General features: G+C 46.1%; 2 protein-coding genes across 2 annotated transcripts; both read left to right on the top strand.

Annotated features, from left to right (window-relative positions):
• Positions 1–22,006: 22,006 nt before the first annotated feature.
• Positions 22,007–43,571, top strand: LOC102449633 (transmembrane 4 L6 family member 1-like). The gene is made up of 6 exons (XM_006134402.4): positions 22,007–22,227; positions 32,577–32,759; positions 36,164–36,229; positions 38,814–38,959; positions 40,657–40,843; positions 41,557–43,571. The coding sequence occupies exons 2-6, from the start codon at positions 32,589–32,591 to the stop codon at positions 41,575–41,577; spliced, it is 591 nt and encodes a 196-aa protein (XP_006134464.2). The 5' UTR covers positions 22,007–22,227; positions 32,577–32,588; the 3' UTR covers positions 41,578–43,571.
• Positions 43,572–43,727: 156 nt separating this feature from the next.
• On the top strand, positions 43,728–71,285 carry LOC102449402 (high-affinity choline transporter 1-like). The gene is made up of 8 exons (XM_006134401.4): positions 43,728–48,389; positions 49,993–50,106; positions 56,761–56,916; positions 57,362–57,510; positions 61,302–61,445; positions 61,934–62,087; positions 64,371–64,588; positions 66,921–71,285. The coding sequence occupies exons 1-8, from the start codon at positions 48,212–48,214 to the stop codon at positions 67,407–67,409; spliced, it is 1,602 nt and encodes a 533-aa protein (XP_006134463.1). The 5' UTR covers positions 43,728–48,211; the 3' UTR covers positions 67,410–71,285.
• The last annotated feature ends 216 nt before the right edge of the window (positions 71,286–71,501 follow it).

Raw genomic sequence — 71,501 nt, 5'->3', positions numbered from 1 at the left:
AGCTTATTTATGTGTAAAATGAGGGATAATTGTATTGTGAAATTAATATAATTGTTTGTCAAGCACTGAGATTTACATGTGAAAAAAGCACAAATGGGCAAAATGATTATTAATTAGTTATATCTTGCAGTTAGACATGAAAGCATATAGGATAATGATGATTATTTGTTTCTAATAATAGAACACTGACATTAATAATGGTAGACTGATACTGTGCTAGGAGCTGAACAAAAATATAAGGCGGATCAGTGCCTGCCTCCCAAAGCTTCTAATTACAAAACAAACTATACAAAGGGTAGGGAAAAGGGGTACAACAGAGAAGCAGTCAAGGTAGTGACTGGCCACAGTCTGATGATGCAAAGCTTTCTAATAGACTTGTTTCTCATTTAGCTAGAAAGGTCTGCCTTAACAAAAATTATGAGTCAGGAGCCCAACCATTCACGAGATTAAAAAAAAAACCCTAAAAACAAAAACGAAAAACAAAAAAAAACCCTTAAAAACCAACAAATAGTCAATAGGGCACAACCTCAGAAGCTCATGACACCATCTACATGTTTTGTTAGTCCTTAAGGTGCTACCAGACTATTTGTTGTTTTTTAAGTTTTTCCTGTGACAGACTAACTTGGCTACACCTCTGAAGCAAAAAACAAAACAAAACAAAAGAAAACAAAAAAAGTTGTTCTTTTTTGCCTTCTGGTTTGAGTCTTTAGGATTCATGTTTTTGAGCTTTTTGTTGCTTTATATTTTCATATAAAAGCTGAGAATCTCATGTGACTCCAGGAGCTCAAGCTTTATAAGATGTATAGGATAACTGTGATGAAATTGCAAGAGTTGGCAATGCTACACATACATATGCAAATATGAACAAGACCAAGAGCAGGTTTTAGGTTAGTGTATAACACTACATTATCTTTCAGTGTAATCTTCTCATTTACATGGTGATAATATAATTCTTCTGCAGGAGGTGTTAACTAGTCTTGAGTTACATAGAGGGCTAGTTTAGAACCATTTCCACAAAAGACCTGCTCAGGGGGCCTTTGCCATTTTGCTAGATTCTATTTTAAAGCCTTCAGGAAGGTGTTATCAGTAGGACAGTGAAGAACCTAATTCCTTTCCCTTGGCTTTCTGGATTTAAGGCATCAAAAGCTCAGTTTACAAGATGAATGAATTATCCAGCACATACAACCTTTACCCTAAGGTAGCGTCCTTTACTCTTTAAATGCAATACAGGCTCCCTCTCATGGCCAGAGATGAAGAGTGTTCTTATTGTGGGTAAGTGTCCGAGTATAACTTCTGTGTGAAATTCAATTATGTCTGGTACAGACAAGGGAGACAATAGACTCACTGGGCCCCTGGGCAAGGTTGGGGAGGGGGGCTGCTCCATGCTCCTGGAATGTGCAGGGCCTTGGGCGTAAGGGTCAGGGCAGGGGGCCCACAACATTTTGGCACCTGAAGCTGGGAGCTCAAATGATCCCCCATGCCTCCTCGCTTCCGCCAAAACTTTGAAAGGTCTCAATTCTCTGGGTCCTAGTGGCGCCCCTCCCACAGTCTGGCACCTGAGGCGGCCACCTCAGTTCGCCTCATAGTAAGGCCAGCCCTGCTGGGGGGCAACCAGCAGCAGCAGCTGGGAACCCCGGGTCCTTTTGAATCACAGGGCCCTGAGGCAACTGCCCACTTTGCCCCTCCCCCATTGACAGGCCTGGGTTCAGAGGACAAAGGATAAGGTTTAAAGGATGGTCCAGTTATCGAGTTCACCTTTCACCTAGCTCCTTTTTGTTTTTGTCTCCATCTCAACATTATCAGCTGAGGTCTGGCTCCATTCTTTCTGTGGGTCTTTCCTCAACTGTAAGTTGCATTTTCATTCTCCTGGGTACTTAACAGCCTATGGTCTCTGATTTTGTGTAATTCAATTCAGTTTTCAGGAGCCCAGCCTAAGACATTTTCCAAAATCGACAGCCATTTTTGAAAATTTAGCATTATCACTAAGAAACATGATTTAATAAAAAAGGCAGCGTTGCCCAATGAACACCAGACCAGATGTATGATCACATCTTTATGGAACTTGAAATGCTATATCATTTTTAAATTTTTTTAAAGCTTGCAAGGTGCTTTACATCTTAATTAGACCTCAGTCATAACACTTGAGAGGTAGGCATGTGCTGTATTATCCCCATTTTACAGGTGGCTAAAGAGAGATAGAGGGGCCAAACATTTTCAAATGCAGCCTATAAGTCATCGATGGGCAACCAAAACTAGTGAATGGGCCACATGAATGGCCCTCCTTTGTCTCAGTGGGCTGCAGTGGCACGGCTTGTGGCCTACCTGGGTTCCATCTGGGGCCCATAGGCCCCCCATCTGCCCTCTTCTCCCATGCCTCTTGTACACTGGGACACTGCAGCCCAGCACTTCCTACTCCTCCCCCGCACTCCCAGCACTTTCATAGCACCATGAATCCGCTGATTCATGCTCTGTCCTCGCTTCTCCCCCTCCCTCTTTCCTTTGCTGCCAGAGATTGAACAATCATGAAGAGCTGGGGAAGGGAGACAGACGGGGTCCATGGGCCGCAGGAGGAACCCCAGTGGGCCACAATGGTCTAAGCATTGGGTGACTGGTTTCAAGTGCACAGTTTTAGAAAATAAAAGTACACATATAACCCCAATATCTGTGAATAGGAACTATACAAATGCAGACTGGAAATAAAGTGTACATTAACTTATTAACAGTGGCAGTAATTAATCACTGGAACAATGTAGTAATGATTGTAGCGGAGTCTCTATCACTGGTAACTTTAAAATCAAGACTGGATATTTTTCCAAAAGCTTATTCCTAGGAATTATTTTGGGGAAGTTTTATAGCCTGTATTGTACAAACAGTCAAATTGGATGATCACAATGGTCCCTTGTGGCCTTGGAATCCATTAATCTACCTTAAGTGTCTCAATTTGGAATATTGAAAAAATTGAATCACCAAGAATAAAAAGCCACTTTTGAAAATCCAACCCAAGGAGCCTTGTCCCGATATCTCAATGAGTCAGTGGCATGGTCAGACACAGGCCCTAGTTTCATGCTTTAGTCACTAGACTAGGAGATTTACCTGGCATTACCCGGGACCTGGGCCAGCCCAGGGCAGCAGGGGATGCGCAGCCCACGCGGTGGGGCAGCCCAGGGCATTGGGGTCCCAGGGCAGTGGGGCCCCAGCCAGCAGCTGCTCTCAGGGGCAGGCCAGGATTGTAGGGACCATGCTGCCACCTGCAGCTGTTCCCCGGGGCTAGGGCTCTTGCTGCCTCCCCATGTGGTCATTTGTGAGTATAACTGACCCCCATGTTTCCAGCTTCTCTGTGGTTATACATGAATATAACTCCCTGCTCTCATACCCTTTCTTTTCCATTTGATGTGAAACATTCATATTCCATGCACATCCCATTGTCCTGGCACAATTAAACCCTGTCTTTGTTTTAAGTCATAATTACAGGAATCTACCTACCAAATTTGGTGATCCTAGCTCTTACCATTTAGGAGGTGTTCTTGAACAAATGGACTCACCAACAGATGGACACACAGACAGACAGATGCAGAAACACTCTAAAATATATAGTATATACTACTCCCTGGACTTTTTTTAATTAAGTGTCTGATCTAGGGTTGTCAAGCGATTAAAAAATGTAATTGGAATTAATCGCATGCGCCTCCCCTTTGAAATGCCACGGTGGCATTTCAATGGGGCAGCGCTGCATGGAGCCCAGGGTCAGTTGGAGTCCTCAGATGACCCTGGGCTCCATACAGTGTTGCCCCTTGGAAGCACCACAGCAGCATTTCCAAGGGGCAGCGCATTAGGAGCATGGGATCAGCTGGGATTCCAGGTCATCCCCGGCTCCGCTGTTGCAAAGCCCCTTTGACGCACTAGAGTGGCACTTCAAAGGAGCTTTGCAACATGGAGCAGGGGATCAGCTGGAGTTCCCAGCTGATCCCAGGCTCCTAATGCACTGCCCCTTTAAAGCACAAAAGCGGCACTTCAAAGGGGCAGCGCAAGCGGAGCCGAGGATCAGCTGGAGTGCCCAGCTTATCCTCGGCTCCACGTTGCAAAGCCCTTTTGAAGTGCCACTCTGACGCTTCAAAGGGGCAGTGCTGCATGGAGCCCAGGGTCAACTGGGCACTCCAGCTGATCCTCAGCTCAGCTTGCGCTGCCCCTTTGAAGCGCCGGAGCAGCACTTCAAAGGGGCAGCGCAGCATTAATGCCTGCAAATAATACGTTAATTTTTAACACTTTGATCCTGCCCTGCGTTAATCACAGGTGTTAATGCAGATAAATTGACAGCCCTAGTCCGATCCTATTTCCATTGAGGTGTGTGGAAAGACTTCCAGAGTCTTTGATTAAGGTCACAGAGTCAAATTCTGCCCTTAGTTACACATTGGTTTTGATGGGATTGGTTAGTTATGTATGGTTTAACTTGTAGGAATATCTAGGAGAGATCATTACTAAAGGCTTTGTGGGAGAAGCAGTGTGTTATAAGGATGGATTTGAAGAAACGGGGTGGGGGGGGGTTGGAACTCAGGAAGAGTCATTTGTTTTTCCCTGGGTAGGCCTGACACCAGAAGAACCAGAATTTCCTCTGTGTTTTGCTTTTAGTTCTTCAGTTTATTTGCACTCATGCAAACTCCAAATTCAAACTCTAGGGTGGTACATGCATAATGAAGCAAAGCCAAAAAAAATCATTGAAATCCTGAAAACTTGGAGCTTAAACGTTTGTACAACTCTAATTATTAGAGGAAACTACTTGTCAAACTATTTTGCATACAGCAAGGTGTTCTAGCAACCCTGGGCCATAGTAGGTCAAAGTACATCAGAGAGAACCATCTCTAAAATAATTTCAAGCTTGCACAATGTTGTCTCAGCAACACTTCTGTGTAATTAAGTAAAATGAGATTTGAGACAAGGCAAGCAGACACCTACTCTCACAACAGATCTTTGGATAAATATTTGGTCATTTTGAGTCTAGCTCACAGGAAGCTGTTGTGACTCCTCCCCTGCACCCTCATTTCCCCCTAACCACTCACAGTGGCTCTCACAAACAACCACTGTCTGTGCAAACAACTCAAGGTTTCAGTGAGATCACACAGCAAGCAACATACTTTCAATGGATGAATATGTGGCTCCCATCCCAAAGTCTGTCTCCTAGTTATATCACTGCTGCCTGTTGAGCCAATGCTGTAAGACTAGACTTCCACTAGCCACTTTCCTTCAGAAGCCAGGGCCGACTGTAGGCACTAGCAAAACATGCAGGTGCTTCGGGTGGCACATTGCCAGGGGTGGCATTCTGGCCAGCAGGAGAAGCAGGGCGGCGGGGAGTCTCGCGCCCTGCTGCTCAGAGCCTGTGCCTGGCCCCGGGGCACTGGGAGGGCATGGTGGGGCAGGGAAGGGTGCTGAGAAGGCGTGGCACCTGGCCCCAGTGCAGGGTGGCCGCGGCTGGTGACGTCGAGCCCGGCGGGGCAGGCCGGGGCCATGGTGGCTGCTCCCGGCAGCCGGCTCACTGGAGCGGAGTTCAGGGGCTCAGCAGGTGCTGGGGCTCAGCCATGGTGGGGCTCCATCTCCCGAGCAGGGAGTCCCACAGATGCCACCCTGAGCTAGGAGCCCCGTGCCCAGCTGCTCGGAGCCTACGCCTGAAGAATATGATGACTAGAATTGATCTGTTAAATTCACTATGGACATTTCCTTTGTTTAATAAATGAATTTTAGATGCAAAATGTGTTTGGATACTTTTTTGTTATGTGTCCTTCACATTTAAGGTAGTTTTATTTCAAACAAAAATTAAATGCTGGTTTTATTTATTTTAAATAGAATTTCTGTTCAGACAGAAGTAAATGCAAATCGTATGTTTTAAAAAAAAGTAGCCACCACTTTGCAAATAATAAATGGGGTAAAACCTGTCTCTTAAGTGTTCCTATTACACACCATTTTGTAATAGAATAAAAATGTAAAATTTAAGAATCTGATTATATGTAAGTTACACAATTATTTGGCCATTTATTTAGTTGGTAGCTGTACTGAGTGTATTCTCCTGTTTAGTAAATAGAAGCACCAAATTTGGCATAAAGGTTATATTTAGTTGTAAATCAACATGTTTTAAAGGTTGCTAATCAATAAGACCAACCATCCTTTAGGAAAATATTTTAAAAATATAATTTAAATGATTAATTGCTCATTTAAGCCTAGGTTTTCTGCTTGCCGGTTTAAATCATGATTAAAATTAGAGATTTAAATCAAAGCTATTTAAATCAATCCACCCTGCTTCAGTGGCTGTTTGGTCCGTCCCTGAAGGAGAAAGCACATGGCTGCGCTCATGGAATAGGTCCCAGGCTAGTGGGGTTTTGTTGTCTAGTGCCTGTCTTGTTCTGGACAGTTGAGCTGGGGAGTTGAAACAAAAGTATTCTTAATCTCTTTGAACTGTTTCATTGTATAGGGAGGCTGATTCTTGTCCATGAACACCAAGAATTGGACAGCTTATGTGTTGGAGCTGGAGTCTGAGTGATTATAAGGCTTTTAATAATAAAATCCCTTTGCAGAGTGAGGAGTGGGACCGGGACTCCAGCACTACGTGATGAGATCAGCTACATGCTTTGGAAGTGTTTAACTGGCTTGCTGTGGATGAACCTGCCCTCCCATTGTCCTCATGTGTGGAGTCCCTGGCGCTCTCCTAGGAGATGAAAATGCCCTGGGGTTTGGGCTCCCCCTGAAGTGCGTGCCCCACCCCCCAGGAATCTGCACAAGCTGCATTTGCACGTGCACCCCCAGCAAGCCATGAAAGCTGCATTTGCACGCAGACCTTCCCCGGACAAAAAGGGGGTGGGTGCCAAAAATGTTTTTCTTAGGGCAGCAAAAAACCTAGAGCTGGCCCTGCCAGAAGCCATACTTTATATTGTCTGTGTGTAGAAGATACTGGAGTTACAAGGTACACAAGGAGATGGGGGAGGCAGGTAAAAAGAAATAGTATGAAGAAGGGAGGTAAAAAAGAAGAGCAGATTGAAAAAACCAAGGGAAACAAGAAGGACTAATTATTTCAAACATTATGAAGTTGTTACATGTGCATTCAGCGAACTCTATATGAGTTTAATCATAATAATATTCACAGAAGCCAAGATATATTTACAAGAAAGAGAATAGAGCACGTATACTTATAAAGAGGGTAGAGTACATGTTTGAAATGTAGTCTGAAAGTCACTTTAGTCCATCTGTTAGGATTTATATTCATTCTTAATTTAAACAAAGTAGCTTGCTGTGTTCTATTGTTTTATTGAATGTATTATTACCATTCTGACAACCTACACAGTTCTCAAACAGAGAAGACATGACCCCTTCTATGCAGAATTCTCATTCATTTCCCCATATAGCATGAGGTATACTTATCTCAGGGTATGTCTACACTACAAAGTTAATTCGAACTAACGGATGTTAGTTCGAATTAACTTTGATAGGCGCTACACTAGCGCTCCGCTAGTTCGAACTTAATTCGAACTAGCGGAGCGCTTAGTTCGAACTAGGTAAACCTCATTCTACGAGGACTAAGCCTAGTTTTAACTTACTAGTTCGAATTAAGGGGTGTGTAGCCCCTTAATTCGAACTAGTGGGAGGCTAGCCCTCCCCAGCTTTCCCTGGTGGCCACTCTGGCCAACACCAGGGAAACTCGTATGCCCCCCTCCCGGCCCCGGACCCCTTAAAGGGGCACGGGCTGGCTACGATGCCCGTGCCAGGTGCAAGCCTGCCAGCACCCAGCCAGCAGACCCTGCACCTGGCACGGCTCAAGCCAGCCACCCGATGCCCCTCAGCCCTCCCCCTCTTCCCGGGACCAGGCTGGCGGCTCCCAGGAGCTTGCCCGGGACCGCAAGAGGTGGGCACCCGCCTGGTCTAGTGCGGACATTGTGGACCTCATCCACGACCTCCGCACTAGGCACAGGAAAGTGGCCGTCTAGGGCAGGAGAGCTGCCAGCCTGGCCACCCAGGAGCAGGTGTGCATGAAAATCAAGGTGGTCCACTGAGACCCCCGACCCTGAGCCCTGAGCTTAGAATGGCCGTACTGGGTCAGACCAAAGGTCCATCTAGCCCAGTAGCCTGTCTGCCGACAGTGGCCAACCCTAGGGACCCTGGAGGGGATGGACCGAAGACAGTGACCAAGCCGTTTGTCTCGTGCCATCCCTCTCCAGCCTTCCACAAACTTTGGGCAGGGATACTACTCCTACCCCCTGGCTAATACCACTCCATGGACCCAACCTCCATCACTTTATCTCACTTCCCTTTAAACTTTGTTCTAGTTGTAGCCTTCACAGCCTCCTGCAGCAAGGAGTTCCACAGGTTGACTCTTTGCTTTGTGAAGAACTTTCTGTTATTAGTTTGAAGCCTGCTACCCATTCCTTTCCTTTGGTGTCCTCTAGTCCTTCTATTATGGGAACTAATGAAGAACTTTTCTGTATGCACCCTCTCCACCCCACTCATGCTTTTATAGATCTCTATCATATCCCCCCTCCATCTCCTCTTTTCTAAGCTGAAAAGTCCCAGTCTGTTTAGCCTCTCTTCATATGGGACCTGTTCCTAACCCCTCATCATTGTAGTTGCCCTTCCCTCTCCCACCCTCTCTCTTCCCCTCTCCCACTTCCTTTTCCCAGTCTCCCCCAGTTTTGTTCAATAAAGAGAGATTCTATTTTTGAACACACATGTCCTTTATTTTGTACATCAGGAAGGGGGGCTAGGGAAGGGTAAGTGGAAGGAGGTGAGGGAGGAATGGGGTATGAGCCCCCAATGGGGAGGACTGGGCTGGCTCTGTGGGCTTCTGGGGGTGGAAGCTCTCCTGCAACCCCCCAATTGCCCCCTCTCCCCAGATGGCAGCCTGCGGCAAGTGCAGCCGGTCTGATGGCCGAGTGCTGTGATGTGCCCAGTGTGGGTACTCCGGGCACTCCAAGCCAGGACTGCTCTGCAAGCGGGGCACCCCTGAGAATTGTCTGTCCGGGGTGGGGGTCGGGTCCCTTTAAGCACAGCCCTCGGCTAGCCTGAGGCAGCAGCTCCACGCTCTAAGTCCTCATCTGATGCCCTGCCGGCACTGCTTCCGGCCATCCTTAACCCCGGTTCAGGGTCCACTCTGTGTGGACATGCTAGTTCGAATTAGCAAAACGCTAATTCGAACTAGTTTTTTAGTCTGGATGCGTTAGTTCGAATTAGTTTAGTGAAGAAGAGGGTCGCCATCATGCTGTGGAAGCTGGCCACACCGGACAGCTACCACTCGGTGGCACAGCAGTTCAGGGTGGGAAGATCAACCGTCGGAGTGATCGTCGTGGAGGTAAGTCCCAGGGGGAGTGGAATGGGGGGAGGGTGCTCCACTCCAGGCCCAGGGACAGCCAAGACTCCAGGCTGGGTCGCCCAGGGGTTTGGGCCGTCTCTCCCTTGCACAGGCCCGGTGGTGGGGGGGGCGTGGGGCGAGAGGGGCCCTGGGGTGTGTGTGTGTGTGTGTGTGTGTGTGTGTGTGTGTGTGTGTGTGTGTGTGTGTGTGTGTGAGGTCAGAGGAAATCAAGGGGGGGGCCCAAGGGAGCGTACACTCACCCCTGCCGTATGTGATGTGTTCCCTTGTGTTTCTCTGCACCCTTCTGCAGGTCGTCCATGCCATCAACGACGTCCTGCTCCCACGAGTCATCCGCCTGCGCGACGTGGATGATACCATGGCCGGCTTTGCTGCCCTCGGGTTCCCCAACTGCGGGGGAGCCCTGGACACCATTCACATCCCCATCCGGGCCCTGGAGCATCGAGCGGCCCATTTCATGAACAGAAAGGGGTACTGCTCCATTGTTCTGCAGGCCCTCGTGGATCACCGGGGCCGCTTCGTGGACATTTACGGGGGCTGGTCCGGCTGGGCACACGACGCCCACATCCTCCGGAACTCTGGACTGTTTCGCAGGTTGGAGGCGGGCACCTACTTTCCCCGGCGGGACTTGACTGTCGGGGATGTGCCTATGCCCATCTGCGTCGTCACAGACGCGACCTACCCCCTGATGCCCTGGCTAATGCAGCCTTACACGGGGCAGCCGGACCAGAACCGGGCCCGGTTCAATGACCACCTCAACCGGGCTCGAAACCCAGTGGAGCTGGCCTTCAGACATTTAAAGGCCTGCTTCCGTTGTTTGCTCACCCATCTCGAGATGGGTGAGCAGAATGCAACGGAGGTCCTGGCCGCGTGCTGCGTGCTCCACAACATTGTGGAGCGCAGTGGGGAGGCCTTCCTCCCTGCATGGATGGCAGCCGAGGCACAGATGTTGGAACAGCCCGACACAGCTGCCGTCCGCCAGGCGCGCCAGGATGTGGTGCGCATCAGAGAGGCCCTGGTGGACATGTTTGCCCAAGCCCCGTAGTAGGGTCGCCTGGGTCTCCCCAGACTACTCCCTCCCATCCCCTACCCTTTCCCACTCCCTCTCCTTACCTCCCCCCCAATTGTAAAGCGTCGGGTCAAAGCGTCGGCTGTCATCGTGACTGTTCATTGGGTGCATCGGGCTTAGGTAGGGGTTTTCTTTTTAGCTTAGGCTAGGGTTTAGGCCTCCATCGCCTGTCCCGAAGAACAGCCAAGAGGATTCGGGGTTCGTGTGGAAGGCTCAAGTCAGCGTACCTGATTCCAGTCATCTTCGAGGGATCTCCTGGCTGTTCCTCTCCTGAGGCCCGGAAGGACCAAAGGATTGAGGTGGCCAGCAACACCACCAATTGTCCTCCCTGTGCCTAGACTATGTTTAATTATCTGTAGTGTGCATCTTTTAACCGTTCTTGCTTGTTTGTTAGCTATGTAAATATAGTTTGTGGTTTACATTTTACTGAAAAGTCTCAGTATTTATTTATGCGCCACAAACCAATGACCACTTAAAAAGGGCCCCCCCGGTGATGGAGTAAAGAATTTGTTGTCCACAGTTTGTAACCCTGTTAAATTTAAGTGGCTAGTTGGCATCTCAAATCATTTCTTACAGTTACTAGAGTAACACAATAACCAACACAAGAATGAACTGAAACATAGAAAACTTTTTATTTACAAGGGGGAGGGAGAGGGCACCTTCAACTGGGACAGGGAGGGGGGGGACCCTCAACTGGGACAGGGAGGGGGGGCAGCTACTGGGACTGGTGGCCCCTGCAAGTGCTCCTTCGGGGGCGGACATGCACACGCTGGACAGGCCGCGTCGGGGCAGGCTGCACGGGGAGGTGGGCAGGAGCAGGGGCAGGAGCAGGAGCAGGGGCAGGAGCTGGGATAGGAGCAGGGGCAGGAACAGGGGCAGGAGCTGGGATAGGAGCTGGGATAGGAGCAGAGATAGGAGGGGGCATGGGCTGTGCTCCGGGAGGGATGGTGGAGGCATGGGGTCCGGCCATGCCATAGTGTATGGCATGCACTAAATGTGCCGTGAGCATGTCCATTGAGCTGCGCATCCCTCAGCACTCAGTTAGGAAGGCAGCCCAGCCCTCCTGCCGCCACTGCAGGTCCCCCTGCACCCGCTTTGCAATGGAGGCCTGGATTGCCTCCATGGCGTTCACATGGCGGCGTAGAAGCTGGTCCCTCTGACGCAGCCTGCGCCTCCGGGGTTGGCCAGCTGGGGGTGCCGCTGCTGCTGCAGTGGAGGGTCTGGTGCTCGGTCCCGCTGCAGGGAAGAGAAGAAAGGATGGGTCAGTCAGGCAGGCCATCCACTGTCCCCACACCTCATGCCCTCCACCCCTGAGCCCAGGTGACCCCACAGTTGTGTGGCTTGGGCCCACTCGGTTACCCCTCCTGCCCCCGTGTTGTATGTTTGCAAGGAGGACCGCCCCTGGAGTAGGGTCCTCCCTCCAGTATTGTAAGCACCTGTCTGTATCCTGGCCCCGTGGAGAGCGGGAGGGTGCTTGTGCTGCATTCACCTGTGGTACTCCCTGCCGGTAGAGACTGAAAAGCTTTGGGCTAATCACTGGTGTTTGACAGGGAGCAAGATGCATCCCCACACAGTGCCTGGGAGCAAATCTGGCAGAGACGGTCTGGGCTCTCAGATCCCCTCGCGTGGGATATCTCCTGGACGGAACCAGAAGAGTGACTGTGTGGGGGGGGTGCTGTCCCATCCTTGCAGCAAAACTCAGGGGCCCTTCTCCCTCCCACGATCCCTCCCACGAGCCCGGTAGCCCAGGGACATGTGTGGCCCCAGTGGGGACTTCCCTCGGGGGGCCAGCCAAGGCACCAGGAGCAGGCGATGGGCTCGGTGGGGGCCACGCTCACGGGCTGTGATGCTGCGGTTTTCCCAGGAGCAGCTGGCTGTGCCTCACAGCGAGGCATGGGACAGTGTTGCCGTTCTCCGTGCTGCACCCTTGGCAGAGGTGCGGGCTCTGGGCTGAGTCCCTGGGGCCCTGGCCGGTTCCAGCCAGCATCCACCCTTCCCCCTGGTCCCACCGCATGTGTGTGAGCAGCACGGTCCCAGGCGTGCCCTGCAGCTGCCTGCCACGGCCAGGTGCCCCTTGGTCACCAGGCTGCATGTGGTTGCACGTGCTGCTTGCTGCCTCATGCTATGCAGCGTGCAGCTCACGTGGCCTGAGTGACATGCTCTCCCCCTCCTCCCTCCGGGCACCTGGCTCCTCCCCCCACCCTCCGCCCCCCGCCCCCCGCCCTTTGGGAGAGCAAACTGCAAAGACTCACCAGTGGGTTCCTCCCCGGCCTCGGCCTCAGAGGAGCTGCTGGAGGGGGCCTGCTGGGTGATGGCAACATTGGCCTCCTCTGCACTGGACGCGCTGCCGCTCTCCTCTCCCTCCCCCGTCTCGGTGGGTCAGACGACGGGGGGGCGCTGGACGGGGGGGCGCTGGCACGTGTCCACGGGGACATCCGGGTCTTGCGGGGCTGGCTGGCTCAGAAAAGCATTCATGCGTTCATAGTAGGGGCAGGCGTCTGGTCCTGCCCCCCTGCCCTCGCTGGCCCACACGTACCCCAGCCGCAGTTCTTTTACTTTGGAGCGGACCTGCTCACAGTTCCGGGCGGGGTGTCTCTGCTGCGCTAGGTTGTCGGCCAGCCGCCTGTATACGTCCACGTTGCGGCGCCTTGAGTGCAGGTCGTGGAGACCCTCCTCCTCCTGCCAGAAGTCCAGGAGGGTCTCCAGCTCCCTGGGGTCCACGATGGGGCCCGCCGTTTGCGGCCCCTGGGGGCCTCCTGAGCTGGGGGTGCAGGTGGCTCACCACCCGGAGCTGCCATGGCTGCCTTCTGATGCTGGCTGGGCAGGACAGGGGTGCCGTGACAAACCTCAGGCCGCAGGTCTGAGGCACGCTCCTGCCACGTGCGCCCAGCAGCCTCTGAGCTCTTTAAGAGCTCGGGTTACCAGGAAGTCCAGGGCTCCTACGGGGTCTCGCGGCGTCCAAACCGCTTTTTTCCATTTCTTCTGCTTTTCCGGAAAAGCTGTTTACACTGGCCCTTTTCCGGAAAAGCTTTTCCGGAAAAAGGACTTTTGCCCGAGCGGGAGCAGCATAGCTTTCCGGAAAAGTGGCTGATTTCGTACAGTAGAGCGTCGTTGCTTTTCCGGAAAAGCAAGCGGCCAGTATAGACAGCTCGCAGCTTATTCCGGAAAAGCGGCTGCAATTCCGGAATAAGTGGCCCAGTGTAGACACAGCCCTAGGCTACGTCTACACTGGCACCCTTTTCTGAAATGCTTAAAACGGAACAGTTTTCTGTTATAAGTATTTCCGGAAAACGCGCGTCTACATTGGCAGGATGCTTTTCCGGAAAAGCACTTTTTCCGGAAAAGCGTCCGTGCCAATGTAGACGCGCTTTTCCGCAAAAAAGCCCTGATCATCATTTTCGCGATCGGGCCTTTTTTTGTGGAAAAGACTACTGTGCTGTCTACACTGGCCCTTTTCCGGAACAGTTTTCCGGAAAAGGACTTTTGCCCGAACGGGAGCAGCATAGTTTTTCCGGAAAAACAATGACAATTTTACATTAGATCGTCAGTGCTTTTCCGGAAATTCAAGCGGCCAATGTAGACAGCTGGCAAGTTATTCCGGAAAAGCGGCTGATTTTCCGGAATAAGTGGTCAGTGTAGACACAGCCCTAGGCTATGTCTACACTGGCATGAATTTCCGGAAATGCTTAAAACAGAATAGTTTTCGTTATAAGTATTTCCGGAAAAAGAGCGTCTACATTGGCAGGCTGCTTTTCCGGAAAAGCCCTTTTTCCGGAAAAGCATCTGTAGCCAATGTAGACGCGCTTTTCCGGAAAAGAGCCCCGATTGTCATTTTCGCGATCCGGGCTTTTTTCCGGAAAAGACTACTGGGCTGTCTACACTGACCCTTTTCTGGAACAGTGTTCCAGAATAAGGACTTATGCCCGAGCGGGAGCAGCGTAGCTTTTCCGGAATAGCGGCTGATTTTGTACAGTAGAGCGTTGTTGCTTTTCCGGAAATTCAAGGGCCAGTGTAGACAGCTCGCAGCTTATTCCGGAAAAGCGGCTGATTTTCCAGAATAAGTGGCCCAGTGTAGACACAGCCCTAGTGTTTAACCTGGAGTGATGGTTGTGATTTCATTCCAGTTTTATACCAGTATAAATTACAGTAGAATTTCATCTTTTAAATGTAAACAACCAGGAAAGTATGTTGTAGTCAGTACATGGACCCTACATTAATAGAAAGAACAGTGCTATTAAAAGAGTAAATGGACAATCAAACGTGTCCTGCAAGGCAGAATGATGGCATCATTCAATTCCAAATCACACATTATCCTATACTAAGTAATATTATTTGCTGGTATTCTAATTCTTAATACAGTGTAGATTCATTTATATGTTAGGTTTCTTTTCTCATTATTTGGGCCACTAAGTGTAATTGGAAAGTTAACAACCAGTTTATGAGCAAAAACAAACAAAAAACAAAACTCAATCCAGCACTGATTCATAGTTGCTCAATATAACCAGGAGATATTGATCAGTGGAACAGAGCAAGGCTTTCATTGCCTTAAAAATCAATAGTGGAGGGTGACAAACACTCACACATACATACACATTCTCATCTTGTTTACTGACCACACCACAGACAAAGTTCAGGGTTTTTTCTAAATATTTTAGGGCTTTTTTTGTGTGTGTTTGTTTAGAGCAAATTAATCACTCCAGGAAGTCTGAAGAAAGTTAGCTAATGACTAACACAGACAGATTTTGGTTTGGAGATTTGAAGCATAAACAACCATTCCACTGTCTTTGAACTGTCCTTTGATATGTTTTTGTTTTGACCTACAAAGGGAGGTAAAAACAACAAATGGTCTGGTAGCACTTTATAGACTAACAAAACATGTAGATCAGTGGTCTCCAACCTTTTTACACCCAAGATCACTTTTTAAATCTCCGAACAGGCGAAGATCTACCGCCCCGCCCCTTCCTTGAAGCCCCGCCCCTTCCTTGAAGCCCCGCCCTCTCTTTTCTCCTCCTGTCCATCATTTGCTATCCCCAGCCCTTACTTACACACTCTGATAAACAGTTTATTTTTAAATTATGTGATGTATAAAATTAAAATCACGTGTTTATAGTTATGAAATAAATGGCCTGTATTTTATTCATGCTATTTAAATCTAAAATGAAGCATTTATAATTATACATTTTGTGGGGACAGAGTTCTGCGGCTGGGGACAGGGGAGTGGGAACAGGGTGCTGGGAGGGCAGAGGACAGGGTTCTGCAGCAGGGGACAGAGTGCCAGTGGGGACAGGTTTCTGCAGCTAGGGACAGGGTGCCAGTGGGGACAGGAATAGGGACAGAGTTCTGTAGCTGGGGACAGGGGAATGGGAATAGAATTCTGTGGTTGGGGACAGGAGAGTGGGGACAGAATTCTGTGGCTGGGGACAGGGGAGTGGGGACAGAGTTAGGGGAGTGGGGACGGGGAGTGGGGACAGAGTTTGGGGAGTGAGGACAGGGGAATGGGAACAGAGTTCTGTGGCTGGGGAGCGGGGTGCCAGTGGAGGCAGAGAGTCCCCTGTATCTGCTTCCTCCCAGGATTCCCCTGCCCACAGAGGGAAACCAGCGCGTACCTGCCCCGGGTCCGACCCCCCCAGCGCAGGGAAGCCCCGCGTGCACACACCTGCCCCAGAGCTGACCACCCCAACGCAGGGAAACCCCGGTCGCGCCTACCCCAGGGCCGACCCCCCCCCCCCCCCGGTGCAGGGAAGCCCCGCGCGCGCACACCTGCCCCAGAGCTGACCACTCCAACGCAGGGAAACCCCGCTTGCGCCTACCCCAGGGCCGAACCCCCCCCCCCGGCGCAAGGAAACCCTGCGCGCGCGCCAGCCTCGGGGCTGACTCTCCCCTCCCGTGAAGTGCAGGGAGCTGATGCTCCCTCCCGCAGTACACCGGCAGAGCAGCTAGCGCTCCTTCCAGAATCGCCAGAAGTGGCGCTAAGCTGCGGGACTTCTGTCCATCCCCGGGAAGCCTACACTACCTCCATTTTCACTGGAGGTAGGTAGTGGGGCTTCTTGGGGGTGGGAGGAAAATGGGGGTGGGGCAGACAGGACGCCTCGCCATCGACTGGTCGAGGCCTCGCGATTGACTGGTTGGTGACCACGTATGTAGATGGTATCATGAGATTTCGTGGGCACAGCCCACTTCTTCGGGTAAGTTTGATCTATCTCCATTGGTGTAAATTAGAGTTCTGGAGCTCAGTTTTCTACTAGCTGTGAAATTTTATACCAGCGGAGGATCTCCCCCACATATTTAACAGCCTTTCTCTTTGGCTACGTCTACACTGGCATGATTTTCTGAAAATGCTTTTAACGGAAAACTTTTCCATTAAAAGCATTTTTGGAAAAGCACGTCTAGATTGGCAGGAGGCTTTTCCACAAAAGCACTTTTTGCGGAAAAGCGTCCGTGGCCAATCTAGACGCGGTTTTCCGCAAAAAAGCCCCGATTGCCATTTTCACGATCGGGGCTTTTTTGTGGAAAACACTACTGTGCTCTCTACACTGGCCCTTTTGCGCAAAAGTCTTTCGGAAAAAGACTTTTGCCCAAACAGTAGCAGCATAGTATTTCCGGAAAAGCACTGACGATCTTACATGAAATTGTCAGTGCTTTTCCGAAAATTCAAGCAGCCAGTGTAGACAGCTGGCAAGTTTTTCCGCAAAAGCAGATGATTTTGCGGAAAAACTTGCCAGTCTAGACACAGCCTTTGAGCACAAAGAGTATGAAAGAGAAACAACAATAAAACATTCATTAAGGGGGTACTATATTCAAACTGGACTTTTTATTTGCTTTTAAGAAGCCTTAAAAAGAATGTGTTGCATATTGCCATGAATTTGGTGGTGAAGAAAAGGGGGAAATAATCAGTTTTGGGTTGGTTTTTTGGGGAGGTTTTTTTTGGGGTTTTTTGGAATCTCACCATTTTGGTTCTGTATTATGTCCAAGCTAATTGGCAAAGTAACAATTTCTTAAGCTAAACATTAAAAAGGCAACGTCATGTATCACAATCTATCTTGACATTTTTAAAGCGCTGTTTTTCTCTGGCGTTTCTATTCAATATTCTATGTATTATTAACTAACCTCTGAAAAAAATAAAGATCACTCCTTTCAGACTCAAACTGTGAGCTGGATTCAGTCACTCTTACTCATGCAGAGCAGTATCTTTTGTATTACCATGAATAGTATTGCAGAAACAAAGAGATGCATTTTAGTAATGAAAAATGCACTTCTATATACTCCTTATTTTACATTACAGTAAAACCTAATTAATTCTCACTTCACTGATCCTCAAAACTTTATAGTCTCACAAAAGAATTAGCCTTCTCTACTGCCTTCTCAGAAAAGATTAATTGTTACTTTCTATAAAAGCCTCATATACCTAAGATTTCATTACTTGGGCTTTATCTAGAGTTCTTAGTTTGTCTATACTGGCCGCTTGAATTTGCGCAAGAGCACTGACTTTGTAATGTATTTGCGCAAATACTCTCATGCTCCTGCTCGGGAAAAAGCCCTCTTGCACAAGAATACTTGCGCAAGAGGGCCAGTGTAGACAGGGAAGAATTGTTTTGCGCAAAAAAGCCCCGATGGTAAAAATGGCGATCGGGGCTTTCTTGTGCAAAATCATGTCTAGACTGCACTTTTTGCACAAAAGCATCCGTGCCAATCTAGACGCGCTTTTGCGGAAATACTTTTAATAGAAAAACTTTTCCGTTAAAAGTATTTCCGCAAAATCATGCCAGTCTAGACGCAGCCATTTCTGTTTCCCTGATCACCAAAGAAGGCATACCCAGGTTAATTAAGACACTTGGAGGTGATCAAGAACTTGCTAGAACTAGTTGAGACAATTAGGTTGTTTGGAACACCTCTTGCCAATGAAGAGCTATCTGAAACCAGTTAAAAAGCCTCCCCTTCAGTCAGTTCAGTAGCATGCCAGGAGCTGAGGGAGGATGATGTGCTGCTGGAGAGTAGGAACTGTAGAAACACTATCAAGTACCAGGTAGGAACCCTGAAGGTACAGAGGCAAAGGACAGGGAGAGCCCTGCCTTGGGAACAGCCCCTTTGGGCCCTGGGGGGTCAGAGAGGAAAGAAACCCTGCTAGAGGGGGAGAGACTGAGATAAGGAGTCTAGTCTGTTGCCTCCATACCTGGAGAGGCCACCAGAAACTACATTTCTCCCCCCCCCCTTTTTCCTTCTGCTAAACAATGATGAAAGTGGCTAAATCAGACTATGGCTTGCTCTGAAGTAAAGAAGCAGTCGTGAGCCACTGAGGCCAACAGATTTGGGGGGAAATACTCAGCCTATTGCTACCAGGAAGCACAGGATCCACTACAGGGGAATAGGATCTTTATAACACACAGCTTGTGATATTAATCACTTGTGTGTCATAGGCTTTGCTAAAACACCTTGCTAGTTACACTTTTTTCATATACAGGCAGTCCCCGGGTTACATACAAGATAGGGACTGTAGGTTTATTCTTGAGTTGAATCCTATGTAAGTTGGAACTGGCGTCCAGATTCAGCCGCTGCTGAAACTGATCAGTTTCAACAGCGGCTGAATCTGGACGCCAGTTCCGACTTACATAGGATTCAACTTCAGAAACCCAGGCGTCCCCAAGTCAGCTGCTGCTGAAACTGATCAGTGGCTGATTCCAGGAAGCCCGGGGCAGGGGCTTCCTGAAGTCAGCCACTGGTCAGTTTCAGCAGCGGCTGACTTGGGGACGCCTGGGGCAGAGCAGCTGGGGTGCTGCTGGGTTGGTCCAGTAGCGCCGCCGCTCCTCGGCACTACTGGACCAACCCAGCAGCACCCCAGCTGCTCTGCCCCAGGCGTCCCCAAGTCAGCCGCTGCTGAAACTGACCAGCAGTGGCTGAATCAGGACGCCTGGGGCAGAGCAGCTGGGGTGCTGCCGGGTTGGTCCAGTAGTGCCCAGAGCGGCGCTACGGGACCAACCGGCAGTGCCCCAGCTGCTGTACCACAGGCGTCCGGAGCAAAGCCGCGGAGCACGGGGGCAGCGGGACAGCCCAGATGCGCCGTGGCTGTCCTGCTGCCCTCGGGGTCCGTGGCTTTGCTCTGCTTTGCTCCCCGTCCCCCTGGTCTGCAGACCAGGGGAACGGGGAGCAAAGCCGTGGAACACGCGGGCAGCGGACAGCCCAGACGCGTCTGGGCTGTCCGCTGCCCGCGTGCTCCGCGGCTTTGCTCTGCTTTGCTCCCCGTCCCCCTGCAGACCAGGGGGACAGGGAGCAAAGCAGAGCAAAGCCGCGGAGCACGCGGGCAGCGGACAGCCCGTCTGCTGCCCGCGTGTTCTGCCGCTTTGCTTCCTCTCCCTGGTCTGCTGGAGACCAGGGTGAGGGAGGGCCCCGTTCGTAACTGCGGATCCGACGTAAGTCGGATCTGCATAACTCGGGGACTGCCTGTAGTGACATTGTATGCAAGCAGCTGATTCAGTTGCTTACTATAGAGGTTCAGATCTCTGTCTTCATAGACCAGATAAAGTTTCTCTTCTTCCCCCTACTTGTTTGCTTGTTAGGTCCGTTTACCTAATATGTAAATGGACCTTCATTGTCTCTGCCTAATGATTGGGCTGGTCAGAGAAGCACACACATTCCTTTGTCTCTAGGGCAAACCTGTTTACCAAATCCCCCCCCACCCCGATATGCTCGTTTAAACACACATTAGTCCTGATTCCAGCATAAAATCATGACTCTCAATACTCATCTGCTACAAATAAGATTACTAATGATCAGTGATTTCTTAGTTTTCCAATGACACATTATATGATACCTTTCAGGGGAGGGATAGCTCAGTTGTTTGAGCATTGGCCTGCTAAACCCAGAGTTGTGAGTTCAATCCTTGCGGAGGCCATTTAGGGATTTTGGGCAAAATTTGTCAGGAATGGTACTTGGTCCTGCTGTGAAAGCAGGGGATGGGACTCAATGACCTTTCAAGATCCCTTCCAGTTCTAGGAGATAGGCAATCTCCATTAATTTCTTCAGATACAGATTATAACAATAGTGAGTTGAGGTATACTGCATTGGTCAGACCATATGGAACTCATTGCTTGATATCAGTGAGCCTCTTTCCTCTGTGAGCCTGGTATGCTCTTAGGGTCACACCCTCCGAGCACACAAATGAACCATCGCTGCTCACCTTATAGAGTGCCACCACATGCACACAACCCTCTGCATCATCTGCCTACTTTCCCCAAATTGCAGTTCCCACCTCCCCCATCTTACAAACCTCCATTCTTGCACTTGCACTTGGCCTAGTATTCCAAATCCCTCACTCACATCTAAGGTCCTATCTGCTCCTTCTCTACTGGAAGAGTCATAGTTCTGGGGACAGGTGGGGAACCAATGGTACCCCAATGGACCACTTTGCACTGAGAAGCAGAATTCCTTCTAGTTCTTGCTCCGCAATGGGCCTTGTAGACAAAATGGAGGAAGAAACTGCTGCTTCTTGTTGATGGTATTGCAGGAAGCAATAGTAGTTTATTGGACCCAGAGGTGATGAATTCACTGGGGCTTAAGCCTGAACCCTATGTGTCAGCTGACAATGGAACCAGCTCTGTACTCTGAGTAAAGACTGGGCAAGAATTTGATCTATAGTAAAATCATAGAATCATAGAACCATAGAGCTGGAAGAGACCTCAGAAGGTCATCAAGTACAGCCCCCTACTCTAGACAGGACCAATCCCAACTAAATTAACCCGGTCAGGGCTTTGTCGAGCCGAGACTTAAACTCCTCTAGGGATGGAGACACCACTACTTCCCTAGGTAACCCATTCCAGTGCTTTACCACTCTTCTAGTGAAATAGTTTTTCCTAATATCCAACCTGGACCTCTCCCACCACAACCTGAGAACATTGCTCCTTGTTCTGCCATCTGTCACTACTGAGAACAGCCTCTCTCCATCCTCTTTGGAACCTCCCTTCAGGAAGTTGAAGGCTGCTATCAAATCCCCCATCACTCTTCGCTTCTGTAGACTAAACAGACCCAACTCTCTCAGCCTCTCCTCATAAGTCATATGCTCCAGCCCCCTAATCATTTTGGTTGCCCTCTGCTGGACCCTCTCCAATGCGTCCACATCCTTTTTGTAGTGGGGGGCCCAGAACTGGACACAATACTCCAGATGTGGCCTCACCAATGCCGAATAAAGGGGAATAATGACATCTCTGGATCTGCTGGCAATGCTCCTCTTAATGCAACCTAATATGCCATTAGCCTTCTTGGCTACAAGGGCACACTGTTGACTCATATCCAGCTTCTGCGAATATGAAATAGCGCTGCGAAAACCAAAAAGACTTTGCTGTAAGCATGTCCTGCTGTATTTTGCCATCATCTTGTAATTTGCCATTCCCTTGTACAGTCTCTTGACTTAATACATTAAAATCTATTTTGTGCATGACATTTGTGTCTTTTCTTGGCCTTTCTAATTGGTGATACCATGCACAACTTAAAAGGTTGTGGCAGGAAAAAGGACTGCACCGACCTACAGCAAATCAATGTGGCCTACGGGGGGCATTGACCAGTGGAACAGTGCCTCAAAAAAAATCAATATTGCAGGGTGACACACAGCCTGTGCACTGACCAACCAGGGATAGTTTTGGGTATTTCCTCATTCTTTGGGGAGAAACTCCTATTTGTTTAATGGAATCTATCACTCGAGAACATTTCTGTACCTTTCTGAAGCTGGTACAGGGAGAGAGGAAGTATAAAACTTAAAGCCAGCTAAAAAAATCATTCTGCTTTTTGACAAGCTGAAGCATTGGCAGCCATTTTAATCCTGTAAAGCCAGGTAAGCAGAGATATTTTCTTAATTCAGCTTCACATAAGGTCATGTATTGAGAACCCTATGAAAAAGCTTGATTTTGTAGCCATTTGATTTAAGACAGACACAGCCTTACTCAATGAAATTGAAGGAAATGGGTTTGTTTCTTGGTTGAGATTGACAAGATGTTCGCGTCTCTCTGATATGGCTTCTCTTCTGGAACTTGATCACATTCAAATAAGCTACATTGATTTCAGTGGGGGAAGCACCCCCTGAACTTGACTGTCAATGCTTAAGATGATTCTCTTTGCAGTCTGAAGGAATAGACACTTCAAAGCTGGAGCACCAGATCCTCATCGGGTGTAAGTCATTTTAGCCCCACTGAATTTGATGTAGCTTTACATCAGCCAATGATCTGGCACTATTGGTATATCTGAAAGTTGCAGAGGGGAGTATGAGACAGCCCTATATACCCACATTTCTATAAAAGTTAGGTTAAGCTGCTATATCTGCTTATTTTGAGAAAATGTGCAACGGACAAGGGTAGGCATGCACAGGAAGTGAGTTAAAATGCAAAATAAATGCAGATGGGCCAAAGTTAATTTAAAAAAAGCAAATACACAACGCTGACAAATTAAAAATGACACAAGAAAAATCTCTACATCCATTTCCCCTCCCTCTTCAACCTCATTTGTTTTTTCTCTTTGAGTCTGGAGTTCTCTTCATAAATGACTGTAAAATGCCCTGCCCAAAATTGGGCAGTATCTAAATACTACGCAATGATAACAAGAATTACCTTTGATAAACATGTATTTCTAAAAATGTTTAATTATAGATAACTTGTTTAAAAGCTGAAATACTGTATGTTATGCTAGTAAAATGCTCAGAAGCTATGGTATATAAATGCTAAGTTTTGTTTTTAAATTTGTGGCAGTGGAGAACAATGCAAATTACACTCTGAGAAAAAGACTGGCAATCTCTACTATGTGATAGCAATATCCTGCATCTAAGGAATCCCCCCACTTACCATGTTCAAACTTCCTATCATGCACAACTGGTCTTTTCTTCTTTCTTAACTTGTTACCTGACTTCTCTTCTCTGCCAGTAATGCCTAGCTTCATCCATTAACTTGTCTGCTCCTCCCTCCAAACTTTCTGCTTTCTTCCACATTGCCCCTTATGCATGGGACACCCTCCCTAGAATGAACTCTAAAGCTATTACCCATTCCTTCTTCAGATCCCTTCTTAAGACCCACTTCTGCCACAATACCAATGAAAAATCAGCCAATGCTAAATGGAGGGGCATTCCAGGCATGCAGCTGTGGGGCGAATGGGAAATTTAGATAGTGACTTTTTTGTTGTTCAAAAAATATATGACTGTATAAAACTGCATATAGTTTGATAAGTTTCCCCTCCCCTACGCTTTATAAATTGTTCTTCTTTTTAGATTACAAACCTTTTAACAGTCTGCCTGCCTGTAACTCCTTCTATTTTTATATAGTGTTTCACACTATGGAATCTTGATCTTTTTAGTCACTATGGCAAAATGAATATTTTTAATAGTAGTTAGAATAATTGTGGGCTTCTACTTAGATATTAATAGCACAATCCAAGTAAATAAATAAAAACCCCATTCCCAATCATCTTAAATTTCTAATCTCATTTGCAGATCAGGTTCCAGTATCAATCAGACCTCCTTCCTTTGGGTGTTGATAACATCAATAAGTTTGGTATTAAACCTCTAAATCTGTCTCTGTTCTTTACTAAATATTTTAGCAGCAGTCTGACATCTGTGGGTTGTGTATATAGTGCTCTAACCCAATAGGGAAATGTTGTCCAAAGATTTAATTCTGATTGAAGCAGATGATGAAGAAGCACCCCACACTGAAATGCAATCAGTCGATCTTCTCTCCAGTACTCAACTGGGTTGTATAATAGTCCTTTCACAGAGGGGATAATATAAAGAAATTTCTGTGGCAGGAACATCATGGAATTTCTTTTTCCCTTCCCTTAGTCCCTTTGGCTACGTCTAGACTACATCCCTCTGTTGGCAGAGGGATGTAAATGAAGCACTTTGAAAGTGCAAATGAAGCCAGGATTTAAATATCCTGTACTTCATTTGCATAATCACGTAATGGCGCTCTTTTGAAATTTTGAAATTGAAACCAGTCTAGACATGGTTCTTTTGAAAATGAGGCGCTTTTTCGAAAGATCCTATAAACCTAAAATGGTAAATGAGGTTTACAGGATCTTTCAAAAAAGCACCCCATTTTCAAAAGAACTGAGTCTAGACTGTGGTTTCAATTTCGAGATGGAACTCTTTCGAAAAAGCTCTACTCCATGATTATGCAAATGAAACATGGGATATTTAAATCCCGGCTTCATTTGCTCGTTCAAAGTGCTTCATTTACATCCCACTGTCAGCAGAGGAATGTAGTCTAGACATAGCCTTTCTGAGGGTTTCATCCTGAGAGAATGCTGTCTTAGCTGGCATAGGGTGCCTTTCATTTTTAGGTAAAAGGAGTGAATCCAACACACATCCACAGTGACCAAAAGTTACCTTTCAGTATTCTATGTGAGAAGGACTGGAACTATGATTTCACTTTTTACTGGACAGATTTCCATGTCGTAAACCCCTCAGTCACCATTGGTGTTATCTTGAAGTGTTGTTATAGCTATGTAGTTCCCAGGGCATTAGAGAGACAAGTCAGGTTAATATTTCAAAATACAAAATATTAAATAAAGAATTTGTGATGGGTTTGATCACAGGGATCACTTGGGGCTGTCATCCGGTGTGCTTGCTATGCTACTGAGCCTGCCAACCTGCCCTCTTGGTCGCCCCAGCACCCTGTTCTGCTGGGCCAGAAGCTCTGGTCTCCCACGGACAAGGCCCAGAATTGGGGTAGCAGCCACCAACAGAGCTACACAGACACTGAACCAGCACAGCTCTGGGAGGGCTTGACTATAAGGCTACTGAGAACACCCAAGAACACAGCCCTTAAGAGGACCAATATCCCAAATAAATCCATCTTACTCTGTATAAAAGTTATACATAAAGAACACTTATATATTCACCCTCATTATTAATGAAACAGAGATATGCACAGTGGTGCTTCTCTCTTCCTCCCCCCATTTGAGAGCACAGTGATCTGATTTCATCCATTCCACTGTAATTGGGGCATTAAGTGCACTGAATAAGATATGCTACATTTTGTAAAGATAAGCTTTTGAGCTTACATGAAGCTCTTCTTCAGGTCACAACCCCCAACCCTTGCTAAACTGGTCATCACAAGCAAGCTCCCCACAAGTCTAACCCACCAACTCAAAGTGGCTCCAAACCCTTCCAAATGCAAAACCTACAGACACATTTCTATGACGATCCACACTCCCACGACACACCATTCAAGAACCATGGGTCCAGTGCAAAAGGCATCACCTCACCCACTCTGTACTTTTATTTGTTTATTTTTATAGTCTGAGTGGAAATAAATGGACATGAAGCATATATCTTGCTCTTCCTCTGAGGCCTTGTCTTTCTTGAAAACTTGCAAGGCTCAAGGGTCTCTCAAATGGTCTCTCTGGGTACATTTAGATGGCAGAGCTTCTAAACTTGCAAGGCTCAAGGATAGAAAAGGAAAGCAGTGATTTACATGGTGGGCTTACCCAAGTTTCAAGCAAGTGTAAGTGGCACTGGTGCAAACTGAGGCTTTCCTCATCTAATTGCAAAGTAAGACTCTTGCAGTTACATCAGTGGCTGTCCCTGGGTTGTTGACATCAGGGGAAATTCTCAATGTAAACAAGACCTAGCAGTTTGGGGAAGCTTTACTGTTGTTGATGTTGCAAAATGTGTGCTACGGGAAAACAGTGGCCTCTGATCACTTAACTATGGAGTAAAGGTTCACTGTTGAGTATGAGATCCCAGACATCTTTTTAGTATAGAATGGGTTATAGTAGCCGAAAAGCTTGACAGCCAGAAAATATAGGGCCTCTACTTTTCCTAATACATCAGTCTTTGCATATTTCTGAGGATGAGATGACATGCCCCGGAGGGTATGTCTACACTGCAGAGTTTTTTCAGAAAAACAGCTGCACCTGAGGTGGCACTTTCAGCCACCCCCCACACCACTCCCAGCCCAGAGACACCCCCCTCCCTTCAGGGTATGAGCCTCCCTCCCCCCTCCAGGGTATGAGCCCACCCCCCAGCTTTCAGCCACCCCCCACACCACTCCCAGCCTAGAGACACCCCCCCCTTCAGGGTATGAGCCTCCCTCCCCCCTCCAGGGTATGAGCCCACCCCCCAGCTTTTATTAATGAAAGATAAATACAAAGTTTGTTCTGTTGAAATCCAAACAGGTGTCTTTATTCAGACTTCAGGGAAGGGGGGAAGGGAGGGGTTTTGGTGGGAAAGGGCTATTGGAGCAAGGCCCAGGCCCCTAGTGGGGAGGCCCTGGGGAGAATTAGTGGGGTCCTTGAGAGAAACTCTCCCTCAGGGCCTCCTGGATGCGCACCCCCAACTGATGGGTCTGGCAGATGGCAGCTGTCCACGGCTGCTCAAAGGGTTTCACTTCGTGGCCAACCTCTGCCCTCCACCCCAGTAGGAAGGCCTCTCCCTTCCTCTCCACAATGTTGTGGAGGACACAACATGCTGAGATGACCTTGGAGATGTTGCCTCCTGACCCACCTGGACTTGGGGGAGCACATCTGAAACATGCCTTGAGGTGGCCGAAGGAGTACTCCATCTTCAACCTCGCCTGGCTGAGGTGGGAGTTAAATTGCCCACTGCTGGGGTCCAGGTGGCCAGTATACGGCTTCATCAGCCACAGCATCCGAGGGTAGGCCACATCCCTCACGATGCACAGTGACATCTTCACATCCCCAACCACAAAGTTCTGGTGGGGGAAGAATGTGCCTGCCTCTAGCTTCCCATAGAGGCTGGAGGTTTCTAAATATATGGATGTTGTGCACCCTGCCTGACCACCCAACGAAAATATCAGTAAACTGTCCACGGTGGTCGACCAGGGCCTGCAGCACATGGAGAAGTAGCCCTTGCAGTTGATACATTGGGCCACTCAATGTTGTGGTACGCGAATGGGAATATGGGTTCCATCGATCCCTCCCCTGCAGTTTGGGAACCCCAGGACGGCAAATCCTGCAATGATGGGGTCCAGGTCTCCCAGGCAGATGACACTGCACAGCAGGATGGAGTTGATGGTCCTCACCACCTGCGGAAGAGACAAACACACAAAACAAAGAATGAGAGGGGGTGCCTGAGCCCTTGGGAGGTGCCCGCACTCTCCCCTCCCACCCTAAAATGCCCCAGGAGCCACCCACTATGAAGCTGCCCCCCAGCAGCAGGGCTGTGTGAAGGTGGGACAGCACAAACCCTGGGGACAGGGCTTCCCCTTTACACCCAGCCTACCCCTATCCCCCACCTTGCTTTCCCTAGGGACACCCTTTTCCAAGACTCTTCCTCCTCCCCCTCCCCTTCACCCCTACAGGGACTGCAGCCTGAGAGTGCCTTACCTCCATGAGGAGGGCCCCGACAGTGGACTTCCCCATGCCGAACTGGTTGCCCACCAACCTGTAGCTGTCCGGGGTGGCGAGCTTCCAGATGGCGATTGCAACCTGTTTCTCCAGGGGGATGGTGGGCTGCAGTGGGTATTGTGGTGTTGGAGGGCAAGGGCGAGCCAGCTCCAAAAAGGTGGCCTTCTGCAAGCGGAAGTTTTGGAGCCACTGCTGGTCGTCTCACTGCTCCATGACCAGCTGGTCCTACCAGTCAGAACTGGTGTCCAGCCTCCAGACCCATCTCTCCACTATGGTGTGCGGTTGCAAGGGCCTTGTTCCCGCACACAGGGAGAGGGTCTCGATGAGCTCAGTGTCAAGCTTGTGGAGGGCCATGAAGGCAGCCTGTACAAACTAATGCAGAAACTGCAGCAGTGTGGGGCCATGGCATGCCCAGGGGCAGCTCTGGCTCCATGGCAAAAAAAAAAAAAAAAAAAAAAAAAATGCTGTGGCAACCAGAGCACATACTGCTAAAGCTTTGCTGTCCCTCGGACAGGTAGGCAAGCACGCAGCAGAAGCAGAGAAACAGCTGTCCAGGGGTGTCCCTTTAAGCGCGTCTCTCAGCTAGGCTTAGGCAACAGCACTCGGAAGCAACTGGTGACATAATGCCCTCCCTGAACTGGTTCCAGGTGGCCTTATATGCGAGATAGTGTCAATTCTGTGGGGATGCTATCTTTCGAAAAAGCAGGTTGCTTTTTCGATGAGCTTTTGCTGTGTAGACGCTTTTAGACATAGCCTGAGTTTCTCTGGCAGATATGTGCTCTCCATGAATATCCACAGAACTAATATACCGCTATACTGGTTTTCTTTTAAATAAGTTTAGTGCTCATGCATGGACCAGAAACACAGTTTTGGAAACTGAAATCCTCTTCTAGAACAAGTACGCCACACAGGCAACAGCAGTGTAACCTCGATAAATTCATGGAGGCTAGGTCCATCAATGGCTATTAACCAAGATGGGTAAGGATGGTGTCCCTAGCCTCCGTTTATCAGAAGCTGGGAATGGGTGACAGGGGATGGATCACTTAATGATTTCCTGTTCTGTTCATTACCCTTGGAGCACTTGGCATTGGCCACTGTTGGAAAACAGGATACTGGGCTAGATAGAACTCTGCTCTTACCCAGTATAACCATAACAATATCATCCAAAGCCCAAGATTTGGTGGTGATGGGGGACTTCAACTATCCAGATATATGTTGGGAAAATAACACAGCAGGGCAGAGACTATCCAACAAGTTCTTGGACTGCATTGGAGACAACTTTTTATTTCAGAAGGTTGAAAAAGCTACCAGGGGGAAGCTGTTCTAGATTTGATCCTAACAAATTGGGAGGAACTGGTTGAGAATTTGAAAGTGGAAGGCAGCTTGGGTGAAAGTGATCATGAAATCATAGAGTTCACAATTCTAAGGAAGGGTAGAAGGGAGAACAGCAAAATAGAGACCATGGATTTCAGGAAGGCGGATTTTGGTAAGCTCAGAGAGCTGATAGGTAAGTTTCCATGGGAATCAAGACTGAGGGGAAAAACAACTGAAGAGAGTTGGCAGTTTTTCAAAGGGACATTGTTAAGGTCCCAAAAGCAAGCTATTCCACTGTGTCAAAAAGTTAAAAAATATGGCAAAAGACCACCTTTGCTTAACCACGAGCTCTTGCAAGATCTAAAAATAAAAAAGGAGTCCTATAAAAAATGGAAAGTAGGACAAATTACAAAGGAAGAATATAGGCAAACAACACAGGAATGCAGGGGCAAGATTAGAAAGGCAAAGGCACAAAAAGAGCTCAAACTAGCTACGGGAATAAAGGGAAACAAAGACTTTTTATAAATACATTAGAAGCAAGAGGAAGACCAAGGACAGGGTAGGCCCACTGGTCAGTGAGGAGGGAGAAACAGTAACAGGAAACTTGGAAATGGCAAAGATGCTTAATGACTTCTTTGTTTCGGTCTTCACCGAGAAATCTGAAGGAATGCCTAACATAGGGAATGTTAGTGGGAAGAGGGTATGTTTAGAAGATAAAATAAAAAAAGAATAAGTTAAAAATCACCTAGAAAAGTTAGATGCCTGCAAGTCATCAGGGCCTGATGAAATGCATCCTAGAATACTCAAGGAGCTGATAGAGGATGTATCTGAGCCTCTAGCTATCATCTTTGGAAAATCATGGGAGACAGGAGAGATTCCAGAACACTGGAAAAGGACAAATATAGTCCCCATTTATAAAAAGGGAAATAAGAACAACCCAGGAAACTACAGACCAGTTAGTTTAACTTCTGTGCCAGGGAAGATAATGGAGCAGGTAATTAAGGAAATAATCTGTAAACACCTGAAAGGTGGCAAGGTGATAGGGAACACCCAGCATGGATTTGTAAAGAACAAATTGTGTCAAACCAATGTGATAGCTTTCTTTGATAGGATAATGAGTCTTGTGGATAAGGGAGAAGCGGTGGATGTGGTATACCTAGACTTTAGTAAGGCGTTTGATAAGGTCTCACATGATATTCTTGTCCATAAACTAGACAAATACAACTCAGATGGGGCCACTATAAGGTGGGTGCATAACTGGCTGGATAACCGTACTCAGAGAGTAGTTATTAATGGTTCATAATCCTGCTGGAAAGGTATAACAAGTGGGGTTCCACAGGAGTCTGTTTTGAGACTGGCTCTATTCAATATCTTCATCAACGATTTAGATATTGGCATAGCAAGTACGCTTATTAAGTTTGCAGATGATACCAAGCTGGGAGGGGTTGCGACTAATCTGGAGGATAGGGTCATAATTCAAAATGATCTGGACAAATTGGAGAAATGGTCTGAGGTAAACAGGATGAAGTGCTCCACTTAGGAAGGAACAATCACTTTCATACATACAGAATGGGAAGCGACTGTCTAGGAAGGAGCATGGCAGAAAGGGATCTAGGGCTTATAGTGGACCACAAGCTGAATATGAGTCAGCAGTGTGATGCTGTTGCAAAAAAAGCAAACATGATTCTGGGATGCTGTAGGGGATTGACCCCCGGGGGGGCTTATGTCCGCCCCCTCAGTCACCAAAGCGTTGTTTGCCACTGCACGCAACTTACTCGGTGTGCGCCCCGCGGCGGTTGGGGGAAGGGGGTCCGGGCCCGCCCTCGCTCCGGACCCCAGCCCAGGGCCCTAAGGTGAGGGAAAAACTCCCCACCTAACGGGGGGGTCGAGACCCCTAAACTCCCCTGCTCTCAGGGTCCACATCCCTGCCCTGGGCCACTTCTTCCCCCCCGGAACCAAGCGGTTCACCTGGGTGTTCCCTCGGCCCCCACCCAGGGCCTCCAACACCAGCCTACACTCGCTGGGCCTTGCAGGGGAAACGTCTCCTCGGCGTCTCCCCCCTTTGCCTGCCTCCCGGCCGCTTTTGAATGGGCCGCCGGTCGCAGGCAGATGACGTCAGCGCCTTCGTCTGCCTGCGGCCCCTCCCAGGGGAGAGCGTCAGGTGACGTCTCCCTGACGTCACCCCGCCCTCGTTCCCCTCCGGCGCTAACTGCCGGCCCCGGCTCGTCACCCGGCCGGGGTGCCGGTTCCCCCGTTCCTGCCCCGTGCGCGGCCGTCTGTGCCGCGGCGGCTTCCCTCGCCCCCGCCCGCCCCGGCTCGTTCCCCGGCCGGGGCGCCGGCTTCCCTGCGCTGAAGCCGCAGGCGGCGGGCTGTGCCGTCCCGGGGGTTGAGTCCTCCCCCCCTCTCTGCGGCGTGCCGGCGACTCTCGGGAGGGGCGGGGCTACCCCGCCACAGATGCATTAACAGGTGTGTTGTGAGCAAGACACGAGAAGACATTCTTCCGCTCTACTCTGCGCTAGTTAGGCCTCAGCTGGAGTATTGTGTCCAGTTCTGGACACTGCATTTCAAGAAGGATATGGAGAAATTGCAGAGAGTCCAGAGAAGAGCAATAAGAATGATTAAAGGTCTAGAGAACATGACCTATGAAGGAAGGCTGAAAGAATTGTGTTTGTTTAGTTTAGAAAAGACAAGATTGAGGGGGGACATGACAGCAGTTTTCAGGTATCTAAAAGGGTGTCATAAGGAGAAAACTTGTTCATCTAGGCCTCTGAGGATAGAACAAGAAGCAATGGGCTTAAACTGCAGCAAAGGAGGTTTAGGTTGGACATTTGGAAAAAGTTCCTAACTGTCAGGGTAGTCAAACGCTGGAATAAATTGCCCAGGGAGGTCGTGGAATCTCCATCTCTGGAGATATTTAAGAGTAGGTTAGATAAATGTCTATCAGGGATGGTCTAGACAGTATTTGGTCCTGCCATGAGGGCAGGGGACTGGACTCGATGACCTCTTCGATGACCTCTCGAGGTCCCTTCCATTCCTAGTATTCTATGATTCTATGATTCTTATGTTCTTATGTTCTCCAAACCATGCTATGTATGTACTCCTTGCTGAGTCTGAAGATCTAACTAACTTAAATTCTTCTGTTTCCATGCCTATTCAGTCCTTCACCCCACACCTTAAACTGTCAGCAAGGGCATTAGTTAATTATGTGGACAACTGTTCTGTAGCAACTATCATGACACCATCCATTTATTTCACAGAGGACACAGCCATTTCACATAGGAAACTGAGCAGCCAATATTTCTTTACTGCTAACCTGGGCCCAGGTTTGGCCTGTAGGCAAAAAGCTCTGTATAGCAGCATCTTTCTTAAATAAATGGAACATTGAAAATACCTTCCTTAATGAGTGTCACATACTTTAAAGTTCTCTCCAGCTAAGAAAGAAAAGTGTTACCTTGTAAAGTCTCATTGTTTTTATAAATTATACCATAATCCATCCTTTCCTCTCATTTGCTTCCCCAGGGGAGAGCTACAATGTGCACTGGGAAGTGTTCAAAGTGCATTGGAGTCGTGCTGTTCCCATTAGCTATCTGTGCCATAATCTCCAATATTCTCCTGTTCTTTCCCAATGGAAATGTTTTAGACCCTAAAAACATAACTGATTTGGTCTGGTATTTCCATGGCATTCTTGGAGCTGGAATATTGGTAAGCAAGATGTTTTGTCATAGTTATTGTTAAGTTTCAGAGGGGTAGCTGTGTTAGTCTGGATCTGCAAAAGCGACAAGGAATCCTATGGCGCCTTATAGACTAACAGATGTATTGGAGCATAAGCTTTCATGGGTCTTTGCCCACGAAAGCTTATAGTTATTGTTATTGTTTAAATTATTTCAACTTTTTAAGGCTTATGAATACCTCTGTCAATTCCAAATAATAATCCATGGAGCTGCCTCTAAATGTGTAGATGACCCATCTTATCTTCAGGAAAAAATCTAAAACTATCTGGGGTCTAAAACTGAGAGGACATATTCAGGGAGTTTAAGGGGAAATCACCTACATAAATAAATATAACTTCTTTATGAAAATCTTTGTGTACAAAGAAATTCAAGATTCCAGATATTAGAGGAAACAAATATATTGGCTTTTCATTATTTTTGTAGAATACACACACACTTCGTTGCTGTTCATATAGAAGTTCAATGTATAAGTTCAGCGTTGGGTTGTAAATTCTCATAGGCTACATCAACACTGAGGAGCTATTTTGGGATACTGACAGTATCCCAAAATAGCTATTCCACACCTTTTGAGCAAACTCTTTTATTTTGAAATATAATGGGCTTGCTATTCCAACATCCCTGTAAACCTCGTCTCATGAGGATTAAGGAATGTTTCGTAATAGCACTCAATTTCAAAATAAACTCAAAATAAGCTACACAATTTGAGTAGATCAAATTGCGTAGCTTATTTTGAGATAAGGGTGCAGTGTAGACACACTGAACTGCTCCTCTATTTTGTGTGCATAGTTTGAATTCCAAATAGCTTTTTTGTACATGGTTGAACTTTTTGGGGGATCACTTTCTGTGACCATGTGTGTGACCAGGTTTTGCCTGCATGTTTGTTTGGGGAATGGCTGTTCTTTATGAGAATTGCCACAGTTGTATATTTACTATGTTTGAATAGATGATATGACGTGCTTATCCTTGTCTATACAAGTTTAGTCATGCAATCAAGGAGCAAGAGAAAAAGCCATGCAACTGAGATGACTAATCATACACCACAAATAATGAATAGCAAAGATTCTAAGTGAATAGACACTAAATAGGCTGTCATCTGCCCACATAAATGAAATTAAATGTATTCCTTACTGAATATCAGTGGACAACAAATCCATCAAAATCAAAGTCTATTCTCAGTAGACTGATCCAAAAGTCTAGCTCTGAAGTCACTGGAAAAACTCATATTAAGTATAATGGGCTTTAATCAGGCTCACAGTTCCCAAACAGAAAAATTAATATCCTGCTATAAATAGCTCTCCTGGCTCTTGTGATGTACTACCCACATATTCCATAGACCTGTCCATTATGCTGAGCCTTGATGTGTGAATAGAAAATCTAAACAAAGATGAAAATTGCGCCACAGGTACTTAAACCATTCCAAGCCAAAGCCCACTGGTTGTCAGTGAAAAGAAGAACTGATATTTATCATGAGAACTGTCACATTCCGAATATGACTTCTCTTAGGGTTCTAATAAGCCTAGGCTGTGACCAGAATGGTACACATTAAAAACGGACACAAAGAATAAGAGGAGTTTGCATTGATCTCCAAAACAGTGACAACAGCACTACAAGCACTAGTTACTGATCAGCAAAACAGTGCTGTTTTGTGTATTTATTTTCCATTAAATTCTGTGATAGACTGAGAAGATGTGAATAGACAAAAGTGGGAGAAGAAGCGTATTATCCACTTTAGACAGCAAGGGAACTGAAACATGAAGAAATTAAACGGTTTTATTCAAGGTCATACAAAGTCAGCCTCACCCTGGGAAATGAATCCAGGTTCCTGTGCACTTCACCAGTGCCTTAATCACAAGAACATTCTTCCCTTTAGTAGCTAGCTTTGGCTCACTTCAAGCTTGCTCTCTCCTTATCCTCCATGACTGCTTTTTAAAAAACATGTCCTTATAAAAACTGAACACAGAACTTTATTTTACTTAACTCCACTGTTTTCTTATTTTGCAAATTCAGAAATGCAAAGAGGGGAAGATGACTCATTTTGTCACTAGTACTCATGTTGCAAACTCTTCGTGAGTCAGTCTGTGAGAAGAATGGCACCGTTGTCAGAAGTGACTGAGCCGCAACTAACACATTGACTCCACCTCACTGACACCAGCATCCTGGCCAATTCTCATTTTAACCTCAAAAGGCAGGAAGTTGCAGACACTTAAAAAGAGAAACAACAAACAAGCCCTGCACTCCACACCAAACAAATGAACTTGCTGCAAGCACAGATAAAATAGTCCACTCTGCTCACAGACCTGACAGGAGGAAAGCCTTCAAGGAAAACAAGGGTAGAGAAGGAAGCGGGACTGTTGATTCAGTAGATGGCACTCTTGCCTTTCAGTCGATACTCTCAATGCCTGATCAGAGTACTGTGTTCTTACTGAAACAAGATGATTTTTTTATCTGACTGTCCTAGCCAAATTCTAACATCAGTATTTGTATTCTATGCACATACATTTCCCACAGCAGTTCTGTTACAATGAACATTATATTCTTCACTTTCTTCACTAAGCCCTTTTATAGTGTTGCTATGAGCTGTTAAAGGGACACTGGTTGAAATTCAGTCAGTTAAAAAAAATAGTTAGCCTTTGGCTTCCCCATTACACCTGCTTCCTTCTTTCCCCTTGTTTGACAGTCAGTTTCCCTGTTTTATTAAATGCTTTTCTCTCCCATGTTGCTGCATGAAAGATCTATACAAACAACAGTGGAGTCAGCTGTTATGAACATAAAGGGAGATTCTTTATTCTGGTTACTGGACAGAGACCTTCCAGTAATTGAACAACCAGAGTGTGTAGGGAGACCGTATGTGGTATGATAGGACATTCTGCCATGGCACAGTCTGGGACAAGACTGTTGGCTACACCCTGTTAACTTGACTCCAGCTAACAATTACCATGGAACTAACTGAGTGGAGCTCAGAAAGTGTTGACTGAATTGTACTGTTTGCACTTTCCTGGCTCCAGTCTAATGCAAAGGCCCAAATTCAGGGATGAATAAAATGATGCACTCTAATTAGCACCAGCTTCTCAACTGATGTAAACTGGTGTAACACCATTCAAATCAATGGAACTACACTGATTTACATTAGTGCCAAATCTGTCCTTTAGTTAATACTGCAGTGAATTTCCTTGGAGTCCGTTGAACTACCACAGAGCTACCTAAAGTCACTCTTCCAAGGGCAACACTCTCAGTTGGTGGACTACACAGTGAAGAGCCAGGAGAAGCTAAACTAGCTTCATCCCAATGACCCCACTTAATTCACACATTGTTGTAAAACTAAAGCTGAGTATCCAGAAACCTCACATGTTAATTCAGTATGTGCTTAACTCACAGATCATTTTGCCAGCATTTATGATGGTGGGCGCAGGTGGAGCTGGATGCTGTGCTAACAGATGTGGGGTAAGTAACAATTTATGTATCTGCAAAGAATATTCACTACAACCCATGAACAACTGCCCTTAAATGACACCTGAGCACACAGAAAGGTACAAAACACTAATCACTGACAGTCCTGCCCCCTGCCACCAGTAGAGAAATAGTTTGACCTGCAGAATCTCTGTGCTTGGCCTATGATTTACTGACCCCATCATACCAGCAACCACATCTAGCAAGCACAAATGTTAATACATTGGAGCTGTTTATATGAACTAATACTTATCTCAAGGAGAGATTTGGAGCATTTAGCCACAATATAGATTATAGAGTGGAGTGAGACAAAGCAGCATAACCTCACTCCAGGTGCAACAAATCTCTGCTCCAGGCTCTTGGTGCACATGGGGTATTGGCAAACTATGCTCTACAGTGCATAGTGTACATGCTCTACAGTGATGCAGCCTAGCCCCTTTCCTGTGGCCTTTTCTTCACCCCTCTGGTGAGGTACTTTCCCATGGGTGCATTGAGGGAGAAGCCTATGTGCTCTCCTAAATACAGGGACTAGGGTAATCCCTGACCATTGCACAGAGTAGCTATGACAGCTGCCATCTTGGCCAACACGTCAGGGAGTGAACAGGGTGCCAATTTCTAGAAGTGAAAGCCTAAGCTGCTACAGCTTGAGCTAAATAGCCAAGTCTCTGTAGCTGTAACAGACTTACATCCTCTGTAGGTCATCACCTAAGAGGGGTCTGTAACACACATTTCCAGTGGGTTGCACACAACAGATGGAAAGGCTTTCTGTGCTCTCCTGCCCAGCCACAAGCCATGATGAGATTGCCCACAAAGGCATGGACTGCTGTTACTGCTAGTAGCAAAAACCCTCGATGGCCAGAGATGGGATACTAGATGGGGAGGTCTCTGAATTACTACAGAGAATTCTTGCCCAGGTGCCTGGTTGATGGATTTTGTTCACACGTTCAGGGTCTAATTCAGGGGTGGGCAATAATTTTTAAAGGCGGGCCACACCAAGATTTTTGGTAAGTGGTCAAAGGCCTCACTTCTGTGGAGGGGGTGTGAGGTCTGGGACAGTGGGTGGATGTAGACGGGAGCTTGGGATAGAGGACTAGGGTACAGGAAAGGATATGGGGTTTGAGAGGGAGTTTGGGTAAAGAAGGAGGTTATGATCTGGGACAGGAGCTTGGTGTGCAGGGTCCAGGAGGGGTTATGGGTGCAGGAGAGGATTCTGGTCTGGAAAAGGGGTGTAGGAGGGCATGCAGGATCTGGGAGGGAGTTGTGACCTGGAGGAGGTGGGGAGAGCATTTGTGTAGTGGGCTGGGGCAGGTAATTGGGGGGGGGGGAGAGGGTATGGGGTATCATTGGCAGGCTCTAGCTGGGAGGCACGTACGTAGGTGGCTCCCAGCCAGCAGCTCCCTGAGACAAGCTCCCTGCTTATGTGCTGGGTGGGCTACTCCACTTGGCTGTGTTCCAGCGCAGGGAAGAATGGGGGAGAGGAGAGCGAGGGAGTGAGGAGGCTTCATTCACTGCCCTTGCCTTCAGCAAAATTTCTCAGCTCCTATTGGCCAGAAGCTGGCCAATAGGAGCTGAGGGATTTTGCTAGGGGGTGGGTTCAGTATATGAAGCTTTCTCCTCCCTGGCCAGACTGCATAGCAATTAGCAGCCTGCTGTTTAAAGCGGCTATAGCTGCTCTGTATTAAGGATGATGGTGAGACAACTGCAAGTCAGATCCGGCAACTTGGCAGGCTGCATCTGGCCTGCTTGCCACCTTTTGCCCACCCCTGGTCTAACTGATCACCTCATCTGGGTGAAGAAGGGCTTTTCCCTCAAGTCAGACTAGGAGAAACCCCAGGGAGATTACACCTTCCTCTGCAGCATGGGGTATGGGTCATTTACTTGTTTAAACTAGAGTAAACGAGAGTAAATGGTGGATCCTCTGTAACTTGAAATCTTTAAATCAGGATTTGAAGACTTCACTAACTCAGCCAGAGGTTAGAGATCTATTACAGGCAGTGCTAGGTGAGGTTTTGTAGCCTGTCAGACTCATTGATCATAATGGTCTCTCTTCCCAGCCAGAGCAGACAGACTCTCACTAGCTCTGCTCAAGCTAGGATACTATAAAAGGTAGTTTGGCTGTGGCAGCATGGGCAGCAGCTTGGGCCAGCTACCCGAGTCCAAGCCCACCTGGTCCCCAGGTCTGAGCATGATGGCAAGCATGAGCCACTGCCCACATGGAAACATCTTCACTGCAATTTAAGCTAGTACAGGTCTGTCTTCTTGGGCCAGTAGGCACACTCCAAGCTGCAGTGTAACCTTACCCATCCAGTGCTGTGTTCTTAAAGGTCTGGGCTTCATGCATCTCTATAGCCATGTGGGATGCATGCTGCACGTTTCTTCAGACCTGGGGAGAGCTGCACCAGAGTTGGAAAGATTCAACAACTTCAGCATCCTGCAGTGGTGAATCAGGCCCCACACTGTAGATTCTATATTGCCCATAGTGTAAAACAGATGCAGATGGATTCCCTTTCCAGTCAGTCTGAGGTTCTATAACATTCTGTGTATTCAAAGACTATGTTCAGGGCCTTCTCCCTTTCAGATGCTGCTCTCTATGCTGCTGGCCGTGTTGGGCACTACAGGAGGGGCATACTGTGTGGTCATCTCATCCTTGGGGTTGATTAGAGGGCCTTTTTGTGACATTGGTAATGGAAACTATAGCTACCCTTTCCAGAATGACTCCTTGACGTGAGTATGACATACTGACTCTTCCAAAATGCAAGGGCCAAATTTTGCACCTTTCTGAGGGTACGTACGTCTACACTTGCTCCCTAGTTCGAGCTAGGGATGCAAATGTAGCTGACCAAAATTGCTAATGAAGCAGGAATTTAAATATTCTGTGCTTCATTAGCATAATCTCGCCCGCACGTTATTCTGTTCAACAGCTGATTCGAATCAGGAAGTGCACTCCGGGACACGTTAGTTCAAATCAAATCCCTTGGTTTGAACTAACATTACTCCTAATTTTAACCAAGGGGTTTGATTCGAACTAACACATCCCGGAGCGCACTTCCTGATTTGAATCAGCTGTTGAGCGGAATAACATATGGGTGAGATTATGCTAATGAAGCATGGGAGATTTAAATCCCTGCTTCCTTAGCAATTTCGGTCAGCTACATTTGCATCCCTAGCTTGAATTAGGGAGCAAGTGTAGACATACACTAACAGCAATTCTAGGTTTTTCTGAAATGAATTGATGTTCTGCACTATCAAATCCTGAATCTGTATTATTCTTTGTGGGCAGACCTCAACCACCATTCCCTTGGTCTAAGTTATCTGGCTCATTCTTTGGGAAACTGCCTGATTTCGTTTTGGAGGGCACTTTGTTTCTTGTATGCTATTGACCAGACTTGTGTGAAGGCTGTGCAATTCTTTCATGAAACTGCATGAGATTTGAGCTATGACTTCCATTAAAGTCAAACATTACGTCTACATTGGCATGATCTTGCACAAATATTCTTTAACGCAAGGGTTTTTGCCTTAGAGTATTTGCGCAAGAGAGTGTCTACACTGGCATGTGCCTTTGCGCAAGAGATGTGCTTTTCGCAACAGCATCCGTGCCAGTGTAGATGCTCTCTTGCGCAAGAAAGCTCTGATGGCCATTTTAACCATCAGGCTTTCTTGCGCAAGAAATTCATGATGCCTGTCTATACTGGCCTCTTGTGCAAGAACAATTGTGCAAGAGGGCTTATTCCTGAGCGGGAGCATCATAGTTCTTGTGCAAGAAGCACTGATTTCACACATTAGAACGTCAGTGTTCTTGCGCTAGAACTCCCCACCAATGTAGACAGGCAGCAAGTTTTTGCGCAAAAGCAGCCACTTTTGCGCAAAATCATGCCAATGTAGACACAGCCAAAGGGAGTAACATGGCTAAAACATCACATAGATGGATGAAAATCTATATAATTGAGCTCTCTGCCACACCCTTCTGAAAAGTAATGCAAAAATCTCTTGTCCTTTGGTTTTTTGCAAGCAAACCCTGACAACATCTTGCAGTATGTTAGGAATTCTGATGGTCTAGGGAATTCTGATGAAACCTGACGAAATATTGCAATAGATCATGAGCACATTTTTTGATATTTTGTGGACTTTTGTATTTTGCCATTCAAATGGTCAATAAACAAGAGACAGGTGGGCAGCCACATAGTGTAAGCCTAATTCTCCATGGCCCTGCACCTGGGGCTGTCAGTTACACCTTTGTAAAGTAGGTATAAAATGCTACCCGACCACTACATTAGAGTTTTACATACACTTTACATTTTGCAAATGATTTAAAGATATCAAGGAGAGAATCAGGCCCAGTCTTTGAGGAACAACTTTTAAACCATGAAGTCTTTTTGAATCATTCTTCATGATAAGCTGTCGATTATTTTTTCTTCTTACAGAGACAATTATTTGTTTAATCAGACAACGTGGAGCATTTGCAAAAAACCAGAAAACATTATTATTTGGAATATTGTCTTGTTTTCTCTTCTCCTCGGAATTGGTATAATTGAAGCTGTTCTTTGCCTTATTCAAGTCATCAATGGTCTTATTGGGTTCATATGTGGCACATGCATGAGGAAAAGAAAAGTGAGTATCTGATGTAAGATGTCAAAGTAAATATTATATTTACTAGCCTTTTTCAGACTCAGTGATGATTTTTAGATCCACTTTTGACAGAACCACTTTTGACAATAAATTGTCATGGTTGTGTATAATGATATCAGATGCATAAACAAATGGTGCGGATCTCAATGACTTTTAAATAGTTGGATAAATAATAACAAAGCCCAATTTTAAAAACATAGGACTAGTCGTCCCCATGTAGAGAGGAGAAAAGAGGTCTGATGCTATGATTATTTAGGAAAACCTTATCAAATACAATTAGTGATTTGGGGCATCTCAATCTGCAGGTACTGAATGTGAGATACATAAAAAGATCTGATTTTCTGACAATACTTAACACCCACCCTCTGAACAGCAAGTGTCTCAAGTTGGACACTCAATAACTGAGGCACCTGAAGTCACTAGCCACTTTCCAAAATGTAAGGATTAAAGCCTATCTATGGATATACATACAGGGCTCAGGATCATGTTATCTATGGGCTGTAATGAGGCAGAAATCTGTTCTTGGCTTTTAAGTCTCTGTTTTTGTTTAAAAAGCACCTTCACATTTGGATTTTTCTCCATAAGGAGGTTTTTTTTTTTGCCATTTATTTTAACTTAAGATTCCTGTAGCAAGCCTGATATCCTTCTGGAATTTTAATTAACTTGACTTTTTTTTTTCCTTCCTTGCTTTTCAGACAGATATTGCTGGAATGTAAATCACCTACAAAGAATGCCAGTGACAAGCACAGACCTGTGGGGATACATGTATAATCATAATGTGTTGATGTATTTGTGGGGACAGAGGGACCCTGAAATGTTCAGGAGTTTCAGAAAAACTCCAGAACATTTTATAAAGCTATCTGGGTGGGAGGGGATGGATTAGCTAGAACTTTTGAGGTTTCAGATTCTTTTTTGTCTCCTCTAAGTACCCAGGTAAAGTCTCTGGTACTGGCAACATGACACTGTCTTTTCAAGAGTGCCTGGCATGGACTAAATATTCAATCACAAATATTCTCCAGTTAAAATTGACTGCTTACCCATCAAGTGCTGCCCTGTGTATCAAGCATGTCACTCGGAAGTGCTGACTGTTGTATGTGGGAATCTGTACTGACTAATCATTGCTAATATAAAGATTTATCAGCGCTGCTGATCTCATCCACTCTGGCTGGGTGTCTAAAGATGCTCTTTAATGCTCCCCAAACCCTGTCCTGGTGTAAAACAGTGTTGGATTCTCTGGCAGTGCTCTGTGTTTGCTGTGTTGTAACTGTGTCCGTTCCAGTATATGAGAGAGACAAGATGGGTGAGGTAGTACCTTTTATTGGGCCAACTTCTGTTGGTGAGAGAGACAAGCTTTTGAGCTCATCTTCAGGTCATGCTCTGTCTATTCATATCACTTTGGCACATAAGCACTAGTCATTTAAAGGTCTAGCTCAGAAAGGGAATTTTTGAAACCTCGCAGATGCCATGTTGCTTAAATAGCAGCAATATTTGTAGCACTATGGAGGCCCTGAGTAGCAGGCAGTTGGCCAGTTTCTGACCTGCTTTAACCTCTGTGGAGCCAGCCTCGACTCACACTTCTGTGTGTGCTGTAGGAGGCTGGGGTGGTATATAGAGTGCCAATACATCACTGAAAATTATCCCTTCAAAGGTAATAATGCTGCATATGGGGCAGCGCTAGAGGTGCATTAGGCCCAACATGCAAGGTTTTTTATATAGCACCCCATTAGCCAGTAATTAACCTTGTTTTACAATAAGGAGGAAAACTTTAGGGCCAATTATGCTGTCAGATGTATGGACAGGGCTCTCAGTAACTTTCAAGGGAGTCTGAGGTACACATCCTCATGTAGAACATATTCACACTCAATATTTAATTTTTTAAAATTGCATTTCTAATCATTATTGTGCATGGTTTTCTGGTAAATTGAAGCTAGCTCTGAGAGGCACCAAATGGCATCATTCTCAGTGCTACAGCAAGCTTGGATCCCACAAAGTGCGGATGAGATCAAGCCCTAAATACTAAATTCATGTGATTGGTAAATTCCAGAGAATCTGTGATGACAGGAGTGAATTCTTTGTCATCTCAATGGCCACTTCAAAGGTGAATTCTTACAATTGCCACTGATTCTTCTGCTCAAAAACAAAAAGTATTAAGATATTTTACATATATATCAGAAACTATTTATAACTGCATAAGTATAAAGTTAAGTTTGGATCTGTTTTGCAAAAGGAGGGACTTTTTTTCCTCTTTCAAAAAAGTTTTGACTACTGCATGGGATGACACAGGTGGGCATTTTCCTATTGTCCATTAGAAATTTGCACAAAGGAGTATTTGGTAACTCGTACTGTTGCCTGGTATATGCATGCAGATCCCTCAAATGAGGAAATAAATGCTAGTAATGTTCATGCTCTTGGCAGGTGCAACTTAAGCACCGATATTTGAAATTTTCACCCATAGTGGTTTAAAGCAGGTTTTTTTTACATAAAAAGCAAGAGAAATACACAGGTTGGCCAAGGTTTTCAAACACAAATGAGGGATTTGAATGAAACCAAATTGTGTAAGTGACTCTGAAAATTCCAGCTGTTACAGGCAATGGAGTATGCATGATGATTAGAGATGTAGTTTACAGTACTACTGTCCCATTTACTGCAGCAACCTTTTTATTTTAAAACTGCTGAAAAATGAAATAAAATGCTGGGCTTTCTTTGGCTACATTGTGTAAAATTTTGTCCTTCTGCTGCTTGAAAATGCACTGCATGTTATCTCATGTTTAACAGTTTAAGTGGTTTACCTGTTGAAAAATGTATAGTTGCTGGAGAGTGATTCATGTGAACATGCTTCTAGTGTATTAAACCCTCTGAGCCTGATTCTCAGTTGCACTCCGAGGCCATAGTGTAACTGAGAATACAGGCCTCTTTGTTCCGACCATATTAGTGGTGCTTCACAGCCAGTATGTCATCAAAAGGCAGCACTGCTGCCACTGTGCTGCAACTATTAGTTTACTCAATAACCTGCTAGCAACTGGCTCCTTTCACCCACCTCTCCTCTTCACCCAGTTCCATGTGTCTGCCCTGCCCTACACAAGCTGTCCTTAAGTTCCTTTTCTAGGCCAGTTGGCCTGATCCTAGATAGACTCTGAGACGGATTCCCCTTTCCTTGCAGCCCCTTAAATTGCCAGACATGCCCATAGTGCTGCTTGCTTCCCTGCTGCCTGCCTGCTTCTCTTGCTCCCACAGTATTATCATTTACTTTCCACTCTCCTCTTTCCAGCCACTACCCTTCTGCTCCTGCTCCTAGCCTCACCCTCCCTCATCACTTCAGCTCTCACATTGTCCTCACGCACTGGACCACCCTGTGTCAACTCTACCCCAACTAGCCTTCTACCTAATGTTATTTCCTCCCCACTCCCAAGGAAACCAGAAGTGACTCGCTGGAACAGGTTACACTTTATAATTAAAAGCTGCCTCATTAAATATTTTCTTCAAATGAATTTCAGCCCTGGAAGCAAAGTAAACAGACGGGCAGCCTGCTGTTGAGGTGTCAGCTGCAAAGAGGGAAGATGTTAAGGAAAAGCCTATCTTGATTAAGGATCAGTCAGGAGCTTTGGAATAGAGGAACTGCTTTGTATGGGTAGCAGACACAAAGAAGCTTGGGAGAACTTATTGCAGCAGCGTTTTCAACAAAAAGCTGCTTTGAAACTAAAATGAAAAACAATGTAAAGAAATAGTACCTAATTAGACAACTTTTCATAAAACATTATCTCTCACACTGCATCACAGCAAACAGGAAGGGATAAAATAATTGCTAACAAACTCAACTGAAGCCTGCAGAAAGAACATTAACTCTTTGTCAATTGGGGAACCCAAACTCGATCAGCTAGAGCTAGGCAAATTATTCATTGTGCATACAATTTCTTTGCAAATTTATCCTTTTCTTCTGTTTGCAAATTGTTCCTTCGCTGAACCTGATTTCTATGGCTTTATTTATATGTATTTGTCAAGTAGTTTAGTCAAACAAATTTCAGCCTATCAAATATTCATGAGTGGTCTACTAGGACTGGTCACTTAAAGTCACATGGTATTATTTCTGCTCCCTAATTGGATGATTGGAAATTTTTAAACAAGAGGAGAACAGATGATGAGAAAAAAAAACACACAAATGTTCCAATGAATACATAGACACTGTGGTCATTGGGATGGGAGTGGGGATGAAACCTAGGTCTATTAGCACTAAACCAACAGGCTCTACTATTTTACCTGAAGGAGTAACTAACTGCTTTAACTATGAGTATGCAACAGGCTGTTAAAATTGCTGGGGCCAGCTTACCATCACCCCCACCCCCGCATATACACACATATAGCCAGTGCCTTACGCTCTTATTTGTGAAACCTTCAGAAATGATGCAGTTTAAATAAATTCCCAGTAGCCATTCTAATACTTGAGAATGATTAACATTAGGACCCTGTATATGACAGCAAATCAAACCCAACACTTTTATTCACAAAAATATATGCTAGCTACTTTGTGGCTTATTTGACCAGCTCTTCTACCAGCCCAGAAATACTTAGAGCCAGGCAAACCAACATCAAAGGAAAGGTGGCAGCACTTTGATTCAGATAGTCTGTTGAAGACACAATTCACGTGGCTGTTGAAGACAGTTTCTAAGACCTCAGATAACTCTGAGTGTGTTGTTACTTACTATTAAAAACTGATGTAGCCAGGAGATCAACCAAAACCCAAGCAGAAAAGCGATGACACTACCATGCATTCAGAGTGTGAGCGAGAATCCAGCAGACATGTGCCAGTGCAAGAAGTCTGCTCACCTTAACAAACCTAAACCATCCATCCCAATCAGCCCACATGACCAGTCATTACAGGCTCTGCTGCCTGGTGACCACCACTATGAACGAGTCAGCCCAGCTTATGCCTGGCAGGTGCAGGGTCTGCTGGCTGGGTGCTGGTAGCCTTGCAACTGGCACAAACTGTGTAGCCAGCCCGTGGCCCTTTAAGGGCTCCGGGGCCGGGAGGGGGGCAATAGAGTTTGCCTGGTGTTGGCCAGAGTGGCCACCAGGGCAAGCTGGGAAGGGCTAGCCTCCCACTAGTTCGAATTAAGGGTCTACACAGCCCTTAATTCGAACTATCTAGTTCGAACTAGGCTTAATCCTCGTAAAATTAGGTTTACCTAGTTCGAACTAAGCGCTCCGTTAATTCGAATTAAGTTCGAACTAACGGAGCGCTAGTGTAGCGACTTCCCTGTGCTTACCAGGTGGAGCTGTGGGGTTTTAAAAATGCCACCCAACTTCCAGGCATCCCTTATCCTGCCTTCCCAACAAGGGAGCCAGCTCCACCCCAGGGCAGCTGGCGTTGACAGCTGAGATCCAAATAGAAAGTAGTTAGGGCAGGGCCCCTCTAAAAACAGTGACGGGGGATTTTGCCTCCAAGACAACGGAGACTGCTGATGAAAAGAACACTTATTTTTGCAGAAATATGTAAAACACAAAGATTAAATAGAATTAGCAACACATTTATCACTGCACATTTATCACAGCAAGAAAAATTCAACTCAGTAAGCAAGAGAAGACAGCCCAGATTCACCAGGCTATTCATTGCCTTGAACAGTTTCATTTTCTAGGATTTCACAGATGCTATGGTGGAGGTGCCTCCTGTTAACATATTACACTGAAAATATGTCATTAACGGGTACAGTGTTTCTCACCTAGCTTTTCATACCTATACCTTTAGGGCCAAAGTCTGATACTCTTATTCAGGCTGATGTTTATAAGATCAGTAAATAGACTACAGTACTATTCAGCCTAAGAAAAAGTATCAGAATTTGGCCTTTAGAGTTTTGTCTTTTTTAAATGAAAACAACCACACTATTTTTATTTGTACAAATCCTCCTGTCAAATTGAGGATAAATTTACAAAAATCTTACTTCCCCTGCTATTTCTAATGAATTTTTCATATTACAGTTTGATGTCAAATTCATCTATTTTGTCAACAATTTAGTTGAAAACCTCTTATATAATTGTACTTTGAAGACGTCTCTCTCTCAATCAGAACGTTTGCTGCCAGATTAGGATTTATGGGCCACAAACCCAGCAGCATGAAGAACCTTGAACTGGCCTTCATTTTGCTATCAGTGCTATCAGGACAGCTCTACATGGTTTCCAAAATGTTTGGAGAACACTGTACACAGAGGGATTGCCAATGGATTATTTACAGAACACTATAATAATAATAAAAAACTCCACAAGGTTTTCCTCGGGTCTTTCTCTTCAAGACTCTCCACAGCCACAATGAATGTAGTTAGTTTTTAGTGTGTATTGCTCATCTAAAGGTCATATTTGAAATGTGCCATGTGAGTTTCATAAAATTACTGCCCCATGATCTCTGCAGGAGGTGGTTTGTTTAGAAGAAACTGTTAAGATGTTTTGAACTTACAAATTCCATCTAAGAACACAAGTGAAAGACTGGCCAGGAAACAATCTTTGATTTACCATCAAGGATCTACTTTTAGGATAAATTTTGGTGTTCAGGAAAGAATAGTAAGTCCACTACCACAAGGAAAAAACATGTTACCTAGCATCAAGGATCATATCTCAATTGTCAGAAGAAGAAAGACTGAAAGTCTGTTGCCCAGAGCAGGATTTCAGCCACAGATCAACCAAAATGCTGACATCTAAACTGTATAAATTACTCTTACCCTACCACATAAGGGGCTCCTACTGGAGGTTTATTATTTGTTTGTAGTACAGCTTATTCTTTCTTAAATTTATCTAAGAACGTTTTCTCTTTCTAATTACCTGAGAAACATTCTAACAGGCATTTGTTAAATACAGCTTCCAGAGAAACAGCTTGCTACCTGTAGTTTCATGGTACAGTGCAAACTTATTTGCATCAGGGAGTTCTACTCAGTTGATCATTGTTTTTTTTTTCTTTCCTCAATTTCTTTTCATTATAATGATATTTTAAAATTTTCAGTCAACATTGTTCAGACAGACACTCTCATCAACATATGTGCTGACCTCACAGCTATAGCCTAGCAAAATGGATACTGATTATTCACATGCCAATGCACATCATACCGAAAACATTTTCCCTCATTGGTGCCAGACTGACATTGTACAACACATCAACATTTGCCTTAGTCCCAATCCCTTATTATCTATTCTACCCTACTTCCACACAAAAGGCAGGATTGGATATTTCCTCACGAAGGGTGGAGACTGAAAGACAGAGACATAGCACCCAGTACCTTGACCAAAATTTTGGCTCATAACTCTTTCTGATTCTGTGTTAGCACTACTGAATCCATAGACATCTTTGTGGTCCAAAATAAGCTGCAGGAAATGGCTCTGAATATACCTGGGTTGGTAACTTTGATTGTGTTTTATGCAATAACTTTGGCTATTGGAATTTGGGCTTCTTGGAAAAGCAAAAAGGAGCAGAAGAATGGGAAACCAAGCGAGATGGCCATAGTGGGGGGCAGGAACATGAATTTCTTCATTGGATTATTCACTGCAACCGGTAAGTGTTCCTAAAGGAAATTATTTTATCTTATTAAAATATTCAGGTTGAATTTTTCTCATTCACAACATAAATTTGCTCTTCTAATTCAGGGATATGGAATTAAAGTTTTAATAGCTATCATGGCCCAGATTGTACCAGCTGTACTCACTCTAAGCAGTCTTGAATGCCTTGGGCAGTCCTACTTAAATTAGTGGGAGCCCCAGAGGACTATAGTACTACTCAATTGAATAGAACATGGTTCTAATTTAGGGCAAGCTTCTGCTACCATCATACCTAACTGCTAACTTGTAATGTGAGATATGGTACCACTCAGTGCTTTCTTTGTAACGGTACTGCCCAGTACGCAGAACTGGCACCTCCAGACGCAGTACCAGCACCTCCAGTCAGAGCTCAACAACTTTTCCCCTGGATTACCATCACCTTTTTTTTTTAAATACAAAAAAAAAGCACTACCACTCATCATGAGGAAAGCTACCAGAATCTGTGGATAAAGAAGGATGTCTATATAGCAATTAAGGCACATCCACACTATGCTTCTGTATTTTCCCATGATCAGAGATTTGTCCCTCTTACCTGTCATTAAAGGAATGCAGTCCTAAGCAATATTCTCTTTACACTTTTCCATCCATGTGCAGAATGATTTTTTTTATGTGCAACAAGGTATGTGTGAATGGGCATCACCAGTAGAAACCAAAAAACCTAATTGTGGGTGCTCTGCTAATCATTTGGGCAGCATTTGATTCTCTCCTGAGCAGCTGCACAAGCACCCAGCTTCCAGGGAACACTGGTCCCAAGTGACATTTCTGACCATCAGGTTTGCTTAGTTTAAGTCTTGGCTGAAAATTCACTTTTTTGAATGCAGTCTATGCTTGTCTGTTAAGAGATTTATTGTCTTAAGTACACATTTGTTGTTGTAAAAGACCATGATACATGAGAATTAGGTTCTATAAATCATTAAGGAACAATAAATGTAATGCTATTTGCTCTTGCTATCTGCTCCAGCCAGTGTGTGCCATTAACAAAAATAGAAATAAAAATAAACCTAGTTGAATTGCTTTAAAACATTCAGAACATTAGTGAGTTTTTGAATGCAAATGTGTCTTTCACTTTTGAATATAACTTCTCCAGAATTTTACACTGCAAAGTTTTGTTGGCATAGCTGTGTTGGACAGGGTTCTGAAAAGCCCACATTCCCCAGTCAACACAGTTATGCTGGCAAAACCCTTAGATTTGGCTGATAATGCTTCTGTTGGCATACTTAATATCACCCAGGAAGGTTACGTTCCTATCACACAGGAGAAAAACTGCTGTCTGTGCTGTATCCCTTCAAGGGGCTTTTGATGCTATAACTCTATTGGTACCAGCAGTATCAGCAGAACCCATGTAGTGTAGACTAGCCTTCAGGGTCAGAATCTGATAATCTGATTACATTGTGTAGAAACTTCTTTATGAAATAACACCATTGCAGTCTCTGTGCATGTGATTAAACACTCACTAGTGTGAACACATGGTTCACAGTTGTATTTTTTAGCATGCTTTATGAGATTAGTAGGGCAGTGTATATCTTATCACTCTTTTACTTTTCCCCCCTTTTTTTCAGCAACATGGGTCGGAGGAGCATATATCAATGGTACAGCTGAAACTATCTATCTTCCCACAAGAGGACTAATATGGGTCCAGGCGCCAATAGGATTTACTTTGTCTCTTCTTATTGGTAAATAAAATGCATGTTATGAACTATTTTTTTAAAGATAGTGGTATAGCTCTAAAAAATTCAGCCTCTCCCGGTGGTAACCGGGTGTTTTCCTTGCTACCCAGATCACACAGGTTCACAGACAGATTTGAGCTGTCATTTATTTGCTGCTTCAGTGAGTGATCACTCCATCGAGACAGGGTGCAGCACAGGGTTAAATGCAAGCGCACACCCCAAATACATGGTTAACAAGTTATTCCTTATAATCACCTTTTTGCCTAATACTAAGATTAGTTTGCTAACTCAGTTTATCTCCAAGGTTGCTCCAAGTGAATGGCTGACTCAGTTATTCATCAGATTGAACTGCTGGCTCAGCTTGTCACCTGGCTGTTTTCATGTCCCATCAAACAAGCGGACATCTTTTCACATGTTTCAGCACATAAAATGTGCATTCTTCATATCATCTATTCTACCCTCAGGTAACTCAGAGCTGTTTAAATTTCTGAGTGAAGTGTCTGATAACGTACACCCCAAAAGTGGAGTCATTGGCCTTTATTGAGCTATTTTCTGCACACAAGAGACTCACAATGAGAATTCAGGGGATTAATAATTTAGGCCAGGGATGGGCAATAATTTTTGGTTGGGGGGCTACTCCAAGATTTAGGAAATTGGTCAAGGGCTGCACTGTTCTGTAGAGGGAATGCAGGGTCTAGAGTGGAAGTTGGGCACAGAAGGGTGCATGGGGTAAGGGACTGGGGTTCAGGAGACAGTGTGAGGGCTGAGAGGCAGGTTAGGTGAAGGAGGGGTGTAGGATCAGGGTGGGAATATGGATGAAGGCAAGGATTCTGGCCTGGGGAAGGGCACTAGGAAGGGGTGTAGAGTCTGGGAGGTAATTGTGACCTGGAAGAAGGGGGGGAAAGGGTGCAGAGGGCTTGGATGGTGACCTGGGTCAGGGGATTGGGGTACAGGATCTGGGAGGGGTGGGGTATGGGTGCAGGAGAGAATTCTGGCCTGGAGGAGTGTAGAAGAGGGTACAGGTTCTGGGAGGGAGTTGTGTGACCTGAGGAGGGGAGGGGCAGAGGGTTTGGATGGTGACCTGTGGGAGGGAGTTGGAGTGCAGGAGGAGATGGGAAGGCGCTGACTGGGAAGGCTCTGACTGGGAAGCGCTTACCTGGGAAGCGTCTCCCAACCAGCAGCCCTGCAGCACCCACAAGGCAGGCTGGGCTTCCTGCCTGCTGCAGCCCAGATCACTTTAAATTGCAGGCTGTTCCCTCCACGTGGCTCTCAGCTCCTGGAGGGGGAAGAGGTTTGCACTGACCCCCTCCTCCAGGCCAATCTCTCAGCTCCTACTGGTTGATTGTTCCTGGCCAATAAGAGCTGAGGATTGGACTGGAGACGGGGAGATCACACGAAGACTTCCCTTCCCTTTTTTAAAAAATTATTTACTTTATTTGCTGAGAAGTTTCAAATCAAAGGTAGGTTTCAACGGGGGGAAAAAAACACTCCAGCCTGGCTGGAAGCAGAGCAGTGAAGTGCACTCCAGGGTTTGGGGTGCAGTGTGCTCTAGCACCTCCTGGGACCCATTATCCCTGCCCACCGACACACCTTGGAAGGCAAGGATAAAGGACCCTAAGGAGGCTGGGGGAAGCTGCAGGACAAGCTCCCACTTACTGCCTGGGACTCTGCAGCCCCTGTGGTCAGAAAACAGAATGAAGACCAAGCAGCCACCCCACAGGGAGCGGGGCAGCGAGAGGGTTGGTGGGCATTGTCCCCTGGCCCTGCTGAGCTGGGAGCTATGCTGCTCCCACTCTCCTTGGTCTCCGCTCCACTCTCTGGGCTCCCTGCCTTCCCGAGGGTGGCGCGTGCAGGGGTGCCTAGGCAGTGTGAACCAATCTGGCTGTGCTCTTCTGACCAGGAAGCAGATATCCCTCCAAAAGGCTACTTCTGATCAGTCTCCACTGAAAAGCCTGCAGGCTCTCTGATAGTTGCAGGCAGTCTGGTGTAAAGCAGACAATGATTAACTCAAGGGTTGCCAGACATCTGTTTTTTTACTTGAACACGCAGTTGGAAAGGGACCCTGGTGGCACCAGCCATTAAAAGTCCAGTCAGCAGTGAAGTGGGGCTAAGACAGGCTTCCTGCCTCCCCCAGCTCCACACTACTCCCTGCAGGCTCTGGCCACTAGACACAGCAGCAGCCAGGGAAGCACTATGCCACTTCAACTGCCAGCTCTTCAGCTCCTATTGGCTGCGGCTCCCAGACAATGGGAACTGTGGGGTGGCATCTGCAGGTGCGGACAGTGTGTACACTGTGCACAGCAAGCTGCCGCCCTGCACCTAGGAGCCAGACATGCTAGTCACTTCTGGGAGCCACACAGAGCCAGGGCAGGCTGGGAGCCTGCCTTAGACCCACTGCATTAAGTCTGGGAGTTGCCTGAGGTAAGAGTCACCCAAAGGGAGCCCACACAAATCTCTGGAGTCTGGACTCCATGCTCCCTTCCACATCTCAACCCTCTGCCCCACCTGAGCTCCATCCAGCACCTGAACTCCCTCTTCCCCAGCCCCACCCCAGAGCCCAAACTCCCAGCCAGAGCCTGCACATAAGAACATAAGAACAGCCATACTGGGTCAGATCAAAGGTCCATCAAGCACAGTAGCCTGTCTGCCAACAGTGGCCAATACCAGATGCCCCAGAGAGAGGGATTACAACAGATAATCCTCACGTGATCACCCACTTCCAGAGAAACAGAGGCTAGGGACACCATTCCTACCCATCCTGGCTAATAGCCATTGATGGACCTAACCGCCACGAATCTATCTAGCTCTTTTTTGAACCCTGTTAAAGTCTAAGTCTTCACCACATCCTCTGGCAAGGAGTTCCACAGGCTGACTATGCTCTAAGGGAAAAAAAACTTCCTTTTGTTTGTTTTAAACCTGCTGCCTATTAATTTCATTTGGTGACCCACAGTTTTTATATTGTGGAATAAGTAAATAATTTCCTTATTCACTTTTTCCACATCAGTCATGATTTTATAGACCTCTATCATATCCCCCTTAGAAAAGAGGAGATTAAAATGGAAAATCCAAGGACCTGTTCCAAATCCCTAATCATTTTTGTTGCCCTTTTCTGGACCTTTTCCAATGCCAATATATCTTTTTTGAGATGAGGCGACCACATCTCTGTGCAGTATTCAAGATGTGAGTGTACAACGGTTTTATATAGAGACAATAAGATATTCTTTGTCTTATTCTCTATCCCTTTTTTAATGATTCCTAACATCCTATTTGTTTTTGTTTTTTTTACTACCACTGCACTCTGGGCTATATCTACACTATGGGGCTACATCTACACTGGCCCCTTTTTCGAAAGTAGGAAGTAGGAATAAGAGATCCTCCGGAATAGAGCTTTATTCCGGAGGATCGGGCCAGTCTAGATGCTTTTTTCTGGCTTTTCCCCAAGCGGTGGACATCTTTATTTAAATCCCGCAGGGGATATTTAAATCCCCCGCGGATTTCCCTATTCCGAAGTTTAAAATTAGCATGCCCCTTTCGAAAAAGGGGCCAGTGTAGACATAGCCTGGGGGTTTTCCAGGATGAGGTATCCTGGAAAAACTCTGCCGTGCCTAGGGAACATGTCTGCTCTTCCGCTTTTTCTTGCAGAAGATCAGATGTGCTCTTTCAGAAGCCCTGTCTTCCTCCTTCCACAAGGAATAAGGGTTCTTCCAAAAGAGGAAGCTTTTCTGAAATTTGGCCCAGTTTGAATGGGCCAAATTTTGGAACAGCCTCTTCCAAAAAAATTATTGGAAGAAGGTATGCAAATTGCATACCTTTTTCTGATATGTCAGGGTAGTCTAGACACAGCCTTGGTGGATGTTTTCAGAGAACTATCCACAATGACTTCAAGATCTCTCTCTGGGGTAGTTGTAGCTAAATTAGTCCCCATCATATTGTATGTATATAATATATGGAGACATACCAGTCTCATAGGCTGTGTCCAGACTCCATGCCTCCGTCGACGGAGGCATGTAGATTAGCCAGCTCGGAAGAGGGAAATGAAGCCGCGATTAAAATAATCGCGGCTTCATTTAAATTTAAATGGCTGCCCCAATCTGCCGATCAGCTGTTTGTCGGCAGATCGGGGGAGTCTGGACGCGATGCCCCGACAAAGAAGCCTTTCTTCATCGACACAGGTAAGCCTCGTGAAACCAGGTTTACCTGTGTCGATGAAGAAAGGCTTCTTTGTCGGGGCATCGCGTCCAGACTCTCCCGATCTGCCGACAAACAGCTGATCGGCAGATCGGGGCAGCCATTTAAATTTAAATGAAGCCGCGATTATTTTAATCGCGGCTTCATTTCCCTCTTCCGAGCTGGCTAATCTACATGCCTCCGTCGACGGAGGCATGGAGTCTGGACACAGCCATAGAGCTGGAAGGGACCTTAAGAGGTCATCATCAACTCCAGCCCCCTGTCCCCATAGCAGGACCAAGTACCATCCCTGACAGACTTTGTCCCAGATCCCTAAATGACCCCCTCAGGCATTAAGCTCATAACCTTGGGTTTGGCAGGCTATTACTCAGGCCACTGAGCTATCCCTCCCCCCTACTTTGGATTTTTTTTTGTCCAATATGCATTACTTTACATTTATCAACATTAACTACACACATTCCCACACCCCAAACCTTTGCCTCAGCCCAGTGAAAGTGAGTGAGGTTGGAGGAGAATAAGCAACGGAGGAAGGATGAAGTGTTTGGAAAGCAGGGTTTCAGGGAAGGAGCAGGAAATGGGGCAGGGCCAGGATGTTCATTTTCATGCAGTTAGAAAGTTGGTGACCCTAGTTAACCTGCTGATGTTTGCAAAGGGAGATGCAGCTTCCATTTGCAATAAAGTGCAATAGACAGCATCACAGATTATCAGTATAGAGAAACTAAGAATGTTGCCCCAGGGTACTCTGGGTTCTATCCTGAGGACTTCCAGGACACAAAGCAAGCTGGGACCCATGCATATAGGAAATCAATAGTACTAGGACTCTAGCTCCCTGTCTCAGTATAACATGGGCTCAGACCCTTCATACTATGTTAGCACAATTAGTGTGTGGATGCAAGGGGAGTTAGATTTGAGCCCAGGCTCAAGCCTAGGCTTACACCGTTGTGTAGACATGTCATAGGGTCCATTCCTGTCTGGTCCTCTTCATTCAGATGTGAGATGCCACAACCCAGCGGCCCAAGCCACTGAAACCAATGCTTTGACCTCCTCAACTGCAGCTGAACACTCCTCCAGAGTCCACCTTGGTGGGTTCCCTGGATTGTCTTTGGGGACACCTGGCAGATAAAGTAACGAACTGAGGCTTTGCTCCAGAGTTTCTAAAAGTACATTGACCAAACCATATAAAAGTTACAGCGCTTTAGGAAAACAACAGGAGCCTGAATGCTCTTTTCCCTGTCAATGCTCATCCCTTCTTGTGAATCCTTAGGCCCAGTCTGTGTGTTAAACAGGTAGGCCCGTTGGACCCTCTACCTTCTGCAGTCTCTATTGTCTAGCAAGAGACTGAAGGCCAACAGTAGATCTTGCCTTTAAATAAGGTTTCAATCCCCTTTGTCATGTTACTTACTGTTCAGCTTCATCATCTCAGTCACATGACTGAAGTCCTACTCCTTGGAGACAAACTAGATGAGCCAGTTTCCTTTAGCTGACCACTCTTTTCAGCAAATTCCTTGCTCTGACAAGCACCATTGATGACTCTTGTGTTAGTTGCTTCAAGGAAGTGCCTGGCATTAAAATAAGCTGCTTTGGTCTGTCCTTGGCATCTCTAGACAGACACAATTATACTCTCCAGATGCAAATCACATTCCTCAAAATGATGGTTGCAATGTCAAGGGAAGGATTAGGCACTGCATACATTCATCAGTTTTAATGGCAATGCTGCTTGAGTGAAGACTGCTGTTAGGAGGAAAGAGCAGGCTTAGTACCTGAGATGATGACGTTAAAAACAAAATAATTTAATTTTGGAGGAGGCATAGGGGAGCTGCAGATTTCATGTACGTAACATTTATTCATACACGAAGGCAGCATTTATCTCAGTACGTTGAATGGCATCTAGATCAGGGACAAATCTATGGTCTTATTGTTGTAGCCCTGCAAATCCATGGATATTCGCTTTATATCTGTTGAGTATCCATGGCTCATTTTTTTGGATAGAGATGCAGATACAAATTTCTTATTTAGAACCTTGCAAATTTGCAGATATACACTTTATATCTGCGGGTATCTGCATCCACAGATATGGATGCAGGTATCCATGGATCGTTTTTTGGATGTGGTTACCAATTTTGTATCCGCACAGGACTCTACTTATTTTGATCGCAGCACATTTTTTTCAAATAATGTAAGACTCTTTACATTGAAAACTCTCCTGGGCCTTGCATTGCCTGAAGAAGATGGTTATTGGTGAGAAGTGCACTTTTAAAAGCTTGGTAAATGTGGATATTTAATGAATTGTGGAGGTGATCAGTTGACTAACATTTTAATGGGGAACATTAGCAGACTATTGCAGTGTGAATTGTGAACATTAACTAATGCTGGCTTTAATACAGATGTCTTTTAGAACAAGAGGGTAGTCTGACTCATTTCTGAGAAAATAATGTATGTAAAATTCAGTGACAATATTATCACTTCCAAAAGGTGGCATCTTCTTTGTAAACCCAATGAGATCCAAGAATTATTTGACAATGATGGATCCTCTCCAAGAAACATACGGGAACAAGATTGGAAGCCTTCTCTTTATTCCACCATTGATAGCAGACATATTCTGGTTTGCAGCTATTCTTGGTTCATTAGGTAAATATATTTGCTTTGTTGTTGCATTTCACAGAACGGATAATGTAGCAAAATACTCTACTTTATGCCACCTTTTGTGGGTTGTGTGATCATCTCAAATTTATGAAAATGCATTGTTTATTCCCTTTCCTAATGTTTCTTGTGCATGTTTAAAGCAAAATTTATGGAAACATAAAATTCACATTTTCACAGAAGTAGGTAATGCCATATATTTATTTATTTATTTATTTATCATCATCATGATAATTACAAATGGGGAAACTGAAGTGCAAAGAAGTGAAGAGACTTGGGCAAGCTCACAAAGTACATTGGTGGCAGCTCAAGAAATAAAACAGCTAGCCCAGTGCACTAACCACTAGACTACACTGCCATTGCTATCATTTAACCATGTTTGCTATAATAAATATATATATAACCTATTATGACTGTGCAAAACTGTTTGCAGGGGCAACAATGAGGGTCATTTTGGATATTGGAAGCTATTTGGCCATCATTATATCAGCATGCATTGTTATGCTCTACACTTTACTGGGAGGCCTGTATTCAGTTGCATACACAGATGTGATACAGCTAATTTTTATTACACTCAGCCTGGTAAGTTCAATTTACTTCTGTGTTTTCATTTTTCAATATTACATAACTAAAGATGAGAGACAAAATTTCTCTCATTTTCCCCAATCTCAGTTCAAAGTAGCTCTTGTGACATTGGTCTCATCTTCCAATGCTCCATTTAAAGAGTAAATACAAAAAGCCCCCGAGGAATACATAAAGCCATTTTTTTCAACTCTTACTTGAATTGAGTAAGTGTTACTCATGAGTATAGTCTTCTACCGTCTATTCACATGAGTAAATGCTAATTATCTTGGCTGGAAATAAACCCAGTAAGATGGCTATCTAAAAACACCAATTAATTTCAATAAAGTGACCATGCTCTTAACTACAGAATGCAAGATATAAGATGTGATTCTTCCACTCCACCTTGCACTGATTAGGCCTCAACTGGAGCATTTTTGTCAAGTTCTGAGTGCCACAATTCAGGAAAGGTGTGGATAAGTTGGAGAAAGTCCAAAGAAGAGCAACAAAAATGATTAAAGGTCTGGAAAAAATGACCTATGAGGGAAGATTGAAATAATTGGGTTTGTTTAGTCTGGAGAAGAGAAGACTGAGGTGGGACATGGTTCAAAAAGGACAAGAAGCAATGGGCTTAAATTTCAGCAAGGGAGGTTTAAGATTGACATTAGGAATAACTTCCTGTCTGAGTAGTTAGGTACTAGAATAAAATGCCCAGGGAGGTTGTGGAATCTCCACCTTTGGAGATTTTAAAGAGTAGGTTAGACAACCCCCTGTCAGCGGTGTCTACGTAATAGTTAGTCCTATTTTGAGTGTAGAGGACTAGACTAGAAGACTCTCAAGATCCCTTTCAGTCCTACAGTTCTCTAATTAGCAGATAGATGCTGGACTACACCCAGGAATTGATGCAAACCAATGACTCTTTGCGCCTCTTTTGTGCCGGGTGCATACAGGAGAAAGTGCTCAACCAGTATGTCCAAGTTTACTCTACAGAAAATGGAAGATAATAATTCATATATAGTGGCCCTTTCTGGTGGACTCTACCTTTCTTGTTGATCATTGAACATTGCCATACCAAATTCTGAACACAGAGGATATGATGCACGGAGTTAATATTTTATTCTTGGTGTGTTAGTGCCGGGGTCGGCAACTCCTGGAATGCCACAAGTGGCCTGCAAGCCGATTTCCCGTGGCATGCGGGGCGGGAGCTCAGCTGGGCCCTTCCCCCCGTACAGCCAGGGGCTTGTGCTGTGGCTGCAGCCCCAGCCTCACCGCTGCAGGCTGAAACACTAGCTCCGGCTTCCTGCTGGGGGAGGAGAGGGAGACGTACACACACGTGTGCCTCTGGGGCTGCCCTTGTCCAGCCTGGGCGTGCAGCTCCCAGGAGGTAAGGGGTTAACTCCTCTCTCCTTTCTGCTTCTGGAGGGGGTGGGACTGGGCCTGCTCCACAGAGCTGGTGCTGGGCAGCCGGTCACATGTGGCAGTCTGTATGGTCCCTTTGGTCTGTATGGGAGGACAGGAGGCCCCTTCCTCAGTGCCCCTCTGTGCCCACTCAGGGCTGGAGCCAGCCGTGGGCTGCCCTGGGCTCTGCCTGCCCCAGCCCCGTAGCTGAAGCCTGCAGGCAAAGGGCTGGGCCAGGCAGGGAAGAGACTCTACCCCCCCCATCCCAACGCTGCTGCCCTGCCGGTGAGTGCGCTGGGGGCTCAGGATGTGGGGGCAGGAGTGGGGTGAAGGAGGATGTGGGGGCAGGATGGGAGGGGCAGGGGTTGCACTGAGGGGCATGGGACGATGGTGGGGATCATGGGGCTGAGTGGAGGGAGGCTGGAGCAGAGGGAAGATGTTGGGGGGGAATACAATTTTAGCTTGCAGAAGCTGCACTTTGCTTTACTCCCCACTTCTTTGCCTCCCTCCCCAACTTGCTATTTGGCTGCACTCTCACCCTCTCATCTTTTCTGCGTTACTGCCCCAGCCCCTACCCACCCCCAAATTCCCTCTTGTATCCCTACCCCACACCCTCTCCTGCCACCAAACTCCCTTCCAGATCCTGCCCTCCTCACCCAGATCTTGCATCCCTATCCCACTTGCTGGCCACACATTGAACCCCTCATTTTTGTTCCCATCTCAGAGCCTAAAGGGTTCCACAAAATCCACTAATTCTGAAACCCCAGAAAAATAAATCTGGCCTATGGGAAGCCCTGAACTTCAATCCTTCCTGTCCCTTCCCCTCACCCCATGAGTCTGTAACACCAGAAGGGTGAGGTGTCTTAGTTGGGGGCCCACATCAGTGAGGGCTGGAGGTTTTTGGAGGAGATTTTTGCTTCTCACTTGTGTGGTCTCCAAATGATTTCTCTGTGGGTCAGTGACCCCCAACCCAAAAAAGGTTCCTCACCCCTGCCATAAATAAAGAAAACACTGACACCTTTGTGTTGGACATAATACGTTAATTTATTTAAAACCAAGCTTGATAGATTAACAGGAGAAAGTTAAAACGCTTGAGCTGTTTAATAATTTAAATTAAACCATTCTCCCCAGCTGCAGCACTAGCAAAACGGCTCAGGCGGAATTGTGTAATTAATGTTGAGTTTCCATTAGCTACTGGTGGTCCATGGAAAGGTTTGCATTGAGCCAGGTAGTCCACAGGATGCACCATGTAGAGAGCCCCTCTGCCACTACCAGGAGAGCAGCAGTGCCCAGGGCAGGAGGGTTAAATCTTGGCACGCCACTTCAGAAAGGTTGTTGACCCCTGCATTAGTAAATAATATCGGATTGGCGCTGAAAGGCCTTTAGAATGAAAGAACTGAGCTTGGGGAATTGCTTAGGAAAATGGAGAGGAAGCGAGATACAGGCAGTCCCCAACTTACGCGGATCCGACTTATGTCGGCTCCGCACTTACGAACGGGGCTTTCTCACCCCGGAGCTCGCAGGCAGCGGTCCTGCCACCTCGACCTCCGGGGAGAGAAAAGCTGCTCCCGGTGCCCCTGGTCTGCTGGGGACCGTCTCCAGCAGACCAGGGACACCGGGAGCAAAGCCGCAGTGTGCCCCCCCCCAGCAGACCAGGCTTTTGTTGTGGACCCTGGGGCAGAGCAGCTGGGGTGCTGCCGGTTGGTCCCGCAGCACCACTCTGGGCACTACTGGACCAACCCGGCAGCACCCCAGCTGCTCTGCCCCAGGCGACCTGATTCAGCTGCTGCTGGTCAGTTTCAGCAGCAGCTGAATCAGGACGCCTGGGGCAGAGCAGCTGGGGTGCTGCTGGGTTGGTCCAGTAGCGCCGAGGAGCGGCGCTACGGGAGCAACCCAGCAGCACCCCAGCTGCTCTGCCCCAGGCGTCCCCAAGTCAGCCGCTGCTGAAACTGACCAGCGCTGACTACAGGAAGCCCGAGGCAGAGTTACTCTGCCCTGGGCTTCCTGGAATCAGCCGCTGATCAGTTTCAGCAGCAGCTGACTTGGGGACGCTTGGGGTTCTTAAGTTGAATCTGTATGTAAGTCAGAACTGGCGGTCAGTTTCAGCAGCGGCTGAATCTGGACGCCAGTTCCGACTTACATACAGATTCAACTTAAGAACAAACCTACAGTCCCTATCTTGTACGTAACCCGGGGACTGCCTGTATATTAACAGGAATAATGGGTGGCATGAAATGAAGATGAGCAGGAGGAGGAGACAAAAGGCCCAGTTAGGCAGCAGACTTGGGATGCTTGTAGGCAGCAGGAGTGGGAGAGGAGGAAATTAGAGGAAAGGCAAGGCCAAGGGCTTTAAAGAAGACATAGACGTGAGAGGAAGCTAGTGAAGGAACACAGTGTTTCCATTTTCATCACAGTGGATCTGTGTCCCGTTTGCCCTGCTCAACTCTGCAACAGAGAACATTTATTACACTGCTGTTCAGGAATTCTACCAAGCCCCTTGGATTGGGAAAGTGCAAACAGGATATCTTGGAAGATGGCTGGATGACTTCTTGTATCTGGTAAGAAATCTTTACCCGCTGGACTAGTGGGATGGGAAACTTGGCTGGGTGAATGGTTTCATCGTCCACTCTATAGCCAGTCCCCAGAAGTTGGCAAAAGTCTCCTCCCTGAAACAAAGGCCCCTACCTGCCAAACTTCAACTCTCTGATCTCAACTCCCAAACATCAAGGCCCTAGTACTGTTCAAAGAGAATCACCAGATTTTTGTTTTAACATGGGCAAAAATCCCTTTTCCAATGGCCACATTCTCAGGAAACAGCTGAACTATTCTGGCTGAACTTGACGCAGAAGCTTACCTGAGGTGGAAAATTTTACCCCAGATAGTTAGTAGTTTGTTAAAAGTATAAGCAACTGACATCACGGTCTTATAATGGGAAGTATCAGGTAACTTTTGACAATAGGAGGTGCTAACCAGCCCTCCCAATAAATAAAACAATACTAATAGGCTAGGATTACTCTCTCACAGTTTTAACATTTGAATGTTTCAGGTTCTTGGTAGCATCCCATGGCAAACTTATTTCCAGCGAATTCTCTCTGCTGCTTCACTAAGACAAGCAAGGCTCATTTCCTATCTCTCAGGACTGGGGAGCTTTTTAATGGCTATCCCCTCTGTGCTCATCGGAGCCGTAGCAGCATCCACAGGTAAAATTAAATCATGTGTCTTTAAGAAATGCACTTATTTACTCAAGATTTGACATCACTGGCCAAGCTTATTAAAATGGGGCCTAAAGATAAGGCTTCATTATCCTGATTAAGACACCTAATAAGGTAACACCGATTAGGCCTCAGCTGGAGTACTGTGTCCAGCTCTGGGCACCACATTTCAGTAAAGATGTGGAGAAATTGGAGAAGGTCCAGAGAAGAGCAACAAAAATAATTAAAGATCTAAAAAGCATGACCTATGAGGGAAGACTGAAAGAAATGAATTTGTTTAGTTTGGAAAAGAGACTGAGAAGGGACAAAATGGCAGTTTTCAAGTATCTAAAAGGGTGTTACAAAGAGGAGGGCAAAAAATTGTTCTCCTTGACTTCTGATGATAGGACAAGAAGCAATAGGCTTAAACTGCAGCAAGGAAGGTTTAGGTTGGACATTAGGAAAAACCTGTCAGGGAGGTTAAACACGGAATAAATTGTCTAGGGAGGTGGTGGAATCTCTAACATTGGAGGTATTTAAGAGCAGGTTAAATAGACATCTAGCAGAGATGACCTAGATGATGCTTGGTCTTGCTGTGAGGGCAGGGGACGGGACTTGACCTCTCAAGGTCTCTTTCAGTTCTAGTATTCTATGATTCTGTGATTTCAGTGCTGAGCAGTTAGTACCTGGCAGTGACATCAGTGAGAGCTGCTGGATGTTTAGCGTTTTTGATAATCAGGCCACTTCTTTAAGGGCTCAAATCAGAGGGCTGAGCCTTCCAGTCTCTGCTTTCAGTGTTCAAGTACCTAATACAAAACATGTCTCAGTTGTGGGAGCTCCATTACATTATCTATGTCTTCCTTGCGTTTTATGCTGTGTGCCGAAAGGGTCTGACACTTTTATATTCTGTACACAGTATACGCACAGTAGAGTAAAGAGAGAAAAAAATGACCAATAAACTTACTTTCCCTTGCTGTTTTATACTCACTGTCTTTACTGACTTCTCTGACCCCTGCACCTTTCCTTCCCTTCCCCTCTGTGCCTACCCTCCTGTAGTCCCCCTCCCCATTCCCTTTCCTAACACCTCCCTCTACCCACCTGCCCTGCCTCCCTTCTCTGCCCTCTGGTGCCAGTCCCCCTCTTCTCCTATCAGCACAAGCCCCTTCCTCTCCTCATCCCTACCTTCTCCTTAGTTCCCCCCGTGCCCCTTCCCTCACCTTCTGCTTTCCAGAAACTGGCACCCCTCAACCCCATCTAGTTCTCCGGTTGTGGGGCTGGACTGTGTGGCGGGCAGCTGCCCCATATGCCGGAGCTGGAGCCAGGGCTGCTGTGCTATTTTTAGTACCCTGGTCCTGGTTCCAGTCCTGGCACATGAGGCAGCCACATGACATGTGGCCCCACTCTGGGAGCAGTTGAGAGTGCGTGGTGGGTGGGGCCAGGCCACGGTACTAAAAATAGCATGGCGGCCATGGTTTGAGACCCAGGACATGGTGCTATTTTTAGTACCATGGTCCTGGCCCCAGCAGCCTCAGTCCCAGCTGTTCCTGGGGGCAGTGCCACATGGCAGGCAGCTGCCCTGTGTACCACGGCCCAGGCTCCAGCTGCCATGCAGGCAACATGGTGGCTACCCAGTGGCTCCAGGGGGTGGGGCAGCCACCTGCCATGCCCCCACCCCCAGGAGCCGCTGGACTGAGAGGATGAGTAGGACTGAAATTCTTGGTGCACTCCTGCACACCTTACAGAGAACCCTGGTTGAAGGAGGATCAAGCCCTTCTGGAGGTAAATAGTTTAGTAAGAGTCAGAAAATAACTTACTATTTATGGGCTAAAGATGTCCCAGAAATCAGTGCAACAAAGATTCCCCCCTCAGAGCAGTCAAAGTCTGGAGGTGGACACACCTCAGTGCCCAATTTCCAGAAGCAGCAGATGTGACACTCCTGCAGCAGGCACTAGACCAACCATCCCTCTGATTGGTTGACTCAGTTCATTGCCAGTTTACCCATTGGTATTTGACCATGTTGCCCCTTACTTGATGCATAACCCAGGGTTAGGATTTGGCCATAAACAACATGCATGTATGTGCTTTCTAGCTAGGTTTCCAAGGACTTCCAGTTGTCGAGCTTCAGGGTATACACTGATCACCAGCTGGAGTCAAGAAACAATGTACTCTAAGGGTACTAAGACACAGATTTTAGCCATGCAAGATGGCTCTCTGTGGAAATACAGCTATGAAGGCAACAAAACCAGGAATTAAATATTAATTATTTGGTCCTTTTTTTGCTCTGTTTTAAAGACTGGAACCAGACGAGCTATGGTCTTCCAACACCATTGGAGAGAGGAGAGTCAGCCATGATACTGCCACTTGTGCTGCATTATCTCTGCCCGACCTACATTTCCATTGGCGGCTTGGGAGCAATTGCTGCAGCTGTCATGTCTTCTGCAGACTCCGCCCTTCTCTCTGCCAGCTCTATGTTTGCACACAACATCTACAGGAAAATTTTGAGGCAAGAGGTAACAGATTCACCACTGCTATTTACAGAAGGGGGGAATTGCTGAAAATTTGTGCAGAATGTGCACGACCATTTCATGTGGAGGATTTCCAATTCCCAAAATGTCAGCCCTTCATCAGATTTAGGAGACTGGGATTTTAATGTGACATTTGTTCTGCCCAGGACAGAGCAGCTCTCTGCTGGAAACCCAGAGACCCAGGCTTGAATACTTGTCTGTCATGACAGGATATGTGACCTTGGCCCAGTCACTTAGGCCCAGATTTTCAAAGAAATTTAGGCAATGCTGTACTCAGCATTGTTGGCCCAACTCATTTAGAAGCTTATGCTCACTTTCAAAAGTGATTTAGACCCATTTAGGCCCTTCGTGAGTGTTAATGGTATTTTGGCTCCTAATTAGGTATGTAAGCAAGTTGTAGTCAACTTCTTAACTACTTGTTCCCCCTCACCACCTTGCTGCTTCTGTCTCAGAGGCAACAAGAGGGAGAAGCAGGAGCCAGTGCTGGGAGGAGCCAGATTAAAAGCTGAGTCTTCCCAACACCCCAGCACCATCTCCGCAGTGCCTCCTGTCCGGCCCCCCTCCCCCATAATGCTGCCTCTATCAGTGGCAGCAGCACGGGGCAGGGGGCAGGGAAGGCTGCTGCAAAGCAGCCCCTGGCCACGGTGTAGATCCTGGACTTGGTGTGAGCTGGGACTGAACCACACAGTCCTGGCTTGCATCGAGTTCAGGACCTACCCCTGCTCTGCCTCTGCAATTTAAATCTAGTAGGAACCAGGCTGCCTGTGCGCCCGGCTCTTACTATATTTAAGCTGCAGAGCTGTAGTGGAGGTAGCTCCTGGACCCAGCATGAGCCAGGACTGAGGAATCCTTCCCTTATTGGCTAATCATGTAGTTGATAAACTACACAATTAGTGGATTACCCGCCTCTTAACATCCTTGCTTCTAACTGACAAAAACCTTTTGGCAACACAGAGCACAGCAGTGCCTAAGACCAATATAAATCTGGGCCCTACCCTCTCTGGCCAGGTGTACACTAGGGGATAAGTTCAAATGAAGATACGCAACTTCAGCTACATTAATTGCATAGCTTAAGTTGATGTATCTTAACTTGAATTTTGGCACTGTCCATGCTGGTAGGAGCAGGACTACCGGCATTGACGGGAGCGCCCCTCTCCAATTTAATTAGCATGTCTTCTCTAGACCCACTAATTCGAAGCCTGAAAGATCAACTGTGGCTGCTTCAACCTTATCTGCAGTGTAGACATGGCTTCTGAGTCTTGTCCTCCCCTCTTTTAAAATTGTGAAATATAAATGCAACTGTGGTTAGGTGCATGAATTTCATCTTTGTAAAACAATTTGTGACATCAATATTTCACAACAACAGGAACCGATTAGTGCTTTCACAGACTATGCTATTGATACAATACACTGCGATTGATCCCACTCCCATTGCAGCAAATGGGAGCTTTACTATAGACTTCAGTGGGATCAGCGTCAAGTCTGTAACGGTGTATAAATCAGAAGTGGTAACAGAGTCCAGGACCTACTGATTCCTATCATAAAATCATAGAACACTAGAACTGGAAGGGACCTCGAGAGGTTATCGAGTCCAGCCCCCCGCCCTCATGGCAGGACCCACTACCATCTAAACCATCCCTGATAGATGCCCTGCGGTCAGCAGGCTAGTCAGTGCTGCCAAAGGTAAATTAGGTTTTGCAAAAACACTGGAAGTTTGCAGAAATTTTGTAAACTCAGAATGGCAAATGTAGTTTTTCTCTACAGAAACTATACATGTGACTGGCTGCTTGCAGGGCATGCGCTGCTGAGCATTTTCATTGCTAGGGAGTCTTTCAGGCTCAGGCTGCAGCCTGGGTTCTAGGGCCTTGTGGGATTCCAAAGCACAGGCTCCTGCTGACATCAGTGACACAGCCCACCCTGAGTCCTGCTGACTCTGATATTCAGCTCCTGTATTTGACAGTAAATTCTCACTATATATTTAACTATGTACTTTGTTATAATTATTAGCTATTCTGATTCCAAAGATGCCTTTGAAAATTTCCCTTGCCCAAAGGTTTGAATGGAGAGCTTTTCTAAATCAGGACTAATCCAGATGCAGTCCAGGTTAGTAATTCTTACAGACTTCAGTTCTGGATCCAGCTTTTGAACACCCCTACATTCAGAGGTGCTTCATTCCAGAATTTTGGTTAGGCCCATCACAAGCTATTTCTAACATTTGGATTTGGATGCTATTGTATCTGATCGTTGTAAATTTGAGATTGGATTCAGGAAAGGATACGAAAGTTGCTTTCTAAAACAGTGATCTCTGAATTTACAGGCTACCGAGAGAGAAGTTGTATGGATGATGAGAGTCTCCATGGTGGTGTTTGGGACAGCAGCCGCAGGCCTGGCTTTCCTTTCTAACTCTGTGTATGACCTGTGGTTCCTGAGTGGGGAGCTGGTCTATGCCCTTCTCTTTCCCCAGCTCTGCTGTGTCCTCTTCATTCCCAACACCAACACATACGGCTCAGCTGCTGGATTCTTCTTCGGGTTCCTGTTAAGGCTGCTGGCAGGGGAGCCTTCCCTGAATATTCCTCCTGTTATCCACTACCCAGGCTGCTCCCTTGTGGACGGGGTCTACGTTCAGCTGTTCCCATTTAAAACCTTCACCATGCTTCTCACTTTGGGGACTATTGTCGCTATTTCATACCTGGTGGCATTTTTGTTTAAGAGAAACCTGCTCCCTCGCAGATGGGATGTTTGCAGAGTAGTAAAAGAAAACAGTGCGTTCAACCCCCCACACAATCTGTGCCAAATAGGGATGTAATAGTGTAGTTGATTAACTGATAAGCAAAAGGCTTATAGGTTAATGCTATAGACTACACACTTTTCCTCCCTCCCCGACACCAGTAAATTTTTTAGCAGGATGGCCAGCTGCCTGGCTCAGTCCTGGATTGCTATGGTTCCAGGACCTACCACTGCTGTGGTTCTGCATTTAAAGTGTATTAGGAACCAGGCAGGCAGCCCAGCTCAGTCCCGACTCTCACTGCATCCAGGAGCTCAGACCTCTCCTGGACAGGGGTTACTGGCCACCCTGCACTGCTGCCTCTGTATCAGAGGCAGCAGCATGGGATGACAGGAAGCTGGTTTTTAAACTGGCTCCCCTCATAGACCAGCTCCCACCTGGCACCTCACACTGCTGCCTCTGATACAGAGGAAGCAGCGCAGACTGGCAAGGAATAGAGAAAGAAGATGGTAAGCACACTGGCTGCTGGCCCCACCCCTGGACACTATAGAATAGTTGAGTTACCGATAAGAATTAATGAGGTTAATCGACTATTCAATTAACCGATATTTAACATCTCTAGTGCCAAATAGAAAAACAGGTGGATTGACAAGCAGCCTTGCTTCCAGAGAATCATCATTAAATACAGGGCCTCATTGAGCATTCTGCAGTTATGTTACCAAGTTGATGACATTTCTTTTACCATCTTCTCTCTCTATTCATGAATTATTGGAAAGCTGTGGTAGATTCACAAAGAAAAAAAGAATTCCATTTGCACTGTGGAAAGGAATGAAGTCAGAATATGCACCGATCTGAAGGCATACAGTGAAGGAATATGATCCTGCCCTGGTTACTTGGAATTTTTGGAAGAGGATCTCATGGATGCGGATAGTCTCATCACCGATACAGATTGCAACTTCTCCACCCCGTCCTGTTTTGTGCGGTTTTCATCCACGTCCTTCCATGAATCCTCCATAAAGGTTCCACCCAATGTGATGGAGGCCTTCCTCTTGTTCTTTTTATGTCTCATGGATACCAATGGAGTATACACGTCATCCATCTGTTATCTCTCAGTCTTGCTACATGGCCAGACCATCTCCTTTTCTTATTGTAAATTAATAGAAATGGACGGTCTCAATACTGCGAGATTCTTGGCATCCTTTGCCCCCATATTCACCACTCTACCACCATCACCACAGAAGTGAGGAGGAACTGCACAGGACCGAAGGTCATGCTTTTTTGTTGTTGTGTTCATATTTGCTGTGGCCAAATCATCACCTGGTGGCCAACTTTCTTGTGACAAACCACTCTGTACTTTGCTAGGCTGGTCCTTAGATGGAGGGGACAGAGTCCACCTCCAGGGCAATACACGAAACCTTTCCAGCTTGGTAGAAGCTGTTGGAGTTTTTGCTCCACTGGCATAGCCTTCCAGAGCCCAGGGTCACCTCCACACCACGATGAAGCAATGGAGTACGATTTTGTGGAGGCCCTGGTTAGGATTGTTAATATAATGAAATAATGCAATGCTTCTGTGTGTTCTTGGGACCAGGAGCTTGAAAAATGCTGTCAGGGTGAGGGGTTTAAATTATACCAGGATGAAATGGTATAAATTAAGTTGCCACAGATATGACATTCCTACAGTGAGCCTCCACATCACACAGCAAAGAGGACTGATTCATCCTTTAACAAAGTGCATTTTCTTCATAAGACACACGGACGCTGATCCTGCTCACATTGCAGCAAATGGGAGTTTCATTACAGACTTCCATGGGGATAGCATCAGGCCTATGAAAATATATAGATTCTCCTAATATGCTTTAAGTCTGCTACATTTTCAATTTTATATGGTCCCCAGAGAAATAGCAAAGCCATCTCTTGGGGGAGAGAACATATGCAGAAAAAATAAGTCACTTACTGTTTTTACAATGGACAAACCAGGTTGTTGAAATCAATAATTTACATTAGTTATAAATTTTTTCATCAACACTGTCTAATCACAATTTAAACAAAAGGCTAGGGGCCAGAAATTCCTGGAGTCAGAAATTGCCAATGACTCCGTCACGTGATCTTGGTCAAGTAATTTAAACTGTGTTCCCCAGTTTTATTATCTGCAAAATGGGGGATAATGGTACCCAATTCAGAAAAATCACTTAATCACATGGGCTATGTCTACATTGAGGAGCTATTTCAGAATACCAGAAGTATCCCGAAATAGCTACTCTGCATCTTTTGAGCAAGCCCATTATTTCAAAATACAACAAGCTCGCTATTCCGACGTCCCTGTAAACCTCGTTCCACGAGGAGTAAGGGACATTTCAGAATAGTGCTCTGTTTCAAAATTAACTTGAAATAAGCTGTGCAATTTGTACAGGTCAAATTGCATAGCTTATTTCAAGCTACTCGTGCACTGTAGACGCACCCATGCTTAGCTGAAAGCAACTAAGGAATCTTATCCCTGCTTAACGAAGCAGTTCAGCACATGCTTAACTTTAGGCATATGAGCAGTCCCTTAGACTTCAGGTTTTGAACATGCTGAAGTGCTTTACTGAACCACGACTGACAATACTTACCTACATTGCACGAGATTTTGATGATTAATTAAGTTTGTAAAGAGGTTTGAAGATGAAAAGTTTTAAGTAAAGATCAAGTCCAGCTTCCACTGAAATCATTGAATACTGCCAGTGATTTGAGTGGGAGCAATTATGTTAGGACACTGATTTGAACGTAGATGTTACTATATGGTACTTGCTATAAATTTCTCTGTCACTGCATACTTACCATTAAATCCCAGTTGCTATATACAGATACAAACATATTTCTGTACCGAGGCAGAAGGCAAAGTTATTGACATAAGCAATCTCAATACTCAGCCTTGTAGTTAAGCCTGTTAACCATACTAATGACTAATGTGGATAACTGTCAGCTAGGCTCTTTATTCAGACCAAATTGTTACATATAAGTTCTCTGAACACCAGTCAGTTAAGGATTTTTTATCCTTAATGAACAACAGCCTTAGAGGTAAAAATCTATTACCAACTTGCTCAACCATTTACTTCCTACTTTTGTGATCCCAGTCATGCTGAAGTTTTTCTGTGTGGAGAAATTTCTTGGGAAAGATCTCTTCTTCAATTGTTCTTAAGATACAGTGTTAAAATGAAAAAAGCATTTCTGTGACTGAGTGCTACTGATTATCATCTTACCTCATCAAGACAAAATCTACGATGTCATAGCTTAAAACTGCATAAACAATTGGACCTCTCTGAACTTAACCCAAGTTTTTACAGACCTGCCTTCCAGCCTAATCATGTTGCTTCAGTTTCTTTCCATATTCTCTTTCTAATTTGCTGTTGATAAAGAAACAAGGTTCGTGGTCTGGAGACTTTTCAACCTTCTCTTTTAGTAGTGAAAAAGCTAGCCAGGTATATTACTATTTACATTATGATAGTTCCTAGTACCTGAGGATTCTCATTGTGCTAGGCACTGTAAAGACATAACTAAGAGGTGGTTTCTGGCCTCAGAGCTTGCAGAGTAAACAAGGTGTCTAATTGTAAATGAACACTTGGGCAAATATTCCTGGTCCTTTGTGAACTAAGGGACTTCATATCCATTCATATCTGCCCGGAGTTACTATTGAAGAATATTAATCAGTGGACACACCAAGAGCTAATTAGACTTGCCAATCATGTCATGCCTGCCTAGATGGGTGAGCAAGAAGTGGAGTGAGATAAAAGAGGAAGCAGACAGAAAGACTACCAGATGAGACTTATCTGATGGGAGGTGTTTTACTTCTCTCTGGCTTTGTCTACATTACAAGATTTGCCACAAAGAGCGTCTTCAAACGAAGCGTGGATTACCATTTTCCCACGCTTCATTTGCATACTTTCTTTCGGTATGTTTTTGCGTTAAAACATACAGAAAGGCAGTGTGGCTGGGGCTGTTTTGTGCAAAACTCCCTTTTTCCACAAGATCCTTATGCCTGTCTTAGACAGGCATAAGGACCTTACAGAAAAAGGTTTTTTTGTGCAAAACGGCCACGGCTACACTGCCTGTTTTTGTGCAAAAATGAGCCGAGAGTATGGAAATGAATCATGGGAAAATGCTAATCCATGCTTCGTTTGCATAAGCTTTTGCGGC

This window comes from Pelodiscus sinensis, chromosome 1, assembly GCF_049634645.1.
Source record: "Pelodiscus sinensis isolate JC-2024 chromosome 1, ASM4963464v1, whole genome shotgun sequence".
Classification (NCBI taxonomy): domain Eukaryota; kingdom Metazoa; phylum Chordata; order Testudines; family Trionychidae; genus Pelodiscus; species Pelodiscus sinensis.
The sequence above is the reverse complement of the archived record's forward strand: the minus strand, read 5'-3'. Positions and strand labels throughout refer to the sequence as shown.

Excerpts from the sequence above, each read along its gene's own strand:
- LOC102449633 (XM_006134402.4), top strand. The coding sequence starts at position 32,589 with ATGTGCACTGGGAAGTGTTCAAAGTGCATTGGAGTCGTGCTGTTCCCA. Across the intron at positions 38,960-40,656 it reads TTCCAGAATGACTCCTTGAC|AGACAATTATTTGTTTAATC; the intron begins GTGAGTATGACA and ends TTCTTCTTACAG. Across the intron at positions 40,844-41,556 it reads CATGCATGAGGAAAAGAAAA|ACAGATATTGCTGGAATGTA; the intron begins GTGAGTATCTGA and ends CTTGCTTTTCAG.
- LOC102449402 (XM_006134401.4), top strand. The coding sequence starts at position 48,212 with ATGGCTCTGAATATACCTGGGTTGGTAACTTTGATTGTGTTTTATGCA. Across the intron at positions 48,390-49,992 it reads TGGATTATTCACTGCAACCG|CAACATGGGTCGGAGGAGCA; the intron begins GTAAGTGTTCCT and ends CCTTTTTTTCAG. Across the intron at positions 50,107-56,760 it reads TACTTTGTCTCTTCTTATTG|GTGGCATCTTCTTTGTAAAC; the intron begins GTAAATAAAATG and ends CACTTCCAAAAG.